Consider the following 72,089-nt stretch of genomic DNA (forward strand, 5'->3'; position numbering starts at 1 on the left):
ACGTGGGGCTCGAACTCACAAACCATGAGATCATGACCTGACCCAAAATCTGATGCCTAACCAACTAAACTACCCAGGTGCCCCTCACCCACTACTTTTGCATGCTGAATGGAGTTGCAAATAACATTTGCTACAGACTTGATAATATTTCTTCATTAACTTGACCTAAAATTACAAGGCAAAATTATAAGTACTAATAACAGTACTTATATGCAAAAAACAGTACTTATACTGCAGGAAAGTCATTTTGATGACGACAAATATTGTTTGAATCGTAAGTAATGTCAAGCTGCTTTATACGCTTCTTAGACTGCCAGAAGTTAAGATAAAAATGAATACCTTTATTACAACAGTTTTGTACGAGATAAACATTTCCAGCTCAAACTAAGTTCCAAGAGTTCCAAGTTCAAAGGAAATTTCTATATCTCAAAGTTCATTTAATTGTGTAAGCGAGGAGCTTCCCCCCAGCCCTCAATTGGAAGCAAATGGTCTGAAATGCAGTGACATGCTAAGAGGCAAATATGTAGAGAAGACTCTAAGAGGATTCACTAAGTGCCTTCCATATGCTCATGCACTAATGTCAGTATCTGGAAGAACTATCTCTGTGAAAAAACATTTTCAAAGACGAAATACATAAAATCTCATTATGGATCAGCATTGACAGATAAACACTTGTAATTAATTTTTATGATAGGAAACACTAATTAGAATCCCAATTAAGTGAAATATTATTTCTGAAGAATTCCATTCTTCTCATTAGTAGACTTGTATTATCAAAAATGTCTTAATTATCATGTTTCAAATGTCATCAACAAGATCTGTGTAATCATGTTTTCTCACTTGCTATATCCCAACTTCCGTGATATTCTCAATTTTGCTTCTTGTCCCACAAAGCCTAAAATATTCATTGTCTGCCTCTTTATGGTTTCAGTTAGAAGTATGAAAAGTTGAAAAACAGCAACTGTATACAAAATGCTGTTTTTTCTTGTATTTTGATATTAATTGAATATACTCATTCTCCAGTGTTCTATTTGAGAACAGTTCTATGATGCCTTCAAATACAAGCCTGTTTGCAACAAAATGGATATGTAAGGGAAAAAGTTCTATGAGGAGTTTCAGAAGGATGCCATTTAGGGTTTTAACATCCCGTTCACATAATCTTATACCATCTGAAGCCATCATCTGTGGCTTGACATAAGACAAAGTTATTTGAAATTGTTCAACATGCTCCATTATAGTAGTAATCTAAATACGGTATCAGATGCACTATTTATCTGATCTGTTAATTTAATTTTGCCTAAAATGTTTTGGCTGTATTTAAAATATAAGGATATATCAATAATAGCAGTCTAGGGTAAAATACATGATTATACAGGAGTTATATGTTTGGGCAGAACAAATAACAGGGATTTATTTACAAATTCTATGTGTCTTACTTCCTGGTTGTATCCTGGCATGCTCAGATACTTTCATAAGTCAGTGGAAAAAAAACACTGGGAGGGAGATAAATATGAGGTTTACACTCAACCGAAAGTTTAATAATATAATATACTAAATGAACTTGTGCTCACATTCATAATCTTTAAAAGATACGATGTTAGAACTATGGTACCACTAATAATGAGGCTTATAAGAAATATGTACATGAAAATGAAGCTTTAAATTAAAAATAATGAATATTAGTTATATTATTCTTCTGGATGGAATTTCAAGACTGTTATTAAAAGTATAAAACAAATTAGATTGAGATGGTTAATGCTCTTTTGTTTATTTTAGAAGATAAATGCTTTCCTAGAATTAAATTTATCTCAAACTTATTCCTTTAGCATGCTAATTAATAGAACAGGATCATGGTTTTTGTTAATTAAAATAAGATACCTCAGGGAATCGAAATTAATTTTGATGTCCTAATAGATACCCTTATCTCAATAAATCTCCCAGATGTTTTGTTAACATTATATAAAAGTGGATAAAGGCATTTTTAGGCTGACTTTGGCAAAAGTGAGAGGGAATTATCCATTGTAGGCTAATCACAATGCATGAGGTAGATTAATGTAGTTTTTCATTAAGACTAATCTCCATGGATATGTTAGAAATTTCAGAATAAGCTTTCAAACACTATATATCTAAGTCATTTGTTCAAATGTGATCCAGTTTAATAGTTACTGAAAGCTATAACCATCTGGCAGATGTTTTCTGGCCTATGTGAAATGAGTTGAGGGGCTCATTTCTGTTTCTATTGAACACATGTCCAGGTCACCAGAAATACCACCACGATTTGCACCCTAATTAGCAATCTCATGCATGTTGTGGGCTACATGGTAATGGAACATGGGCTACTCTCCAATTTTGGAAATGAATCTATTCAGATACAAATAGAAATGCCCTTGTAGGGTCAGCATCAAGAGAGCTTGCATTTCTGTGTAGTGTAAATTTCAAAACTAAAAAGATATTCTTTTTTTGGCTTAAGGTATTCATTTGACAATTTCTCTGAAAAATTCTTCTTTCTTACTAATAATTTCCAGATGTAATATAGAACAAAGAATATGTCATTGTAGTTCTTAACATCTTGGGAAAAACAGACCCCTCTGAGAATCTGATAAAAGCTACAGAGCCTACCCCATATAATTAAATTATGTACACATACCAACATTTGTATACAAAGTCAAAGACTTTACAGAATACCATTGCCCTAATACAAGTAAAGGATCTTAGAAATTATTATCAAAATTTGTCACTGTAATACAAAGGCTAATATCAATAAACAAGTTTTGTTTTTCATTATAAAAACAGCCCAATAAAAATACATGGTAAGAATTTTTTAAGTGTCAACATTGTGACTTCTTTCATAACCTAGCTGGAATGGTACAAGAAAATAAATTCTAGATGCTTACTTAAGTTGGTAGTTCTTTAATATCTGAGGCTATATTTCTATAAATTTTTTGGTCCCAGAGGCCATATATTCACTAAAAGTCACCTGGATTTTACATGAGTCTTTCTATTTCATTCAAAAATATCAAATGCATTATTGGGAAGTGAGAAAATAGGTAAAGGAAACCTCATGTATAATGGACCCGAGAAGCCCTGAAGGGGGTGTTCTCATGCACAAGCCATTAGTTGCAGCCTACATTAACCAGCAGCAAGAAGGAAGATAATTCTTATCTTCACAAGGAAGGACACTTTCCACACAGTAATTTTATCTCATGCTTTTAAGAAGAAAGATCTCTCCCAGCCCCAGCAACAAGGCATTCAACAACACCTTAACCACTGCTTGCAGCCATGAGCAACCTCCACAACCTCAAACTCTTGTTCTTCTCCAGGGAATTTTCTTTCAAAACAGCTCTCACCATTTCCTCCTAAGACCTAATAAAAACTGTCCTTGCCTTTGTTTCTTTGAATTTGACTATGGTTTGGCATAGCTTGCTTGTCCCAAATTGCAATTCTACTGCTGTTCTGAGTAAACAACTTTTACTAGTAAAGTAAGTGACTATTTTATTTGTAAGGTTGACAAAAGAATAAACAGAATGTTCTTGGCCTGCTAGAAAAATAATTACACAAGTACAGAAATGAAACTCTGGAAAGCAAATAAGAATTTTCTTTTTACATCAAATTTATATACTTAGGTGGGTATATGGCACTTTGGAAAATTCATTCATGTGAGTCAACAAATCCATATTAAGTTAGAAAGAGACATGAACAGGATAGAAGGAGTTTCTGTCCTTTTGACACTGTGTGGGAGAAATATACATGAGGAAACAGCACACCGTGGTATAAGCCATAATGAGGAAGGACAAGATGGCACAGTAGCCCTTAAGAGATGAATAGAAAAGCATATAATAGAGATTTTGTGTCGAAAATCTGATATATCATTGAGGTGTGGTAATGGTGTATGTGTATAATTTATGGGACATCAGAGCTCTTTGAGGAATCACTATGCTTTTATAAAATTTGTTACACAAACCTAAAGACCAGAAGAGAGGTATGAACTAATATGGATTTGATAGACTGGAAAACCAACACATGAATAAGATTGTTCAGAGAGAGTATAGGGTGAGGGGGGTAAAAAAAGGAGAGGACGAAGGATGGGACATAGGTAACACAAAATTAAAAGTTAGGTAAAATAGAAAACTCCCGGAAATGTAAAAGCAAAACCAGGAGGAAATAATGTCAAGGAAGTCAAAGAAGGAAAGTGTTTCGGAAAAAGGGAGTTTTCATCCCAGTCAAGTGCCAGGAGAGGTCAAATGAGTAAGAATTTCAAGGCCATGTGTTACCTTGGAAACAGTTATTGCAGAGAAGGGACAGACCTTTGAATTAGGAAGCAGAAGCCAGATTGCCCTTGTCTAAGTAGAGAATGGCAGTTATGGGTGGGGGAGGAAGTGGAGAAGGCAAGCATTGATATATTTCAGGAAGTTTCTATTCAAATAAAGAAAACAAAGTCTCTGGTTGTAATTGACCGGACACAAATGAGAGAATCACTGCTTCAGAAGTTAAGTTCCTGCACAAAGCATTTCATATGAATTTAAGAACTTTTTGCCAGTAAGGGGAGGTCAATTAAACATTACAATGAATTACCAGAAATGGTTTGTGGAATCACCTTTTCTCTAGGTTTATCTGTCCAAATTACTTGTAAAATGTGCCTTAGGGTAAGGAATGAAGTACTTAAACCCAAGAGACCCTTTACAACTCTGAGCATTATCATTTCTTTTTTTTTTTTTTTTTTTTTTTACTTTAATTAGCCTTCTGAAGAACAACTTAGAACTTAGAAAAGCCAGTGTAATATCTCTGATTCTTCCCGGTTATAAAGAATATACAATATGAAGGGAGAAATTAAACACGAATGATATATAAGCCTTTACCTCAAGTTCCTTATCTACAAGTACTCATAGTTAAATTCTACTACAATTTCCACATTCCTTTCTCACCATTATTTGTTTGCTTCGACTTAAATAATTGGTTTTATTCCATGAGTTCTCTTGTATGCTAATGTATGCAAACGAATTAAATGAATTAAATCAACCAAAGAACAAATTAGGTGAAAACTTGTATAATCCCCCCTCCTTTTCTTTTCTTTTTTTGGGGTTTTTTGCTAAACATAACAATTTTTAAAACTAAAAACTTTCAAATGTAGCTTTTTCCCCCTTTGCTTAAACTAGTAGGAGACTGTCTCCTTTCCTCTGGCACCTAACAAAAGGAACACGGTAGGCTTCTGTGAGAGTCCCTAGGGTCTCCTACTTTGGTAAACCAATTTTATTTATAAACAAGAAAGAAAATTGAAAAGCCTGCTATTTGGGACAAGCTGGATGGACCTTGAGGCCATTACGTTAAGTGGAATAAATTAGAGGAAGACAAATACTGCATGATTTCACTTCCATGTGGAAGCTAAAAAAGTTGAACTCACAAACACAGAAAGTGGAATGATAGTTACCAAAGGCTAGGGGGTGAGACAATTGAACAGATGTTGTTTAAGGTGCAAATGTGGAACGGGTAGATAAGCAGGTCCTGGAGAGCTAATATACAGCATGGTGAATACAGTCAACAACACTGTATTATCATCTTCAAAGTTGCTACGAGATTAGATCGTAATGGTCCCCACCACAAAAAAAGAAATGATTGTGTGATGTCGTAGACATGTTACCTTAAAGCCATGGTGGTAATCATACTGCAATCTATAATTGTACTAAATCAACACTTTTTACATTTTAAGCTAATACGATGTTACATGCCAATTATATTTCAATTAAAAACACATGTAATAAAGACGGTCCTATGAGAAAAATGGGCTTCAAATTATTTTTTCCCTTCTGGACCCAGCACTGGTCCAAAACGCAGAACTCATACAATAACTGGACAGATTATCGTTGCTTATTAATTCAGTAAGTTCCTTAAAATTGTTCCCGTGATAAATGTAAGAAAGCAATCAAAAAGAGAGCCTCAAAAGAGTAGACAAATGCCAGGTTTTAAGAAGGAAAGTGAAAAGAATCTTTACCCTGGGAGGTCACATTCTACTCAGGGTGTCTCACTTTCTCTCTCTGAAAGAACTGCTTGTGGCTGATCACATGTTTGTTTAATGAAGTGTCTGGCTGAAAATGAGTTAATGAACCTTTGTTTGTGGAGCAAAATAAGCAATACTGCTTTTTATGTGAATAGCAAGCTGATTATTGCCTCATTTCTACTTAACTAATATAGCCTGAAAGCTTTATGCCACTAACATGTTAGAGGCGATTTTGAGAGAATATTAAGAAGCTGATCATGCAGTTTTTAGAATTTCTAGACCGGTTTTTTTAAAGAAAATTTTGGAAGCAGTTCAAATCAAATTTCTCTGTTTGAAAGAAAAGGAGATTAAAGTCTCCCGACCCAACCTCACTCAGACCCCCAAATCCTGCTCTGCCCCTCACACCTCAGAAGCCCCAGAGGACTGCTCCTGGAACATGAAGAGTTCCCAACACACATTTTGAAATTCTCTCATCTAGTCTGTTACCTTCTCACCTTCCTTTCCACTCCTAACTTCAGTTATTTTGTACCTCATCATCGCCTTGAACTGAATAGTATCCAAAGAACATGATTGGAACCAAATTTTGTAGAAAACATACACAGCAGTTTTAAAATAAAGGAAAAATTGGGGGCAGCTGGGTGGTTCAGTTGGTTAAGCGTCTGACTTCAGCTCAGGTCATGATCTTGCAGTTTGTGAGTTTGAACCCGCGTGGGCCTCTGTGCTGACGGCTCAGAGCCTGGAGCCTGCTTCGGATTCTGTGTCTCCCTCTCTCTGCCCCTGCCCCTGTTTGCACTCCGTCTCTCTCTGTATCGCAAAAATAAATAAACATTAAAAATTTTTTTTTCAATAAATAAAATAAAGGAAAAATTACCTGCATTATCAATTTGCTGTGATTAACTAACCTAAATTAAATATATATATTTAATTCTCTCCCATAGCGTCTGATGCAAAAGATGTTAAGGACACGTGAATTATATTCCTTCCCTTTTTCTTCTTTCAAGTATTCCCTTTCTCAAGTGAAACAGGACTCTACTGATACCCCAAATATTTGCTTTTTATTTATTTTTTTCTTTGAATGTTTATTTATTGGGAGGGGAGGGTAAGGGAGAGAGGAGAGAGAGAATCCCAAGCAGGCTCTGAGCTGTCAGTGCAGAGCCCGATGCGGGGCTCAAACTCACAAACCATGAGATCATGACCTGAGCTGAGCAAGAGTCAGACACTGAAACTACTGAGCCACCCAGGAAACCGGCCAATTTTTTTTTTTTTAAGAAGATATCTCTAAGGTCATTGTTTCTACAGTAAAATTCATTTGCTGTGTTTCCCCAACTAGGGATATAAATATTCTGAATAAGGTCTTGTAAAAAAAATGGTATTTAAAAGAATTCTCTGATGGTGGATCTTGGGGACCTGCAGCTCCCGCTTTCTGGACTCCATCTATATGACCCTGGTGATGTAATGAAATTTGAATTCATAGTAGCTCTTTTTATTATTATGACATTATAAATAAAAGACACCATGCATAGAGTCCGGTCAGGTTCCTCATTCTAAAGGTTACCCCAAACATAAGGCAGCAACTCATGGCTTTGCAGGCGGTACAATGCACAATGTTGCCATACCTACGAGGAGGCCACTCCTGTTACAGACAGGGCAGATTGTATATTAATTACAGCAATTGTTCTGTCAGACAAGAATAATATCCCAGTTCTTTTTTTTTTTTTTTAATGTCTATTTATTTCTGAGACAGAGAGAGAGAGAGAGAGAGAGAGAGAAAGCATGAACGGGGGAGGGGCAGACAAAGAGGGAGGCACAGAATCTAAAGCAGGCTCCAGGCTCCAAGCTGTCAGCACAGAGCCCGACGCGGGGCTCAAACTCACAGACCTTGAGATCATGACCTGAGCCGAAGTCGGACGCCCAACCGACTGAGTCACCCAGGCGCCCCAATAAAATCCCAGTTCTAACAAAATCACAAAAGGTCTCAAGATGGAGTTTCATGACAGATAGCTTCCTTTTGCTCCTAAAAATCATTCTCTGCCCATCTCCACTTAACCCTATTCTGTTTTCTGCCCAGAGAAACAGACTTAATTGTTCTACAAAACAGAACTTTGATGTCTTCTGGCATCTTGTTGGAGTTTAACAAGTGAAGAGCGGGGCATGAGGAGGTCAAGGGAAGGTGAGGGAGAGTGAGGTCAGAATAGCTATCTCCCTGTCCTGTCCCTTTCTTGACCTTTGGGGGCTGACTAGTAGACTGAGCGCTATTCATCTTGGGTCCCAGCACCCACAAATTTAGAAATAAGTCTTTGGAGGGTGCCTGGACAGTTCAGTCAGTTAAGCCTCTGACTTCAGCTCAGGTCATGATCTCAAGGTTCATGAGTTCAAGCCCCACATCAGGATCACTTTCAGATCTTCTGTCCTCCTCTCTCTGCTCTCCCCAGCTTGCTCTCTCTCTCTCTCTCTCTCTCAAAACTAAATAAAACATTGGAAAAAAAAGAAACAATGTCTTTGTAAATAAGCTTCCTGATCTTGTTCTATTTTTTTTTAAGTTTATTTATTTACCTTTGAGAGAGAGAGAGAGAGAGAATGAGCAGGGGAGAGGCAAAGAGAGAGGAAGAGAGAGAATCCCCAGCAGGCTCTACACCATCACCACAGAGACTGATGCGGGGCTCAAACTCACAAACTGTGAGATCATGACCTGAACTGAAATCAAGAGTTGGGCACTTAACTGACTGAGCCACCCAGGCACCCCCATCTTGTTCTATTTTGAAGGTGCCATCTGTTTTCTGTTGGTACTTAGACTGCTGGAGGTGAGGGCGGGGAGTTCTACCATCAATCACACATGGTCAGTGCACGTGCTAGCCCTTCTGATGTGTTCATGCTCCAAATTCAAGGCCTTAGTTCTACTGATTACCTAACCCTATATTCTGTCCCTAATAGAAATAAAGGACACAAGGGACAATCTGGAATGAAGTAATTATGGGGAATAGGACCCTCCTGAAAAATCTAGAATATATGCTTATGATTGTACTCAATTTAGAGAGAAGTAAAAATTCTTAAACATTCCTTTCGACTGGGAAAACACCACTCTAAACTACAGAACAACAAAAATCTTGATTTGATGTTCATTTAAAGTGCTTAGTGTTTATGCTGGCAATGCAAACTGGTGCAGCCACTCTGGAAAACAGTATGGAAATACCTCAAAAAATTAAAAATATAATTACCCTATAACCCACCAATTGCACCACTAGATATTTACCCAACGGATTAAAAAATGCTGCCTCGGAGGTGCACATGCACCTCAGTGTTTATAGCAGCACTATCAACAATAGCCAGATTCTGGGAAGAGCCCAAATGTCCATCAACTGATGAATGGATACAGAAGATGAGATGTGGGTATATGTATACAATGGAAGACTACAAAAGAATGAAATCTTGTCATTTGCCACAACGTGGATGGAACTAGAGCATATTATGGTAAGCAAAATAAGGCAGTCAGAGAAAGACAAATATCCCAAGATATCACTGATTTGTGGAACTTAAAAAAGAAAACGGATGAACACAGAGGAAGGGAAGGAAAAATAAGATAAAAACAGAGAGGGAGACAAACCATAACAGGCTCTTACATACAGAGAACAAACTGAGGGTTGCTGGAGGGGAGGTGGGTGGGGGAATGGGCATGAAGGAGGGCTTTTGTTGGGATGAGCACTGGGTGTTATATGTAAGTGATGAATCACTGGGTTCTACTTCCGAAAACAATACTATGCTGTACGTTAACTAACTTGAATTTAAAAAAATAAATTAAAAAAAAATTTTAATTATTGTTTAAATGGACTTTGTTTAAGATATAACATTTTTTAAATGTTTTTAATGTTTATTTATTTTTGAGAGAAAGAAAGAGACAGAGAGAATTAGTGCAAGCAGGGGAGGGGCAGAGAAAGAGACAGAAACCAAAGCAGGCATCAGGCTCTGAGCTCTCAGCACAGAGCCTGATGTGGGGCTCCAACTGACAAACCATGAGATCATGATGCTTAACCGACAGAGCCACCCAGGCTCCTTGTTTAAGATATAATATTAAGTGAAAAATTTAAATCTATATGTTACTTATGATTACCACTATGTGAAAATATGTGTGTATTTAGATTAGAAAGATATAAGCAAGTGAAAACAGTTGTTATATTAAAAAAAATAATGCTTACTGTTTAAAACATAAACATCAAACCATATAAGAGTTTAAAATAATGATTCTTACATCCTAATTTCCATCTTGATCCCCTTTTCTTTTTAACAATTTACTTTTTTCCCTCTTTGGATGCATATCAGAAGATAGTCTAAAAATATTCTAAAATATTATAAATATCTGAATATATTTATCAAATTATTCTGAAATATGATTATGCTTTAATTCCTGATTTACCAATTTAAACAGTAGCAACCGACTCCCAAGAATATCAAATTAGCTCTTTAATAAAATCATACTCTCTTTTACCACACATTATATACATAAAGATACAATTGCTTTTATGTTCCCAAGGTATATATAATTTACTTTCTGTTATTTATCCACAACTATGTCCTCTGTGTTTATCCATAGGTTGATTATACAAATTGAACACCAAAAATAGCATATATAATATAATGGCATATAATACTGCAGAACCAAGTTGGGGGGGGAGGGGGGGGTGGAAAGTAACCTGAAGCTACTAAATATGTGCCACGATTCTCAGCATCAAGATCAAATTAATTCTCATTTCAGACACTCAGTCAATTGCTCAAAATATTGCCACTTGAGTGTGCTTGTTCTTCCATCATGAATCATAAATTCAGTTACATAAAATTTTAAATGAGAGTAAATTAAAAATAAGCCATAAATTATACACAAATACAGCATTATTTATATTAAACTTCCAATGAATTTATTAATCTCATGAAAAACTGATAATGAGAGAAATCATGGCTTCAGGAAGGTTACCATGGTAACAGTTTGGCTTGGTTTCCATGGTTACAAAGAGTACAGCGGAGAGGCTCAAAGAATCACAATTTCCTTTGATTGGTAGATTCTCAAAAACGATGATTTGGAAAGTGACAGGGGATTAAAAAAGAAAAAGATTTCCCTCATGAGGAACAAGACATTAAGTGTAATAATAGCACACTGATGGTCAGACACGAGACAGGCCTTTGAAATTTAATGAAACATCCCTTTGCTCCTTCATAAAAAAAATGGACAGAATATCTCAATTTATAACAGCAGGACACTGTAAATCAAAATCCCTGCTCCTGATTAACTAGCCAAAATATGTTAAATTGTTTATAAAGAACTTTTAAAATTAGCATACAAAATTACCAGCTGACTCAAATTGTGAATGACACAAAGACTAAAATCAACATTTTTGACATCTCTGTATTGTTTTGTGGGGTTTAGCAGGAAATAACAGTATAATAGAAATATAGTTATAAGGGCACTAAGAGATACAGAGTCAGAGAATATCTCTGTAACTAGGTGCATGCACTTAGCCATATCATTTTATTTTCAATTTGCTTTTTTTCTTGCCAAATAACAATCATTACTATCGAAAGCAGCACAGAAATTGGAAAACTTCCAAAGTTACTGGTTAAGAAACCATGATTTTAAGATCTCTTTCTGGGGGCGCCTAAATGGCTCAGTTGGTTAAGCGACCAGCTTCGGCTCAGGTCATGATCTTGCGGTTTGTGAGTTCCAGCCCCGCGTCAGGCTCCGTGCTGACAGCTCAGAGCCTGCAGCCTGCTTCGGATTCTGTCTCCCCCTCTCTCTGCCCCTTCCCTGCTCACGCTCTGTCTCCCTGTCTTTCAAAAATAAATAAATGTTAAAAAAGAAAAGAAACGAAAAAGTAGTTTCTTAAAAAAAGATTAAGATCTCTTTCTGTTCCTTGAATTAAATGATTTTAAAATATGCTCTCCCAACATGAAGAGCAAATTGAAGAGATGCATAGGCAGGCAGGAAAAAAAGGAAACAAAAGGTCTAGATACTTAGCTCCTCCCTCCCATGTCAAAGTCTCATAAGAAACAGGAAAAAGGTCTGAGACTCTTCATGTAGATTTCCCCAGCAGAAAGGATGTTTAAAGGGAAAATTAAATAAATTCTCTTTTCCAGAGTGGTGTCCAGCCAGGAGGCAAAGCCGTCCAAGACAAAGAATTAAAAAGCAAGGCAGATGGCCTGAGAGAGGGGAGTGAAGCCTAGTGAAATGTGAGCACCAAAGGCCATGGGTGTACACACTTGAAGAGCAGTCTCTTCGTTGCCTTGCCCATGCAGCGCCCCAATCCCTCAAACTCTAATGCCCACAGACAGTAGACTAGTCATTCTGGAAATCTGTGAGCCAAAGCAAGTTTCCAACATTGTTTCTGTCCACTGCTTGGGGTGGGGGTGGGCATATGGCAATGGCTGCTGGAAGAAGTGACAAGAGAACTAACCTGGCTTATCTTCTGGGAAGCGAAGGAGGGCTGTGGGGATGCAAGGGTATCTACCACAGAACTGAAAGAGGACACACAGTAATTTTTTTTTTTCAACGTTTTTTATTTATTTTTTTTGGGACAGAGAGAGACAGACAGAGCATGAACGGGGGAGGGGCAGAGAGAGGGAGACACAGAATCGGAAACAGGCTCCAGGCTCTGAGCCATCAGCCCAGAGCCTGACGCGGGGCTCGAACTCACGGACCGCGAGATCGTGACCTGGCTGAAGTCGGACGCTTAACCGACTGCGCCACCCAGGCGCCCCGAGGACACACAGTAATTTAGAAAATTGGCAATTGACACAAAAATGGAGAAAGGAGCCCAGAGACCAAATCCTCTAAATAAGATATCACAGACTCTAGGTTGAATTCCCCTCTTGAACTTCATGGTGATACACTACATAAAAGTAATAGATTACAAAATACTAAGATGGTAAACTGAAGCTCGGAATTTCATATCAGGTTGGAAAGGAAAATCATGGACGATTTATCCACCCTACATCAAAGGAATTAGAAGGCCTTGACAGAGATGAATGAAAGAGAGAAGCATGTTAGCACTGCAAAAATGCTACTGAAAGGGAAGAAAAAGGAATAAAGGGAAAAGAGAGAGAGATAAAAGAAAGGGAGAACAAAAAAGAAGACACTGGCAGAAAGAGAGATAAGGAGAAATTATGGTATAAGTGAAATGAAATTAAAAAATGAACTCTTAAAGGGAGCCTGGGTGGCTCAGTCGGTTAAGCGTCTGACTTCAGCTCAGGTCATGATCTCACAGCTCATGAGTTCAAGCCCCACATCGGGCTCTGTGTTGACAGCTCAGAGTCTGGAGCCCACTTCGGATTCTGTGTTTCCCTCTGTCTCTGCCTCCGCCCTGCTCACGCTCTCACTCTCTCTCTCTCTCTCCCTCAAAAATAAATAAGCATTAAAAAAAAATTTGAATGAACTCTTAAAGAAAATGTTAGCTATGAAAATAAAGAAAAAATTTCTAACCACTTCTCGCCAAAGAGGAATTTAAAGAAAACATAGATGCAAGGTATTGACATACTAAGTTTACAATGGTAAAACAGCTTAATGAAATGAAAACATGGCGCTAAGGACCAAATTGAGGGAGCAGAAACAGCATTACAGAAGTAAGATATAATGTGAAACTAACAGGCAACTTAGGCAATAACTAGATTTAAAGAAGTAACATAGCAAAATGGATAATAGGAAAGATAACAGAGTCTTCAGATAATAGTGGGAATGCAGAGAAAAAGGACATAAAGAAGGTAATAGATACAGAGCAGGTGACAATGAAGAAACCTAGGATAATTCTTATATCTGAAGTAGTGAGCACAATTAATGGGACAGAAAAAAATATATATATTTTTAAAGAAAATTTCCTTACATAAAAGAATATGTGCGTCTTTGGATCAAAAGACCGTGCTTCTCAAAGAAGCATTACAAAACAAACAATGGTCTAACATGTGACAGTCAACTTCTTGAACTGTGAGGATAAAGAAAGAATTCTTCAGTCATGTAGGCAAGGAAAGCAAGGCATACAGGGAGTGAGAAATGCCTATTGTCTTCAGACAACCACATAAATATTAAAATAACAATGGAAACAGACTCTACAAAGATCTAAGGGGAAATGAAGCAAAACTCATGAATGTTATACCCAGCCAATCTGTCAAGCAAGTGTAAAGACAACAGAGAGAAATTTTCAAATATGCATGAATTCAGAAAACATAATCCCATGAGCCCTTCTTGAAAACACAACATCATGACAAATGTAGCCACCCATGATATGGTGAAGCTATGATAAAGGGTAAAGCATTGAAAATTTTATATATAGAATGAAGACCAAATGTCATTAAGACACAGTCATAGAAAACTACTTTACACTTTAGTGCATACAAATGCTCAATATGTAAAGTTAGGCTTTAAAGAATAGAAACGGAATCTATAATTTTCAAGCCAAGAAGGGAAAAGAAACTGCTAACGGAGAGGTTGTATAGGAATGTTAAATGTGGGGATTAGTAGACTTCATTTAAAAGGTGATATTTAGGCAAAAATGTAAATGACATGAGGGCACTAACCTGCAAATGTCTTTCAGAATATGCTAGATAGAGGGAATCTTTCAAGCACAACCCTAAAGTGAAAGAATCCCAGGTATGCTCCAGGAATAACAAGGAGGCCAGTGTGACTAAAATAGAGTGGATAAGGGGCAGAGGATCAGACGTGACAATGGAGATCAGACGGTACAAGGTCTATCTAGCTCACTCCAAGCTTGGAGGAGAGGACTGGTCTGATCTCACATTTTCAAAGGCTCATTCTCACTGTTGCATTAAGAATTAACTGTAGGAGACAAGGTAGAAACAGGGAGTCTATTTATGAGACTACTGCAATAATCCAGTCATAAGATTATCATGGCCGGACTAAGATGGAAGCAGTGTTGGTAAGAACTGGTTAGATTCTTGATATATTTTGAAGACAAGTGCCAAAGGATTTCCTTTATGAAATACAAGGTATGTGATAGAGAGAGGAATCAAGAATGACCCCCAAGATTTGGCTTAACTAGAAACATAGGGAAATCATGGCCTAGAGGGTAAAGCAGATTAGGAGTTCAGTTGGATCCTGACTTTGAGGTGTTATTTCACAAGTAGACAGCTCAGAAGCATAGCCTGAGCTAGAAATATATTTTGGGGTAATCAACATGTATAAAAGTTTTAAAGCCCTAAGACTAGACAAGATCAGCAAGGAAGTGGATGTATGGAAAAAAATGACTAAGGATTCAGAGTTGGGGTGCTCCAAAACAGACATTTGAAAAAAGAGGTATCACCAGCAAAATAGACTGAAAAGGAGTGATCAGTTAAAAAAAAAAAAAGATAAAGATAAAGGCCTCTGGAGGAAAGCGTGTCAAGGAGGAAGGCATGATCAACTTGTGTCAAGTGTCGTCAGTAGATCAAGCAAAAGGAGTACCAAAACTTAACCAATGGATTTAAGAGCACAGAAATTATCTTTAACCTTAACAAAGGTCACTATCTGCAGAATGGTTAAGGCAAAAGCCTGAGGGGAGTGGGTTAGGAGAACATGGAAGGTAAGAAATCAGAGGCTGAAAATGCAGAAATCTTTTCTGACGAGTTTTGCTATGAAAAGGAGCAAAGAAATGAGCTATCGCTGGTTGAGGAGTGGGTCAAGAGAAGTTTAATATGGAAGTCATCATGGCAGCTGGTACACTAATGTGAAGAATGAAAACTTGATATAAAAGAAAGGAGGGACTTACTGGTTCAGTGTCCTGCAGTTTGCAAGAGAGGCTCAGATGCACATGTGAAGGGAGTAGCGTGGGTAAATCATGCACGAATACATGGAGGAACTCGTCTACGTGCATGTGCGTTGTTGGCATGTGACTGCATACGGTGGTGGGAATTTTTGAAAGTCATCTTCTGACTGCCCCCATTTTCTGTGAAGTAGGATGCAAAATCACAAGCTGCGAGAAAGATAGGATAGAAGGTACTGATGCTTGTTTAGAGAGAAGGTGTGAAATAGTCATCCACGAGAGTCAATGAGAAGATAATCTGGCAGCATCGAGGGCCGCTCGATTTTGAGTGTAAGTAAGTGTAAAAGTGAAACTAGTAAGTATTGTATTGTTTGCTTTGTACATGTGTAGGTGCAGGCCAAGAGCTGAAGAGTTGGATTGATCAGGATTTTATTTTTCAGTTAAGTACTATGAAATAAGAAATGTATATACGCAAGGGTGTGATGATAACAATTCTCCATGGAATTTAGACTGGATGAACCAGAGAATGAGGCCCTCAAAGGGGGCCATTGATGGGTAAGATTGAAGGTACTGGGGCATCAAAAGTTTGGGTGGAAGACCAGAGAGAATGAGCCAGGAATAGAGGAAGGAAATAGAGAACAGGATACATGAATTTGACACGATAGAAAGACTGCATTTACTGGTTACAAAAATTTCTAAGATATACCTATAAAATATATATCATTTTTTTTAATGTTTATTTATTTTGAGAAGGAGAGAGACAGAGACAGAGCACGAGCAGGGGAAGGGCATAGAGAGGGAGACACAGAATCCGAAGCAGGCTCCAGGCTCTTAGCTGTCAGCACAGAGCCCAGTGCAGGATTCAATTTCTCAGACTAGGAGATCATGACCTGAGCCGAAGTCAGACGCTTAACCGACTGAGCCACCCATGCGCCCCAAGCATATATCAATGTTTAAGGTAGGCTGAGGTAGAATAGGAAACAAGGTCACTGGAGGAAGGTAAAAGGACACGACATTGTTGGGATCATTTATGTGTACTCTCGTAGGTCTCTGCCTAGTCACACATTTTTCTTTCCTTCCTAAAGGTAACTACACATCTGATATTTGCAGCATTTTTTTAAAAGTACAGTTTTAGTACCTATGTATGCCTTTGGTTTAGCCTACTTCAAGCATTGTAGAAATTGAACCACTTTACACAAGCATTTTTCTGTGACCTGCTTCTTTCATTCAATATCATAATTGAGATAAATACCAATATTGCATGCATGCAGCTGTAGTTTATTCACTTTGAGTTTTGTGTAGTATTTCATCATTTATATATGATTTAGGGTGCCTGGGTGGCTCAGTTAGTTGTCTGGCTCTTGACATATATATGCATACTATTCACCATATATGCATACTATATATATATATACAGTGTATATATATATATATACACACTATTCACCAAATTTTTTGTATATATGTATATATATACATATATATATATACATATATATATATTTTGTATATATGTATATATATATATGTATATATGTATAATATATATATATTTTGTATATATGTATATATATACATATATATATATATACATATATATGTATATATATATATATGTATATATATACATATATACCAAATATATATATTCACCAAATTTTTTGTATATATGTATATATATATATACAGTATATATATATATATATACACACTATTCACCAAATTTTTTGTGAATGAACTTTTTGGTTGTGTTAAAGGAGGTCGAGAGGACACAATCTCTGGGTAACCCTCAAGCTAGTCCCTGACAGAGGCTCCTCAAGCCTGTGGCCTTGAGAGAGAAAGGTGTTAAGACCATCTGGATGTAGTACATGACTAAACCCACTTAAGGCCTCTATATAAACCTAAGAATCTGGCAGGAAGGTGCAGAGATTGTCTTGCAGGAGCCCAAGACAAGCCTTGTAAGTAAATTTCATTGCTTATTACAACTACCACCGCCCAGTTTGGAGTGATCTACCTCTTTCCTTGCCCTCTGCAGTACAGGTGCCAGTTTGCATCATTTGCCTAATTCGGGGTGATAATGATGGATGCCTCTAGGAATATTCTTGCATATTTCTTATGGTATAGATGTGCAAATGTTTCTTTAGGGTATGTACCTAGAAATGAAATTGCTATAGCATTGAGTATGTGTCTCTTCAAACCTGCTAAATAATGCCGAACTGTTTTCAACATATTGTAGCAAAACATGCACTCACTAGCAGCATAAAAGAGCTAACCTTGCTACCTGTCTCGCAACACTTGGTATTGTCAGTCCTTTCAATTTTTGCCATTCTAAGAAGGATGTAAGGCTATCTCATTTAATTTTTCTGTTTACCATTGAGCACGGGACAGGTCTGTTCGTGTAAGATTTCATATGGGTAGAAATTCTAAATATATTGTCGTCTTCTAAATACAAAAATATTCCCAGATTATAAGCATATTTTTTTACCTGAAAATACATACACGAGCGTTCATAGTTATTATTTCGGAGGAACAAACTGGTGAGGGAAAGAAGATATCCTTTTATTTTATATTTATATTTTTCAGTATAATTTCCACTTGTTTTCATATCAATGTCTACTTTTATAGAGTAGCTTTCATATAAATTAAAAATTGAAGTTCAAAATTATTTTAAAGCACATGCTTATTTAAACAAACACATAAGATTAATAAGCCACCTTTGATCTGTCACCAGCCAAGTCTTTCGCTGGATAAATACACGGGGATTTCCATATCCAATACAGTAGTCACTAGCCACATGTGGATACTGAGCCCTTGAAAATTGGTGAGTGCCACATGTTGAAATTATATGTTTGAAAGAGCTGGTTAAATAAAATGTTATTTAAATTAACTTCACCTGTTTCTTTGTCTATTGTAATGCAGCTTCTAGAAAAGTTTGAATTACACATGTGGCTCAAAAGACATTTCTATCGACAAAATACACTTCTGTTGCAGAAAATATTCTTAGTAACTTGAGAAAAACACAGCTAGGGAGACTTCAAAAGGAAAAAATACAACTAGGCAAACATAAATACACTTCACTTTAGGCAAACACAGTCATTCCTAGATATGCCCAAAACACAGTAGCATTTGTGTATAAATTTCATTCAAATCACAACTGACTATGATTTGAAGTCAGGAGCATGATCCTAATTCTTGTCCATGTGTCACAATTCATGCACTTGCTTGTAGACGAAATAAGGAAAGGAAGAAGGTCCGAACGAGAAACAGTGCTGATGGTTACGTCGATCCGTCATGCTTTCAGTTATTTCACGAATACGCCCAACGAGGCAGGACCCGCACTGGACACCGCGACCACCACCACCGAAAAGAACATAACACAAATAGCGAGAGCAGACCTTCCCTCTCTGCTCCCGTTCAGTGAAACCACATTCTCCGTGGCATATAGGACACCTCCCACTCTTTTAGCCACCGCTGAGCAAAGCATGCGTTTAAATGTGGTAACGTTTCCTGGCTGATCCAGTCTATAAACAGCAGCACAAGAAAACACTAAACATGTACTATTAAGCATACATTAATGCACTTTGCCTATATGTTTAATGTAGATTTGTTGTAACCATTATCTCAGTCTCTTGGGAACTGGGCTCTTGGGGGGTTCCAAGCTTGCAGAGGCTTATTTTCAATGCTGGAAATGCAAAGATGTGCTGCGGGAAACAATTGGTGTAGTCTAGCTGGCCCTGAATCGCAGCTGCACCGGCGGTGCGTGATACGGCTGCTGCCAATGAAGGCGGTTGTATGCAGAGCACTGCTGGGCTGTCAGCAGCAGCGACCGAAGGGCTTGGTGCAGGATTTTGATGATGTCTCACGTGCAGGCAAATGTTGGGAGGACACAGTGACCACACCGAGCCAGGCAAAGCACCAAGGCACAAGGTAAGTATATGTAAAATAATGGTAGAAATAAAGAGGTTGTCAAAATAGTAAAGCAGTTCTTGGTGGGGGGCATTGAAGTCTCTGAAGATTTTTGACATCTTAATTCTCCTTCTCAATCTAGTTAGTAGCTTCAGTCACTCGCTCTCTCCCTCTCTCTCTCTCTATTTCTCTATTATCTTCCTCTCTCTCTTTCTCTCTGATACACACATAAACATACCTCCTGAAGGACATATAAATAAACAGTTGTTGATATGTCAGATGTCTGTCCACATCTTCTGCTTATAATTTCCATTTCTTTTTCTAGTAATATACCCTGGAATGAGCCAGAACCTCTCAGAATATTCCCTCTACTTTTAGACTCTTTAAAGGAAAGTACAATTACGAACTCTTCAAAGTTGCAATATACATAACAGATCAGGCAAATGCCAGAAGACAAAACACAATGAAGACAGAATACTTCAAAAAACTCCATTCGGTTCTACGTAATCCTATGTAAAGAAAATGTATAAGGCTGAAAATTTAAAAAGAACTTCTATACACAAACTAAACTATTGCTTCTTCCTTAGGCTTTACAGTCTGATTATGGGATACCCTTTGTCCCATGGAGTCTATGCACCGGACTTTAAATTATTAGAGTCCTTTCCATGCCATCTTGGTGAATGGGGACCCTCCCTCTAGATTCGCTCTAGAACCAGCTTTCTCTTAGTTTTACAGATTCTTCTCTGTATCCGGAATTCTTTTCCTTTTTTTCTTATCCTTTGGATCGATATCTTTTTAAGTATGCAGAGGGGGTAAGACATCCATCTTTTATTAACAGCTAAGAAGCATAATCCAGTTTACTATCCTTTCATTCTTTAAGGAAAAAAATCTTAATAATTATTATTTGCCTTTCTGATAAGAACAGAGGTAAGGAAAATCAGACATGTATGTGTGAAACGAAGAATTGATCTTTTGAATGATGCATTACTGATTCCAGTTAGCTTTGCTCTTCAAATACAGGATGAGTTACATCATTGTATTTTCAGGAGGTTGTAAACTTACTCTTAGTTTTAAAAAATAAAAAGAATATTACAATCCTATATTATGATACTTCACTAGAGTATCCCCCAGAATGGGGCCATATCATTACATCTGAGTATACTCTATAGTGGTATGCACATGGTAGAAAGTTAATACATGTTTAGTGAATGAATGAATAAAGCCTTGTCTCAAAAGGACAGATTTGAGTAAGTTAGTAGAGAAATGCACTTTGATAGGTCTGCAAAGTGTACATAAGTGACTAATGAAATAGGAGGTGTGCATTGCCAGGAAAAGAAACATCCAAGTTTACATTAAGAGATTGTATATTTCATATTTAATAGTGAGGTTATAAATCAAATAACTCTGGAAAAAGATTATAATAATGCTATTTCACCACATATTTGTTTATTTTCTTTATTAATTTATTTATACACACCTTGTCTTGTTCGACAACAAGTTTCAGTATGGGGACTTACAAATCGAGGGATAACATTTATGCATAGAAATGCATACCTTTCGTGCTGCACAGTTGCTAAAAGTGGATTCACATTTTAACTGATTATGCCACAAGACTCACTGAATGAAAGAAGCTATTTTATCACTAAATTATAGTCCACTTACAAACCATTCCCCACCTATAGCAATTACTTTTATGGCCAGTTATTCATAAAATTTGCTATTAATGATTCTTATATGATACAGTATGATAGGAATAGCTGAAAACATAAAGACACAAAATGTTTACATTACTTAGGTATAGTGTAAAGAAGACTGGATGTTGCCTTCTTATAAATCAATATCTGGAAGTCCCTAGTTAATTCCGCACCCTACTGACCATGCCAGTGTTGAAAGGGATATGTGGAAATAGGAATACTTACCCATCACTGTTGAGAATGTAAATTGATACAAACACGTTTGAGATCAATTCTCCGATGATCTCCAGTGATACTTAGTAATTTCTTAATATTTACTAGTACTTAGTACATCCTGCAATGATACTTAGCAAAAATGAGGATCTTCATACTCCATAGCCAGCATTTTCATTTCTGGATGTACACCACCTTCAAAAGACTGCTACGCATGGGCATAAAAATCATACTGCCTTATATACTGGAAACAATCTAAATTACCACGGAAAGACAACATCCATTAAATGTAGTAACAGGCAGTGGCTAAAAACAAATGTAACTTTATGCATCATAATGCATTTTATTTTTCTTTAATTTTTTTAATGTTTACTCATTTTAGAGAGAGAGACAAAGAGAGCATGAGTGTGAGCTGCCTTTGAAGAAGTGACTCAGTGAGCAGGGAGGAGGCAGAGAGAGAGGGAGACACAGAATCCAAGCAGGCTCCAGGCTCTGAGCTGTCAGCACAGAGCCTGACACGGGGCTCAAACCCATGAACTGTGAGATCATGACCTGAACCAAAGTCAGATGTTTAACCGACTGAGCCAGGAGCCTTGCATTGTCATGAATTTTAGAAGACATAGTTTCAACTAAATAAAATGTGCTTTGGAACTATACCTCAATATAAATCAGGAAAACAAAATAATTCCTTCTCATTCCATATATATATGTATGTATGTACGTATATATATTCAATTATATATGCACATATGTATGTTTGTATATGTATATATTTCATTTTTAAGAACCCATAATTTTATAATAAAACAAACATAATCATGAAATATTCCTAGAGCTGGCTCTTCCCTTCCTTGGTCTTTGGTCCTGCCTCAGGCCTGTAGGCTTACACCTTACTCCATTCACCATCCTTTCCTCAAAGGAGGCTGTCTGAAGCATAATGCAGTTTTTGTCATAGCAGGGAGCTTATCTGTCACTCTATGGATTTAAATAATGTGCAGCTTCTTCCTTCATACTGAGGCAGACTGCTTTGGTGAGCCTTTTCAGACATGAAAATTTGAGTCAAGCGTCTAACTATGAAGTGATTAAATAATGGGGAAAGTTCTAAACAATTACGTAATGTTGAATAAACAGCTCTTCAGAACAGCTGCGATGTGTCCAGCAGAAAGGCCATGAGTAGGGGGGGGGTGATCGCAGTGAAATTATGATGCAATTTTTTTCCATTTCCTTTTGGCTAAGGCTGAAGTTGGGGGGTGGAAATAGAGACCCTTCTTTTAGAAGGGACAAGGACAGGCAAGGCAGAACATCCTCAGAAAATGAGCACGCCCAAGGAGCAGAGCAGCAGAGCAAGGCTCGGGAGAGGGCAGTTTCCCGCAAAGGGGCAGACCCATTGTCTTGTTTCCTGAGAATTCATTTTTAAGTCTCCTCTGCGATCCCCTGGTTTATGTCTGTTAGACACGTCCACCTTGTATTGGCTATATTTCGTGGAATCAAGCCAGCCGATGAGAAAACTGCAGCCTGATGGCAAAGGGAAATTGGTATTGATGCTGCTTGAAACAGTCAAGGGCTTCAGAGCACAAAGCAGAGAGGTCAGAGTGAGGGTTCTGAGCGCCGTGCTGAAGGGCAGGGAGGTCCTGGTGTTTCTGTGGAGGCAGCAGGTGTGAGGAGAAGGGAATTGAGGGCACCATGCAGGTGGAGTTGAATGACCGCAGCAACTGCAGCGGGAGAGGTGGCCAGGCCCGCCCTTGGGGCAACACTACCTGGCAGGACAAGCACTTGGTAATAGGACGCTTCAACGTCCAAAAGGTCCATCAGAAGGGTTTGTGAGCCTCTCTTCTAGAAGAGCTGGGAAATAGACAGGAATGGAGAGAAGGGGGAACCTCAGATTGGTATCTGCTGGGCCTTTGCAAAGAAAGAGCAATATGGGTGCTGTCCCCAGCAGGACAGAGAGAGAAAGAAACGGGCACTTCCTACACCACACCAAGTTAGGTGCCCTGGAAGTTCTCCCTTGCAGGTTAAATACTGAAAGCCTCCCTCAGTCATACGGCCATATCCAAATACATGGATGGATGGCCTTATACAGCCACAATATATGTTTAATTGGCTTAGATTTTTATTTCAAACTTGGTGCTCTGTAGCAAGTCAAAATTAACTGGTCAATTACGACCATAATTTAAAGTTACCAGGTTTGCTAGTGTTAATAATAACTTAGTTTCTTTGGAATGAAGTTTTTCTTTCGAATAACCAGGACCAACAGTAAGAAATCTAGGAAACATATAATTTCATTAAGATACTAATCATCTTTTTTCACCTCTTCTGCAAAATGACAGGTCAGATAACAGCAGCTCTTCAACCCCAAATACTTCAAAACAACAACAATAATAAAAAGACATATCTCTTTGCCAAATAAGAACATAAACTTTGGCTGCCAACAACCTGTGAGAATGACTTTATAATTTCTCATCACAAGCTATGGTTTATCAGGCCACTTAACTATTTTTAGAAGTAGACAGTTTTACTTATAATGCAGTATAATCTTGCAAGTTCAACCTTTGCAATTCATGCCATCCAGGGGATTTAACTTGGGGAGCAAAATCTCCATGGTCACCTGGTCACCTGCATTTAGAAAGATGAGCTGTCTATGCAAGGTTACAGTGCTTTCTTTTCCCCCTCAGTATGCAATACTGTTAAATATCACCTGTGTGTTCCCATTAACTTTGCAAGGTTATTGAGGGCTTGTATTTTCAAATACCTCTGATTCATCAAATTCAATTAAAAATGAAAATACAGATTTATTTATTACATAAATAGTAAGGATAATCTACTTCCTGCTTATTTGCTTTTGGGGGAAGAGAGTGTGAAAAAAATCCCAAGAGAAAAATAATATTGAAGTTCAAACATTTCCAAAAAATGAAATATTGTTTAGAACTCTTAGGAAGTTAACACAGGATAGAAAAATGAATCATAAACTCTGCCACAGACGATTTTTAGAAACTAGAAACATAGAATGTTTCTGACATAATAGTGAATGCAAAGGTATATATTCCAAGAAATTTAAAAAAAAAGGAAAGAAACTTGAAAGAGTCTTGAAAACAAGACTCTTAAAATGAGTCTTCCTTTACGGTTTTTACTATGTTTAAATTGTTCCTTCAGCCACCAAGAGATAAGATGGTTTGTGAGCAGTGTTTACCTTTGGTGATATCTTCGTCTCCCCCTGTTGTCCAAAGTGATTCAATACATCACTCTGGAAACTAAGACACTCCCTTTCTCTGTTATTTGTAAGCTGACGTGAAGTAGACAGACACCTTCTGAAGTTTTATGGATGCTGTGTTTTTTCTTCTTGCTGCAGCAGGAAAAGCCTTTCTTTTAACCTGGCTGCCTTTGAAGAAGTGACTCAGACATCCTCATGGCCTGTAAAGGTAAGAGTAAATAGAGCCAGTTAATAATTTTTTCCTTATTTATGGCTAAAAATATGCAGTTGCAGGGATGTTACAATCAGTGAGATTGATACTTTAAAACCTGTCACTTACCACTTTTGAACACTAGAATTTTTAAATTCAAGGAGCATGTTCCATTAAAATTTAAAAAAAATAATAATAAAAACTACCTGATTGAATGTAAAAGTTAAGATATAAACAATGTTTTAGTTATCATGAATATAAACATAGTGAATTAATAAGAAAAGCTGCATAGCAGAATTCAGAAGGGCAGTATTTAATGCCAAACACAAAGACAGGCTGATATTCCAAGTTTAAAGGGATTTGAAGAAAACTTTTCACACAGAAGTTAAAAAGTGTTAAAGTACAGTTCAATATTTTTAAATTTCCTATTTGTTGTTTAAAATGTGTGATATACCCATTTATTTTAAAGAATTCAATATGTGTAGTGGTAAATTCTAATAAATTTAATGGACTAAAAGTAATCATTTCTGAGCAAAAATCTTTCAAAACTTCTTTGATAGTAAATTATATATAAAAAAGCAAACAGAAAATAACTAATTTAAATAAGCAGATTAATTAAGGATTTTGTAGGGGGAGTTGGGAATTTTCTCAAGTTCCTAAAAGTGCATAAATATCATAAGTGCTGTTTTACTTTAAATACCTTCTCAAAAGACAAGAGAGAGGGATTTGTTGTAAGTAATGAGCTTCAATCTCACTGAAAACACTTGTGAAGTTATATAAAAATTGAAATTATAATGTGCTTTCATTCCATTATCAGAACAAACCATTAAACTCTAGCCTATAATAAAAAGTTTTAGCATGAAGCTAAATTAGTATAATTGGCAGAAACCTTTTAACCTAATCACAAATAGGATAAGAGAGTACACCAATTTAAAATATCCAAAATTAAATTAATGAAGCATTCAAAGAAACATGTATTGCTTATTTGCTTTCTTCACCAAAATACACTTTTGGATGCTATTTAATATGGAACAGAGGAGATAATCTTTTCGTTTTTCTTCAACAATTAATGTACACCAATCCCTGAATATCACAAGGAAAGCTCAAACAAATTGTAAAATATAGACATGAACCAACAAAATCATGAATTTTAATATGTGTGCCTCATTTTTATACTTGAAGACGAACTAAAAAAAAAATCTTGACAAGTCTTTTCTTTCACCGAAGACTGACACAAACACTTAATCCAAAACACTTCATCACTTTATAAGAGTTACAGCAACAACAGTAGCCTGTAAGGTAAAGAGTTGCAGAGTACGTGAAATATTTATAAGCTAGTTATACATTTTTAAAAGAGTAGATAGAAATTCAAAGCCAGATAGAAATTCAAAGGAGTTCCTTCTTTATCTGGTGGTCTGAGACTTTGAAGAAACTTGTGACTGGAAAGCAATAGTAGGATCAAAATATGATTAATCTACCAAAAAAGCAGGGATGTTCAGTAATGATAAAGACTCACCACTAAACTTAGAGGCAAAATTTCAGATGGAAACCCAATACTCCTGCAACCTATTTCAAATAGCACATGAAGTGGGCAAAACATCTGTCAGAGACTCTATTCTATTTAAAAGAAATGAAAAGGAAGCTTCCTTTTGAATCAGAAATCTGGTTTGAGAGGGCAAGACAGATTATCATCATTATTTACTTAAAACATTTTGGTAGACAGGAACGCCTGGGTGGCTCAATCGGTTAAACGTCCAACTTTGGCTCAGATCATTATCTCACGGTTTGTGAGTTCGAGCCCTGCATCGGGCTTTGCACTGACAGCATGGAGCCTGCCTCACTCAGATCTTCTGTTTCCTTCTCTCTCTGCCCCATCCCTAGCTCTCCCTCTCTCTCTCAAAAATAAGCAAACATTAAACACACTTAAAAAATTGATCCTTATATGTGTTTTTTAAATTGAAGGATAACACGTGTAAAGTGCATAAAGAGCACCAAACTGAAGTACATTGTTTTTTTATGTACTTAAAAGTTCTCCACTATTAAGTAGTAGAGCCTTATGTATGGAGTCTTATGGGTTAAACTCCCGACTATGAGATCAAGACCTGAGCTGAGATCCAGAGTCAGAAGCTCACCCGACTGACTGAGCCACCCAGGTGCCCCAGGTTCATGATTTTTTAACTAAAGAGCACTTGTAACCACCAACAAAATTAAGATATAGAACATTTCTGGCACTTCATAAAGTTCCCTTTCTAGCCATAGTCCTACACCTCCACATCCAGGTTGAACTTCTCTCTGCAATTTTATCATTACGAACTAGTTTTCCCTACATCACAGTTTTGCCTCTACTTTTCTCTGAAAGCCAATGACAACAGTGCTTTTGGCACTAAACCCAAGAAAGGATTGTTTGTTCCCGTGTTACTATTTCCGGTTGCTATTGATTGGCCATTCTCTCCTCTCCCAAATCTGACATGGTGTTACACGGTCTTCCTCCCACTTTACTGCTTGAGGTCCCACTTAGACCACCTTCTCAAGAGCAAAAGGAGTACTTTTGCCTGTATGTTTTTTGTATGCCCAGAGGGGAGAAGTTCAGGTTGAGTCCCGTGGGAGGCAAACTGCTATATATCATTGGTATGGACCTCTAGTTTAATGAGGCCAAATGACAAGTTTGTTTCCACATGATCCTAACCCTAAACATGCCCAAATTCTAAATGTCCAAATTCTCAATGTACAAACTTAAATACCTATCTTGATCCTTGATCCTTGATCAAGGATCCTTGATCCTTCCAACCTGAAGGTTAAATAAATACATGAATCACCTGGCAACTGTTCCTCATTAACACCACATGTATACACAACCTTAATGAGCCTATCATTACTACAAAGTTTATGTAAATGTTTAAAGGACCATCCACTGGATGTCCATGTTCCTTCACCAGTTTTTGTTTGTTTTTAATCCCTCTCCAAGAACTCATTCACGCTATGCTTGAATTCTCTTAATAGTGGAGAACTTACTTTCTCCAAAGGAAACTCAGTCCTTTCTTCAAATTTATTTTTTAGAGACTTAAAGGATTCTGAAAACTATACCCCCACATACATACAACTTGCATGAATTTGGTATCGGTACTGAAGGAAGGTCATTCTAATCTACTGAGAATTATATAGATGTCACTCCAACTTTAGTCTATGTATAGTGAGGGTACTTATCCAAATCTGCGTGCAGCTGTTATAAATTTCTTCCTAAGAGTAGACCAGAACAATTTTCCTTGTCATTCCCATTCATATGTCTTTAGAATAGTGACAATAATTTGTTTTCATAATGGTCCCTCTAATATTTGAAAATAACTATCATGAATCTTGATCCACACCTATGTTCAATCTAAGACAGCATAGTGTTGTCGGACTAAATGAATGCAGGTGTGAGAACTCCAATAATTTATGGATTTGTAAAGATGAGGAGTAAAAACTCTGATAATCTTTGGAAAAAAATGGTATCTAATTAGGGAGTAATATAAATGGCAGTCATGTAAAGAGAAAAAGGAAAAATGATACTAGAAAAGCTGTAATTTATATTTTTTAAAAAAGAAGACTTTTTCATGCATTAGGGCTTATACATAATAATACACAGGCTCCTGACTAATGCAGCAAATCTCTAAATCTGAAGCTAACAGATAAGTTAAATAGTAACATTTTCACCTGGCAATCACATAGAAAACAGGTGATTCTCTAAAAAAAAATCAAAGCCAAACATTAAAGAATTCTGTATTTTATCTTTTGTAATACCGGGTAAGCTTACAAAGGCATTCACACTATCAAAAATTTTTGGGTGCTTTATTACAAAGTACTGAGAAACCAAAGCTCCATTAGATATTATACTACCCTTAAGCTCATCAATTAGATTTGTGTGTTCTCATAGTATATAGAATTAAACCACTAGTTCTCAAAGTATATGGTCAGGGGGCAGCATTAGCTCATCTGGAAATAGAAATGCAAATTCAAGCCTCAGCCCCACCCCCAACTCCTGAAATCAGAAACTCCAGAAAGGGGCCCAGGAATTTGTGTTTGAACAAGCCCTCCACGTGGTTCTGGTACAGCGGAAAGAATAAGCACCTGAAGCAAACTTTGCAATAGCAGTAGGATTGATAAAAAGCAATAAAACAGCCTCAGCAATTACAAGGTACCCTCATAATATTTAGGGAAGGGAGACTATGCCTTGAAACTCAGAATTATGATTCAAAACTTATGTCTAAGTTTATCCTTTTAGGAGTAGAGAATATCTAGTTCCTTTTCCTGTTTCACTTTGGAGTTTATAATTTTGCAGCTCTTTGAGCAGACGTTTCATGTGCCTCCAAAAAATATATTTTTAGGGGCGCCTGGGTGCCTCAGTCTGTTAAGCGTCCGACTTCGGCTCAGGTCACGATCTCACAGTCCGTGAGTTCAAGCCGCCTCCGGCTCTGTGCTGACAGCTCGGAGCCTGTAGTCCGCTTCAGATTCTGTGTCTTCCTCTCTCTCTGACCCTCCCCGTTCATGCTATGTCTCTCTCTGTCTCAAAAATAAATAAACATTAAATATATATATATATTTGGAAATCATTTATTTTGCCCAAATTATCCACCATTTTTCTCACAAACACTACTAGCAATCTTCCGCACTCCTTTTCCTCTGGTTTAGGGGTAAGTTACGGCAACGGTGAATAGGGAAAATGCAGGAAAGGCAGTAGAGGAGGCAGGAGATCATTGGTCCTCTGAATTCAGAAGTCACAGATACTATGAGAAAAATGAAAGAAATGGCCTAAATTTAAATATGGGCTGAGATTTTCATTCTCTTGCAGATGTACAGAACCAAAGTAGAGGTCTGCCTGGCTTTCTTCCTGGAGCTCCAGCCCCTGACCGCAGCTTTCACCTCTCATATCCTCACCCAGAGAACCAAGTGTGGCAGCCAGCTCTCCCTCGGCCAGGCAGTCTTCCTCCTGGGCTAGAATATTTAAGCCAGGTGTTTTTTCTATTTCTACACACGTTTGCCCCTTAAAATGAATACAAACTTGGTTTCTTGCTTTTCAACTGATGGGGTTTTGGGGTGATGGGGGTTCGGAGCTGACAGCCAAGAAAGAATTGTTGAAGACTTCTTTGGTGCAAAAAAGTGATCTTATTAAAGCACGGGGACAGGACCCATGGGCAGAAAGAGCTGCACTGGGGTTGTGACAGGTAACTAATTATATACCTTCCAGTTGGGAGGGGGTTAGGGATAGAGTAAATCACTAAGGAATTTTGGAAGCCAGGTTTCCAGGCCCCTATTGGGAAAACACCATTCATTACCATTTAGTAAAACCTCAGTCACGAGACCCTTCAGGCGTATTATCAGGGGGCCATAAGCTTGGAATATGATTGCCAGCATACATCTTGAGGAAGCTGAGACAAAGGAAGTTTCCAAAGGGATTTTTAGATGTTAAAGTAGGATTGGGGGTGGGGGGGGTGTATAATGTTAAGTCAAGATTCCCTTTTGCCCCCAGCAAAGTGTCATCATCAAGGTAGCTGAGCTCCTAGGTCACTCTGCCGGTTTCAAGGACTTGCCAACGGGCTGTAGGCAGTAAGGGAATTTAATTTTTCATTTGCCTTGGTTTCTCACATCACCATGGCAAGCACTTAAAGCCCTTTCCTTTGTTCTTGGGCAGCCAGGAATGTCCGAGGAGTATCACACATATTCCACGTGGGAGTGGGTGGGGTGCTAGCTTGTACTTTGCTCTCAGCTTGCCTTATGCTCCCTCATCATCAACCAAGGTTGAAGGACTTCACCAAATGACGTGTTGAAGTGAGAAAAGCATTATAAATCATGAAATTATGAAAAAAAATTGTTTCTATTATTTGGAAAGAAATTCATTCTCTTTTATTTCCACTTCTATTTTTCTTATTTATTTGGCAGAGTGATGACACTAAACATTTTTGATGGAGCTGTTTAGCACATTTATCCTCCTTCTGCTCATTGCTCAAGGTATAAGCAAATGTATCCTCAAGGAATTGCCTAACACGTCTAGTCACCTACAGCTATTTAATTAAAGAATATTTATTGAGTACTTGCTATAATCGAGACATGTAAAAAGCATAAAACCTAGTCCCTCTCACCCAAACACTCTGTAACCTAATTGGCATGCAAGAAGTGTTGACAAGAAGTGCAAGGTGATGTACTAAAGCCATATAAGCACACAGTTGTAATGTGTACAGGTGCATAGAGCAGAGAAAGCTGTTAAGGATCTAAGGACTCAGGAGAGACTTCCATAATGATCTAAGAATTCAGGGTCGTCAACTGAATCTCAAAAGATGACTATAAATCCAAGGGAAAGCAAGTTACCAAGTTAACATCATTGTCTTTGATACTGTTGCATCTTTAGGCCGATGTGCTTACAAGATCATATTACTATTAGATATAGTCATTGGAGGGTAAGCAGTGATTAAAGCCCTATAATAAATCAATCAAGAAATACCATCCTCTGAATTATGTGGCACACAAAGGACAATTATACTTTTATATATTATTGTTGCTTTTGTACTTTATCCCACAGAAGATCGGAAATACACTGATATTGAGATGTCAGCACATCTGCTGCAATTTTCAGCTTGTTTGGCATTCTTTCAAACCATAAAGTCTATCTCCTTTATCAAAATCAAATCTCTGTGTTAATTCCCTTAAGGTACAAGAGATTTCTGTTATGCCTGATAGGGTTTAAGCTGCATGCGGCATATGTTCCTGGGAAAATGTTTATAATTGCAGATGCCTTCTCCAGAAACCCACTGGCAGACAAATGTACTACAGAGACTGGAGAGCTCAGGGAGATGTGGAAAAGAGCTGGAAAAGCTAACCTACCATCTTCCATCTGCAGAAAGGATCAGCTGTAATAGCTGACTAGAGTTGATTAACTGCTGCAAGCTGTTTGGGAATGTTGTCAGACAAGGTTTTGCCAAGTATAAAAGTGATATACCAGTGCCAGAGGGCTGAGGTTTGATGATCACATATGGTCATCACATATTCTTCTTCCATCCATGAATGATGACACACCCGGAGCCAGATGCTTGACATGAATACATTTTTTTTACATTCCATAAATAGAGATATGAGCCCATTGGCTTCAGTTCTAAAATGAAGTCGATTTTCCATACCTATACCTTTGGTGATCTATTTCAGAAAATAAAAATATGCCACAAATTGGCGAATATCTTACTTCAAAGGGAAATATAAGTTATTCACTTTACCCTAAAAGAACACTTACTCGCTTTAAAGCAGTGTACTTAAACAGGGTAAATGAGCATTTTAAATGTTTTATACCACAAGTCTGCAAGACATATATATAAAATGAATTTTTGTGTGTTAAATTTTGTCTGAGAACTGTAAGAATTGAATAAAATCATGAACATTTGAAAATAGTACATTCTTCGATAAACAGGAAAATACACAAAATCCTTCTAAATTAAAAAAAAAACCACAGTAAAAATTTAAAAACACATCTATTCTCCTTTAATCAAGTCCATCCAATGACTAATGAAAATCTTTTTTCCATTAACAGTTTGAAAATAAATTTTCAGGTATGTATGTAAATATATAATGCACATATACACATGTACACATGTGTATACATGTATGGATGTATGTGTATGCATTTATGTTGTTCATGTAGAGTTAAACCTAAATATAAAACAAATAGATTATCTCTCTGGATTAACACGTTCTAATAGGTAATATCATTTTATACTATTAGTGTCAAAACAAAGGATAATTATTATAATTTAGTCACCTATAGGTAAGAGTAGTGAGTTAAGTCTACAAAGACACATGTAAAGATCCTATTTATTTGGAAGTATGTATACTAAATGGAATACTTGTAAACCTGATAAGTTATACATAATAATTTATTCTTAAGCTATATATCCAAGGCTGTCGTTCGATTTCTATCCTATGGCTTTCCTACTTGAGTGCTTTACTGGCCCTGACACCTAAATACGTGATCCAATCTGTTTAAAGTTTCCAAGATTCCTGGTCCATCAAATAATAGCAAAGAGTGGTAAGGGCTCATTTGGAGCACAGTGTGTAAGTGGCCTAGTACTACTTGAAGGAAACTGCAAGAACAAAACAAGACCCTCAAATCCAGGGGTACTGCCCACAGAGATAGATCAAATCAAATGTTATTACAGAGGCTGGGGTGAGTGTAAGCGTAGAGAAAATAGGAAGGAAAGGTATTCAGAAGTTCCACAGTATCACTTAAGAATTGTTTATCCCAGTTCCTAACACTTGTTTAGTGATGCCAATACAACAGAGTAGAAAGCATGTCAAAACTGGTGGCAGTACAATCAATGTAGGTTCAAGTCCTAGCCCAACCATTCACAAGCTCTGTGATCCTGGGCAAACTGCTTAATCTCTCTGGGATTGCTTCTTCACAAGATAAATGTAATGATGCCTATGTCTCTAAGTTTTTGTGAGGATTACATCATACACTATGTCAAAATATCTACCACAAGGACTACCTCACGGTAGCCATTAAATAAACAACTGCTACTATTAGAAAGCAGAGAGGTACAATTTACCTTTCCAATGTGGAATGGATCTCAATTGATAGTCTCTAAATTTCAAGACTAAAACTTGATCCATGGCACCAACATTAAAGTTCCTAAATTCAAATCTTAGTCTTGCCCCCATAATTTTCTTCATCCCTAACTTACCTCTAATGGACCCACCGCTAAATAACTGTGGATATCCTTTGTGACTTTTCTTTCAACCCTCCATTTTTCTCAAAAGAAGAGAACAGAACTAACAATAGTACACTCTGAAAGACTGATTCTAATATTTAAAAATTGCCATAATTCTGAAAATAGGTTTTATAATATCTTAAATCATAAATTGTTTATGGAAAAGATTTTTTGTGAACCTTAAAAAAAGAGGACCCATGCACTCTTTCACCAACAATAAAATTTAAATAGAGGACATTTAGTTTTGCCTGTACCTCAGGATATACAAGGAGAATGAAGGAAATAATGTAACGTCAAATTTTCCGGACTTGTGATGCCCAATCAATACCCGATATTACTAATGACTATTTCAGCTCAAGCATTACCAGTGAGTTTATTAATGTGAAGGGAAAATAAAGTGAAGATAATTTAGAGGTGAAATAGAAAAGAAAGTGTTAGAAAAGACAATGGTCTTCAGGGTTCACAAGTCTACCTTAGTGAAAATTCATTCTCACAACATATTTGAACATTTCCTTTAAAAATTTGCATTGTATACTTTTTAATATAGTCATTCTCAACTATCTGTGGCTATTTTATCTCTGTAAGTTAACTTCATTTTTAATTACATAAAGCAACTTTCCTTATATTAGCTGTTAGTGGCATAACTTATTCTGCTTAAATGGGTATTTTGTTGGCATCAGCAGGATTTGTTCATGTTTTCTAATCCAAAGGAAGGTGTGAGTGAGAATAATTTATAAAATAACCTCTCTCAGCTTTAACAAAGACATTTTATCGCTATGAGGAATGAGTTGAGAGTGAAACAAAAGTTAGGCAGGGTGGAGAGGAAAGGCCAGGCATTCGGGGGTCATTGATGTTTTGTTTCATTTCCTTTAAAAAATGAGTTTTGGGGCGCCTGGGTGGCTCAGTGGGTTAAGCATCCGACGTCAGCTCAGGTCACGATCTCGCTGTCCGTGAGTTCGAGCCCCGCGTCGGGCTCTGGGCTGATGGCTCAGAGCCTGGAGCCTGCTTCGGATTCTGTGTCTCCCTCTCTCTCTGCCCCTCCCCTGTTCATGCTCTGTCTCTCTCTGTCCCAAAAATAAATAAACGTTTAAAAAAAATTTTTTTTAAAATGAGTTTTGAAACCTTTTAGGCATCATTGTTCAGAGACTGTTTTAAAATCTTCTCCGAGTATTGTTTCCAAGAGTTACTCTATTATCACTTTATCACAGGAGAACACAGAGTTAACCATAGTTCTTATTCTGATTCTTGGCATTTCTGCCTTGGAATTTTCAGGGTTCTTGTATTTTTTTAAAAATTTTTACTTGAATTAAAAAATGTATCTTCTTTTTCATTATAAAATGTGAGCTGTTTTCAACCATTTCCCCAGTAAAGAACATGGAAATTAATGAATGTCATGTGATAAGCAAGTTAATAGTAATATCTCCAAAGGTTTTCAAAGTGTGATGTAATACCTTTTATTTCCTTTATGTCATTCTTTAACAGTTAGACCTGATAATTATACACCAGCAGGTGGAGCTTCTTGGAAGTAAGTATATTATATTCTATACTTATTAAAACTGTTAAAAACAGTTTAGGCTTCAGAAATTTTGTTATATTTAAATATCTTCTAAACAATAATGTTAAATTGAGGATAAAGGTAGATCAAAAAGATCAGTAGGTCAGGGTGCCTGGGTGGCTCGGCTGGTTAAGCTTCCAGCTTCATGATGTCACAGTTTGTGAGTTTGAGCCCCGTGTCAGGCTCTGTACTGACAGCTTGTTGCCTGGAGTCTGTTTCAGATTCTGTGTCTTCCTCTCTCTCTGCTCCTCCCCCTCTCAGTCTCTCAAAAATTAATGAACATTAAATTTTTTTAAAAAAAGATCAGTAGGTCTTTTAAAATAAACATTTGAAGTAAATTGTTAGTCTGAAATAGGTACACCTAAAAGCGTGAACTCTCCGAGTCTTTGATAATATTTTACCAGGAATCTAACAATTTTTATCTTAAAATAACAAAAGATTTTATCATTTCCATGTTTGGTAATAATTTATATTTTCTTAATAATTTCATAAATGGAAATCAAGTTTGAGACTAAATAACAAAAACCCATTCTACTCTTGAAACTAATATTACACTATATGTTAACTAATTGGAATTTAAATAAAAACTTGAAAATGATAAGTGAGTAAATAACAAAAACCCATCAAACAAAATTTGATGTTTTATCATTTCACTGGTGATTCATCAAATGGCATGTTATTTAACAGTATATAGATTTTCGATGACTGACTGAATTCCAATTAATTATTTTTTGTCCTTAACATCTAAAATATGTCAAAATCGTAATATATGGGTAGCAGGATAGCCCGCGGCCATAGATACACTGCCAAATAGATTTTAAACAAAATCATTACTATGCTGTGAGTCATCCCGTAAATTCCACAGCAGTGTTAGAATGATTTGAGGATTCCATTCTTTACAGCCTTGCTTCCTTAGTTGAAATGTGGAACTACATGTGCCCAGTAGGTCCTATATCTGGAATCAAAATGTAATCATCACACAGCTTTGCTCTGAGTTTACTTTGATTTCCATAGCTAAGTCCTCAAATTTTAGAGCATGGAAGTAGATTTGGGTGAAGAAGATACCCCATACTTAATAATTAGCTACTGTTTTCTTTTAATAACACTACCCCTTTTACTTATTGAAAGATTTGATACTAGGCAATAGCACTGTTTTGATGATTGGTTTTTTTTTGGTTTTTTGGTTTTTTTGCTCCCTTTAGTGATACTTGGCACTGAGACCTCCAACAAATATGAGATTAAAAACAGTTTGGGACAAAGAATTTACTTTGCAGTGGAAGAAAGCATCTGCTTCAATCGTACTTTCTGTTCCACACTTCGAGCTTGCACTCTGAAGGTCATGGATAACTCAGGTCGGGAGGTGATTACAGTAAACAGGCCCTTGAGGTGTAATAGCTGCTGGTGCCCTTGCTACCTGCAAGAGGTTAGTCATTGGCTCTGGGTGTACTTTTATTTTTCTACGTTTGAAAAGGTTGGCAATTATTTATTTAACAAATGGCATTCATCTGGAGCTATAAGGCAATTCCCCTATCAGTTGCTCCTTTAGGATCCAAACAGCTTAAGGATGGTGATTCACTAGTTTTTTGTTTTGTTTTGTTTTTGTTTTTTTCCCAACCAAAAACTGTAGTGGCTTTCGTTTTGTTAATTGGCAGACAGCTCATGCATCATGTAAATGGGACACATCCTCCTGAATCTCTGTGTTAGCCACATAACTGGAATACCTATGAATTCCACCATTAAGTAAATCTACCCTTTGTCTTCTCTAACTGGAGCAAAGTTCGGGAAGTACTAAGTAATACTAAAATCTTCCAAGGTGTTCTCTTGGTTAGGTATCAGTTTTAGTACAGAATCTCACATTCCATTCATCCATTTATGACAAACTTGAAACCTTGGCAAGACTATGCTATTGTTCTGAAGGGAATCATTTCATTATTTTATTTTAATATATAATAGATTTTCATCATTATCTAGTAGATCTATAATAACTTCCACTGACATAATGCAGTTAAGTTGATAAGGAACCTTTACTTATTCTGATGTCTTTGATACCATAACATCTCTATGAGCTAGAAAGAATAGATTTTACTCTCCATATTTAGCAGTTGAGGTAACTAGGGCTTAGAGAGTGGAGGTAACTTACCTACAATCACACATCCAGGAAATATCATGAATGGGGCTTGATCCAGGTATACTTATTCAAGCCCAAGTTTCTCTACTGTGCACCTATGTATAAGTACTCTACTTAGCAAGATGAGAAAAAAAATATCAATATGAATTGGGGTTAAGTAGGGAAGTTTCTGGAATATATATTGAAGCTAATCCTCCAATTGTTATAGGCAATTACTTGACTAAGTGATAAAGTGGCTAAGGTACTCATTTGGTGTCCAAGAATTTTCATCCTCCTACTAAGGATATTTAAGATCTAATATGCTTTAAGATGGTATAGTCAGTATAATATAATATATCCATTTGAATGTTTCTGATGTTTCTGATGAATGTTTCTGATAATTGACGTTTTATTTCATAGTAGTCCAATGTCACATAAATTAAAAATAAGATGTATCTGATACCGCTTAACAATTTTTTAAAGATTTGCTCAGAATCAAGCCAATTATTTTGAAAGTGATCCCAGAACAAATCTATATAATTCTGCCTTTTCAGTGTTTTTTGTTTGTTTTTAATTTAAGTGTAGTTGACATACAATGTTACATTAGCTTCAGGTGTACAATTTAGCGATTTGACAAGTGGAATCCCTGTAATTCTAGGCACTTTTATTGAAACCACCTTTGTTGATCCAAGAGCACTACAGACATACACGCATGACTATGAACTTAATAAATAATTTAAAAAAGGACAAAAGGAAAACAGATTATAAGGAGTGGATTGGATTTAAAAGCAAACAATTGTCACTATTTTCACCCACCTCTGGCTTATTTCACAACTTGGTCTGACTTGGTTTGACCATATAAACATGTTGAAATACAACATGATGAAAAGTAAGGAAATTAAGGAAATGAAAGCAATGGGGTACAGCACTAAAGTAAAGCCTAAAAATGCAATTACAAGTCTCTCACACTTTGGAAAAAGTGAAACAGCAATCAAATTGGTGTGTAAAACTGTAACTTCACAAGAAGCATTTGTTTTTAATTGAACCCAGAGAAGCTGGAAGTTGACAGCCTGAAGGGCAAACAATCATGAATAGTTAACAACTGGTAAGTGAGGGTTACAAATAGATGTGTGTTGTGGCAACACATTAGAGGCAGTGGAAGACACAGGAAACAGTGCCTGGCCAACCGCCACACCCGGAACAAAATGCCAAAGAAGACAGTGTCCCAGGGTCAGAAGACTGTTCTGGGAGAGGTTCTCTTCAGGGAAGTAAGATCAAAGAAACACATGAATTTCAATGAGTAATGCCAAGCAAATACCTGTTTAGTGAATATCTTTGTTTCTATAAAATATGAAAAAAATCCACTGCCGTGCTTCCTTAGAAGCAGATATTTAGAATATTTTGTAGAATACAAAAATAATTTCCTAAAAGTTACTGTTTAGAAGGAAAGCGACTTGTAATATTAAAATACAATAACTGTAGGAAAATCTTATTTTATTATTATCTCTTCTTGCAGTTAGAAATCCAAGCCCCTCCTGGTACTATAGTTGGTTATGTTGCACAGAAGTGGGACCCCTTTCTGCCTAAATTCACAATCCAAAATGCAAACAAAGAAGATATTTTGAAAATTGTTGGTCCTTGTGCAACATGTGGCTGTTTTGGCGATGTGGATTTTGAGGTACGGTTGACAGAGTGAAGGAGGTTTTCACTTAGATCCTCATGGTTTGCAACAGAATTCAATGTTAAAATATTCAAATCATGGGATATCTCTGAAATAAATTTAGAAAATAATATATTTGTGAAATAATGTAATAAGCCCATATTGTGCGTGCCAGTAAGAACTCATAATTTCAGGTATACTAAGTTCAAGGTTTTTTGTTTTTGTTTTTGTTTTTGTTTTTAAAGCATACTAAGGAGCACCTGGGGGGCTCAGTTGGTTAAGAATCAGGTCAGAATCTCACAGTTCCCGAGTTTGAGCCCCTCTCTCTCTCTGCCCTTCCCCAGCTCGTACTGTCTCTTTCTCTCAAAAATAAATGAATAAACTTAAAAATAATAATAAAATAAAAATAAAGAACACACTAAAACTTTTTTGATTTATGTGGAATTACAGCACCCATGGTCTAAAGTAAATATATATTAGCTTAGAATCACCTTAAATTAGATCATCTTTTCCTCTAGCTCTGGTGGTAACATATCCTACTTCAGATCTCATCTAAGAAGTACACTCCATTAAAAAATCACTAATTTATTTTTTTAATATAATTTTTTGTCAAATTGGCTTCCATACAACATCCAGTGCTCATTCCAACAAGTGCCTTCCTCAGTGCCCATCACCCACTTTCCCCTCTCCCCCACCTCCTATCAACCCTCAGTGTGTATTTAAGAGTCTCTTATGATTTGCCTCCCTCCCTCTCTGTTTGTAACTTTTTTCCCCCTACTCTTCCCCCATGGTCTACTGTTAAGTTTCTCAAGATCCACATTTGAGAAAACATCACTAATTTAAAAGCTATGATCATAAGACTTGCTAAGTTCATTTTACAAAACAATCTACACTTACATAAACATAAACAGTTAAATGTTTAACATTTTAACTCAATGTTAAAAAACAATAGGTAGTTGTACATTCAATTGTAACAATAAGAACTATGTTAACTACTATTCCTGTAAATATCTTTTAGGCAAAGGAGAGCTCATTTAAAGTGTCTATTTATTATTCATCCCTTCCTTCATTCATACATTCATATATAGCCCACCTGGGACATTCAGTTTGAGGAACTTTAGCAAACACTATTTACCGAGAATGTGATGGAAATTTTACAAAGCGAACTGTTGTAACTCTACCCCACTCCAAAAAGACTTGGCATGCTTTCCTAAGATTAAAGATAAAAATATGTCCTATGATTGAGAAATAAAAAGTTTTAGTAAAGGTATATCGATGTCCTAAGTAACCTTCTCTATTTCCATCTTTTCCCACTATACATAAAGTAACAATTTATATTGAATCCTTTCAGCCTTTGAATGAGAAACAGGGCAAGCAAATGAATAGTTGATAAAGTTTAACTGTAGATTTCTTCTAGCTGTGAAGGACTATAGATTTTTGATGTCAAATTAATCTGAATTTCCTGTGCTACATTTGCCCAGAGGATTTTTTTTTGTTTTTTTTTTTTTTTTTGTGTGTGTGTGTGAAAATAGGACTTAGTTTAGTTATAAAGGAAAGACCTAGTAAATTTTGGAGTATAATATAAAAATGAGATTAAGCAATGGCTGATAATGTTTAAATATGTTAGTAATTCTATAATCTTAACAATAAAAATTTTAAGTTTACAAATTGTACTTAGAAATGAATTTCTTCTAAAAATTGTTTCTCCAATATTTCTCAAAAATATTTTCTTTTTCTTCCTTTTGTTGTTGTTGTTGTTGTTATTGAAGAATTCAGGTTTAAAATCTAGACTTCAGGTAATGAAATTACCTTCAAGGTTAGACCATGTAATTGAGACTATGTACCTGCTGCCATCTTGTGGTAGCCTGGCCTTAATTATTTATTGCTATTATTTTCTCAATCTGCATATAAAAAGCAAGAAAAAATAAAGGAATTATGATGAATCAAAAAACTGTCAAAAAAACAAAATTCCGGAAGAGTAAACTGGAAAGTTAAATCTCCAAACTTATGCTTATATAACGGAATGAATGACATGGAACTTTTACAGATGATTAATAAAATAATTCGCATCTCTCTCGAAGCAAACATACTAAGATATGTAAAGCCATCCATTTCACCTTCAGGTTTAACATATCTTATTTTCTTTTCAAAGGTGAAAACCATTAATGAAAAACTTACAATTGGGAAGATTTCAAAGTACTGGTCAGGATTTGTAAATGATGTTTTTACCAATGCTGACAACTTCGGAATTCATGTTCCCGCAGATCTAGATGTGACAGTCAAAGCAGCAATGATTGGTGCTTGTTTTCTCTTTGTAAGTATGGTCTTTTTTTAATTTATTTTTTATTTTAGACAGAGACAGTGTATACAAGCAGGGGAGAAGGGCAGAGAGAGAGAGAGAGAGAGAGAGAGAGAGAATCTTAAGCAGGATCCATGCTCAGTGCAAAGCCCAACACAGGACTCCATCCCACAACCCTGGGATCATGACCTGAGCCAAAATCAAGAGTCTGACACTCGACCAACTGAGCCACCCAGGCGCCCCTGTAAGTATGGTCTTAAAAGCATAGGAGTGATTTATTTCTCACCCTTTCCTCATTAATCACTACAGAGCCAATCTCATTTTACACAGCACCACATTTATCCCACAGAGGTTTATGCATAGAAGGCTAGGTTGGGACCAACTCTTCAGAAGTCAGAATTTAGGAGCCTGCATTTCTAATAGACAGCCTTTCTCCGCTGACCCTCATACACAGTCTTCGTCAAGAATGGGTGCCCTGTCGGGGCACCTGGGTGGCTCAGTTGGTTAAACTTCCAACTTTGGCTCAGGTCATGATCTTGCTGTTCCTGAGTTCGAGCCCCACGTAGGGCTCTGTGCTGACAGCTCAGAGCGTGGAGCCTGCTTCGGATTCTCTATCTCCCTGTTTCTGCCCCTTGCCTGCTCATGTTCTTTCTCTCCCAAAAATAAATAAACATTAAAAAGATTTAAAAAAACAAGAAGCAGTGCCCTATCATGTGCTACTCAGCATTTCTTCAAAAACTTAGTTACCCATTCTCTTTCCATTTCAATTTAGATTTTTGGCTCATTTTCATTTTCACTGAAAAAAATATGTAAATATCACATTATTGATCCTGGGTAAAGTTCAGGACTGTTTCATTGTTTAACAATGAACTAAGTGACCCTCAGAATGTGAAAAGTAGTTTTCTTCCCTTCGAACATGTACATGGATACATGAATTCAGAGGGAGGGGTTAATATTTATCAGCTTCCATTATTACAAAGATATTACATCTTTGTCCTTTCTTTCCAACTTATAATTTTATCAGAAATATTTTCTTCCTGGTGTGGAGATTGGTGATAGAAAACAGAAGTCAAGTAACACCTACGCCAGATGGTCGCCCATCTCCTGTCCCAATTTTTCCTCTAATATCTCCCTCGCTGCTTACCATTGTCAATGCTCTCACAAAAACCCATGGAATTTTAAAACAAACCTACGTTCTTCATTTCATATTTTGTTGTCCTTCAGGGTTTTAGGATCCTAAATCTTATGGATATTTTAATGTGGGCTGCTGTGGGGGAAAAAATGGCTCTATCTACTCAGTTTTTTTCCAAAGACACACACAGAATACACACACATACACACCCTTTCCCCAAAACCTTAATTTGGCCTTTCTGATTAAGCCTCACACTTAATGTTTATATTAAAAAACAGATCATTGTAGGGTGCCTGGGTGGCTCAGTCAGTTAAGCATCTGACTCCTGACTTCAGCTCAGGTCATGATCTCACGATTCCTGAGTTCAAGCCCTGCATCAGGCTCTGTGCTGACAACGTGGAGTCTCCTTGGGATTCTCTGTCTTCTTTCTCTGCCCCTCCCCTGCTCATGCTCTTTCTGTCTTTCAAAATAAAAATGCACATTTAAAAAATGTTTAAAAAATAAAAACCAGATCATCTTTAATCTGCCCTACCCACTTCTATCATTTAACACACAAACAGTAAAATGTACTGTCAACAATTCACTGTGCGCTATGAATTGGAGACGCTCTGATCCAGATGACACCCCAATCACCTGAAAAGATAACTTTTTAACTCCATCGTCTCAGGGAAAAACCTACTTACTGAGAATATCTAATGGCCCCATCCAGTTCTTTCTTTTCCTTTTTACCATAATATAAAACAATTGCACTTTTTTTTGGCCAATATAGCTTTTAAAACAATTTCTGACATGTATTAGATAATTGCATAGATACAAGATAAATTACTTACTTCTACATATAATTGGACAGGAAGAATTGTGTTTTTAATTTTTAACATTTTTTAAAATATTTTTATTTATTTTTGAGAGAGTGAAAGAGACAAAGAGTGCAAGCAGGGGAGGGGCAAAGAGAGAAGGAGACTAGAATCTGAACCAGGTTCTAGGCTCTGAGCTGTCAGCACAGAGCCAGATATGGGGCTCAAACTCACGAACTATGAGATCATGACCTGAGCTGAAGTCGGATGCTTAACCAACTGAGCCACCCAGGCATCCCATGTTAATTTTTAAATACTGTGTCCATTTCATTACCTTGTGTTGAGAGAGAGACCATCAGAAAGTAGCTGGTATGAGAACTCCCTGATCCAAACAGCAAAATTCACAAGTACTATCTAATTTTCGGTCTTCTCTGGTTTGAGGCTACCACTCCACAACCCACAGCCATAATTACCATTTCTAAGTTCCCTCTGGTATAGTCTTCAGTACTTCCTCAGATGACTACCTGCTTGCTAACCACACAGTCCATGAGGATATATCTAATACTTGTTCAAAGGTCAGTGTCTATTACAACATCCCACACTGACAGAGAATGTCCTGCAATCGAAGTCTGCACTGTCTTGATCACCTAAGATTTTTGACTGATGATACCCTGCTGATTCCAATAAGATTTCCAAGTAACTTGTACTCTGAAAACTAGACATGTAAGTGTCATGAAGCTTAAAACGTTTTGACTTTCCTCTTACTGATGAATCTCATGTTGCTAAAACACCACTGGGAAACATAATTGCTTTATATAATCAAAGCTTACCTGTGAGACTCCTGATCTCAATTGTCGCCTTTTTGTAAATTCACTCATACTCAGTTTATTTATTTGTAGGATTTTATGTTCTTTGAACATTCACTAGCTGGATTATAACAAGCGAGATGACAAAAACGATCAAGTATGCAAGAACATGTTTCAGTAAGTAAAGTTTAAATGATCTCTTTCCCTTTGAAGATGTCTATATTTGACGCTGTCTAACTCTTTTTCATTTTCTTCTAGAAATCCCTTGGGCTCTGGATTTCATTTCTGAATGGTTTGCAATATTTGCTTTTTTTGTAACAAATGTTAATTATTACATTTATTAAAGCATAATGTAATGAAGCAATTATCTGGTTGTAAATGCATGTTAGCTAAAGAAAAGATTACTGGCCTTACTGGCCTGAGCGCAGGATTGCTTTGAGAAATTGTCATTCTTTCTTTTTAATCCTTTTGAAGTTGTTGCATGGGTAAGCATGAAAGATGAGAACTAAGGCTTGCAGCATCACTGATGAAAATTCAATGTTTAGAGAGCACTTTGAAGTTTTTCTGGTACTAAGGCTGGTTACTAATCAAAAGGACTGGCTTTCCAAAATATTTTTTCATTAAGTAGTCTTTTGACTTTGTTTATTAACCTTATTGTAGTGAGATATTTTTACCTTATATCAGAAAGGCTAAAAGTTGGATAAATAATATGTTTAAAGATGAGGAGGAAGATAGATGAAATCAATTTGTTCTAGTGGTAAGAAGCTAATATTTCCAGAAGGAAGCTAAAATTTACAAACCAAAGTATGGTGTAAACATACCCACACCAGAGATTTAAACAAGCATGTAAACAGACTTCTAAGTTAGTAAAAGCAGTAGTGTAGAGCAGGAAATTTATCTATTACAGTGAAAGTTTAGTCAGAAAAGGAATCTAGGGCTCTGAAAAAAAAGCACAATTCCAGGACTTACTTAAAAATAAGCAAAGAAAAATAAATAAATAAAACCTTAATACATGAGGCAAATGCAGAAGTCAGGGCACACAGTGAATTCAGTTAATTAATGCCTTCTATTTTAACATTTCGGAGTCCTCTAGGTAACTACGTCTAGTTACCCACTCTTTCCCAAAGCCCACACAAGAAGCTTTTAGAATCTTTTTTTAGGAATGATGATAGTTCCTCCCTTTTCAAAATGAGGAAACAAACTTGTTTTAAGCAAAACACCATGTAGCCATCTGAAATTATACAAATACTACCCAAATTATACAAATACTTTAGAACTATACAAATACTACCCAAATTTTTAACTACTGACAAAGGTGTTTAGACCAACTCCAAGCAGTCCTCTACTTGGTAGAGGAACTATGTTCCAAGCATCTGTAACTAAGTTAATTACTTGGGATTAAGAATCTATCATCTAGAAATACTGTTGTATGTGTTAGTTAAATTCCCAAGATAGCCCACAAATAGCAATTTAGTGCTAGGTTCTGGGGTAAGGGTTCTATGTTGTATTAAGATGAAAAGGAAAAGAATCACCTTTTTGAGTGCCCTCTCTGTTGGCATGCCTCAGAAAACCACAAAAAATGGATTAGTGGGGCAGAATAGTTTAAGCATTGACCACCAAAAATAGAACCGTGCTTCCACATCACACCCAATCTTTCTCCCAGTGGCCCCATCCATTCTTTCAGTGTAACGGGTGTGACCTGCATGTTGGGAACAGTACAGTCACAGAAGCAAACGACAGTCCTGTGTGTGATAGACATTGTCTTCAGTCTAGCTCTGCTGTGTGGTAGCTATGTATCTTCACATCTGTCCTGTAGTCTTTCTGAACCTTCTCACTTTCCCATTTGCCACTTTGCAGAGCTACGGTGACAGTTAAGGGGACCTCAGTGTTTCCTCCTTTTCCTCTTTGTCTATTCTAACTGACGTGTGTGTGACTTATGGTCAGTCATTCATAACCAGCTAAAGGAAGTGGCATTTTAATTTTTTTTTATTATTTATTTTTTGAGTGACAGGGTGCGAGCAGGGAAGGGGATGAGAGAGCAGGGTAGACACAGAATCTGAAGCAGGCTCCTGGCTGAGCTGTTAGCACAGAGCTCTACGTGGGGTCTGAACTCAGGAACTGTGAGATCATGACCTGAACCGAAGTCAGATGCTTAACTGACAGAGACACCCAGGAGCCCCAGGAAGTGGCATTTTTAAAGCAGATGCTTATTAACTAATAAAGTGTAGAAAAATTGTTAGCATTTTCGGAGGGCTTATCACATATTAGGCATGTGCTTCCTATGAATTCCTGGTGGGGGAACAAAAGGAAGTAAAAAAAAGGAATATCAGGCAGTATGTGGAAGACTGCCTGGGATTCTATCTTTTCCTCTCCCCGTTCTGCTCCATGTCCCAAATTTCCTCCCTCAAGGTGTACCTGCTTCATATTTTCTTCTTGTATTTCTTGTACTTTTGATTTCTAAAGTGGAATACGTTCTAACTTGGTGTCACAACAGCGGCATTTGAGATTCTCATGGTGGGAAAAATGGGAGAAAAATACTACTTATAAATACTACATTTTAATATGATCAACATTTGGATTTAAAAAATTATTTAAATGAACCCTAAAACTAGTAAAAAGTTTAAAACACCCACTTTCTTTTATGGGCCGGTGGCTGTGCATTATCTTTGCTCTTTTTTTTTAAATATAATTTATTGTTAAGTTGGCTAACGTATAGTGCATACAGTGTGCTCTAGGTTTTGGGGGTAGATTCCCATGATTCATCACTTACATACAACACCCAGAGCTCATCCCAACAAGTACCCTCCTCAATGCCCATCAGCCATTTCCCTCTCCCTCATCCCCCATCAACCCTCAGTTTGTTCTCTGTATTTAAGGGTCTCTATGGTTTGCCTCTCTCCCTCAGTTTGTAACTATTTTTTCCCCTTCCCTTCCCCCAAAGTCTTCTGTTAAGTTTCTCAAGTTCCACATATGAGTGAAAACATTGATATCTGTCTTTCTCTGACTGACTTATTTCACTTAGCATAATGCCTTCCAGTTCCATCCACATTGCTGCAAATGGCCAGATTTCATTCTTTCTCATTGCCAAGTAGTATTCCATTGTATGTATAAACCACATCTTCTTTATCCATTCATCAGTGGATGGACATTTAGGCTCTTTCCATAATTTGGCTATTGTTGAAAGCGCTGCTATAAACATTGAGCTTTAACATGCTATAAACATGTGCCCCTATGAATCAACACTGCTGTATCCTTTGGATAAATTCCTAGTAGTGCTATTGCTGGGTCATAGGATAGTTCTATTTTTAATTTTCTAAGGAAACTCCACACTGTTTTCCAGAGTGGCTGCACCAGTTTGCATTCCCACCAACAGTGCAAGAGGGTTCCCTATATTTCCTGAGTGGTTAATTTTAGCCGCTCTGACTGGTAAAACACCTACTTCTAATGGACACTCCCGAAAGATAACACTCCTTCTTAGAATACAGCACTTATTTAAAGTTGGCTATATTAAACAAAAACCTGTAGTACTTTGCTCCTGAATTGCACACTACAACAAATTAAGATCCATCCTTTCGCCTCTTCCTTATTACAGGTGAAATTAATCTTCACATGTCTTCTGTGATCTACTTTTCTTTTTTCTTTCCTACCAAACAGGAGTCCACGAGAGGTGAGCGAGACTCTCACTTTTCAGTAAAATATTCAGTAAAAAGCATATAGCTCTAGAATGAGTAAGATCCCCTGTACATCACAGTTTTCTGGTTTACTGACTCTTCTTGGCCCCACTATACTCTCAGAACACAGGCTCCAGCCCTTTTTATTCTGAGATGTACTAGGAAAGATTTGACCAAATTCAAATGCCTCCCATTTATTCATTCATTCTTTCCTCAAGTTAATAAATATTTATTGACTCTCTCCAGTATGCCAAAATACTGTATCCCCCACTTTGGTGGAGCTTAGAGTTCCAAGAGATCCTTATTAATCCAATAATGACACACATCAAGGTTAGACTTTAACTACAAGTGTTTATAGGAGATGGACAAGGTGCCAAGTTCGGCAGAGGTATTTGACTTGGTCAGGTTGTGAGGGAGTAATTGTAGATTTAATATATGAACAATAAGTGGAGCAGAAGGAGGAATGTGTTTGGCTGAGCTCTGTGATGGGGGAGGATGAAGACATGACAATCTCATGTGACATAAAGAAGGCCAGTGAGTAGAGTTCAGACAGTGAGGTGGAATATGGTATGAGATGGGATGAATAGGGCCTGTGGCCATGTTAAAGATTCTAGACTTTGTCTCATCAGCAAAGCATCTGATAAAAGTTCATAAGAAGAGAGTTAACTAATTAAAGTTTAGATTGGTAAGAGTATAGGAAAGGATGTTCATTGACCAATTAGTAGCTTAGGTGCAGTTAATGGTAGCTTGGACATGTGGCACTCATGCAAAGGAAGAGAAGTGAGCAGATTCGAGATCCATTAAGGAATAAAATCACCATTACTTGATGCTGGCCTGAAAATCAAGATTTGAGGGAGAAAGGGAATTCCCAGCCTATCAGTAAATGTACTGATAGAAAATTAGAGGACGATCTGGTTTAGGGATAAAGAGCATGGGTTCAGTTTCAAACATACTGATTTTATAATTCCCTTAAGTTTTCCAGAAGAAGATGTCAAAGAGGCAAGTGGGCATCTTTTCATCTAGTATATTTCTGAAGAGAGAGATGAGTACAAAAGACCTATATGGACACACAGAGATCTAAATAATCATTGGTTCACTTCAAGGACATGCCTAAAAAATATTCTAAAACATGTACTGTCCATGAGTTTATTCATTAATTTATTTAACTAGTATCTTCTGGAATTCCTTCTACGTACTAGGCACTATATTAAGCAGTGGAGACATTATGCTAAGTGGCAACAATTCCTACTCTAAAGATGCATTCATCAAAAATTTAGGACATTGGTATTATGTACAAGGCATCTCTGTCAGTATGATGTTCCAGCAGTGAACAAAGCAACAGGGTGCTTGTCCTCTTGGAACTTATATTTTAATACTGATGGACATTAACCAACAGGTAACAAAAAATATCACATTATCATAGGTGATCATAAATACTGATCAAGAGTCCATCCCTCAATATCTAAAACAATAAGTTGTATTTATTGCTTACTCAGGCAAGGGAGAGCTGAGTTTGTAAGACATAGTTTATAAGCAAAGGAGAAAGCTTGCACAGGGTTTTTGGAAAAGTGAGAAGTGTAGAAGCTAGAGTGTTGACTTTAGCTATAGAAACTAACTTACCAAAGTAAGACGGTGTCTGACTGGCTGACTGTCAGAAATGTTCACTGGAGTAAAGCTACAGCTGATTACTGATTTTTCAAAAGTAGATTGCAGGGAATGTTACTGAATTTCTTTCATACATGTGTGCACTTTTGTAATCAATCACTGATTAAACAAGTTTAATACTGGTTTTGATTGTTACCCATTGCCATGATGAACAATCATTTTTTTTTCATGAAGAAAAGTACTTGAGAATAAATAAATCGAGAAAAATGGAGCTGCTGTTCCTTTGCATTTGAGCAGAGAAAGGGGAAAAGGCAGCAGCAATTCATTAGAATATATGGAAAAAAAGAGTTCGTAGTTGATGGAAAAGTGAGTTCCAGGCTCACCTGACTCTCCAAGTCAAGAGCCTGCTGGCAAGCTTGAGAAACACAGGAAGCCTGTGCAAATGAAGTATAATAAACAAGAGAGAGGGAGGCATGAGTTGCAGTAAGAAAAGTGGTCAGGGCTAGATCATATAGAGTCTTGCAAAGTAAGGTATAGAAGAGGAATTAAATATGTTAAGAGGAATTAACAAAACTGGGCACTTGATTGGATAAGAGATGTAAGGGATATCAAGAACTCAAGGAAAAGCCCCTGTTTCTGTCCAGCCCCAGTCCCATACCACTCACCATAACCCATACGATACTACAGTGTTAAAGAACGTTAAAGAACGTACATCCAGGTACAAAAAGAGGAGACATTCAATACATTTAGCGTGACAGATTAGAGCCCTTAGAGAGAGGATAACAAATCGTGAGATGAGTCTATGTGTGTCCTCCCGGCCAGGTGGGGTCAAAGGCAGAAGTGTACACCTAGGAGAACATTCCAAGCCAAGAGCAAACTGCCTGGCTGGCTCAGTGGGAGGAGCATGTATGTAACTCTTGATCTCGGGGTTGTGAGTTTGAGCCCTACACCGGGTGTGGAGTCTACTTAAAAAAGGAAAAAAAAAATGCCAAGCCAAGAGCACAGCACAAGACATAGAAGTGAGAAACACTGTGATTATCACCAAGAATGAAGAGGCCCCATGAGTTCAGGATGCACCTAATGAATTTGGACTCTTCCTGAGCAATGAGGCCACCCTTCTCCCCTCAGCTGCACCACAGGTGTTCCTCCAATAGTAGTGCTACATCTGATTCAAACAATAGCTTCTCCTGGATGCATTTTGTCTATACTGGACCAAAGCATCCCCTAATGGCTTTGAAAATTATTTACAAACCAGACTGAACTCAAACGGAGTCTGGGTGAAACAACAGGTACTGAAGAAAAAAATACACACGCGCACACACACACACACACACACTTTTTAATATCCTTCCTTATCCATAATATCCTGGAGGAAAGGAATTAACACTCATTAGACAAGTCACCCAAATTTTCCTACAAAAGAGGGGTTTTGATGGATGATCTGAAGAATCGGAGTCTAGCCCAGCAGCATATGTAGCAGTTCACTAAAATAGTAATTCATTGAGGCTTATATACATTTCTTTTAGATTTGTTGTTTGCTATCAAAATGTGAACATAGGAAGTAATATAAAATATTAATACTTCACAACTTACTCTTATTTTAACAGTTCTGACATAGTCTCTTTAATTGTTAAAGTTATGGGGAAAAGAAACTATTGTTGACAATATTTTGAGATTTTGAGTTATCAAGTTCAGCAATTTTTCCTTCATTTAAACTTTTATTTTTTTCTTCCAACATTTTGGTTTGGAACTATCTCAAAAAGAAAAAGCCTTTTTAATAAAAATTCTCTAAATGCAAATGGATTTCGTTTATTTCTTATGCTACGACATTTTTTGTCATAAAAACACGTGAGCATTGTATCTAGTGACCTGTGTTGTAGTTTATCCAATTGTGTAGGTGTTTGATGAGGCATCACAAATTTAAGTTATATAATTTAAGAAATCTATGATCTATTTTAAAGATAAAAAATGAAGTAACTAAAATTTTGTTAAAGAAAAGGAGATAATCATACTAGATTTTGTTGAATGAGCCAGTATCTTATTTGCCAAATATTATTAAAAAAATTGAAAATGCATTTCTTGGAATTTTGCATTTAATTATAAATGTCAAGTTTTTAACAATCAATTACAATAGAAATGTAAGAGATTTTAAATATGAAAATTTGTGGGCACCTGGGTGGCTCGATTGGTCAAGCATCCAACTCTTAACTTCAGCTCAGGTCATGATCCCAGAGTGATGGGATTGAGCCCCATTTCAGGCTCTACTGAGCACAGAGCCTGCTTAAGATTCTCTCTCTTTCTTTCTCTCTCTCTGTCTCTCTGCCTATCTCCCCAACTCACGCCTGCTGCCTCTAAAAAAAATTTTTTTTAATATTAAATTTTCAAAATTAAAAAAATAAAATATGAAAACTTGGTTATTTTGAACACAACTAAACATGATGAAATGATTTGTTTCATAATGTAAAAGTTAACATTAATGAGCATGTTGTAGATATTGTGCTACACTTCTCACATACAATTCTCATTTAACTGCAATGCAACAACAAAAGGATTATTATAAACCCAAAAGCACAGATAGGGAAATCAATGCTCAGGAAGGTTAAGTAACTTGCAAGTTTCACAGTGTTGTTAACTTTTTGTCTACCTTTTATGATGAGAATATGAGTGGACAAGAAATGGCAAAGGAGAATTTTTTAAATACATAGGGAATTCAGAAACCTAAGAGAGAAAATTTCTCATCCCCCTAAGATCTCAGTAAGTAGTATTTTCATCACTGTGCTATTTCTGTTTAGGAAAGCAACATATACACAACTTAAAATCTTTCATCCATTGACAGTGCATGTCTGGGGTCATCTTTGTGGATACCTGTATTACTAATATATATGATAGATTAAGTAAGTAATGGGTAAACCTGAAAAAAAAACTATTTGAAAAAAATGTTTAAATTGTATTTTAGTGACTTTTATAAAACTTTGGTAAACATAAATGATTTAGAAAATATTTCCTAGTATCAATGAATCATAAGGGCCATTTTAGTCTATCATTTAATTGCTTGTTCAAAATTAATTTCAGCATAACCAAATATAATCTCAGTATTCGTTTTGGTGCAGATCATATTCATATATGCTTTTAATAATTTAAAATATACTACATTCTACATGCATTTAAAGCTAGCTGTAGAAAATACATAGACTAATAGAGAAATTAAATAGTTCTTACCTTTTAAATAAGCAAGGTGTTCAAAACCCAGTTATATATGAAGTTCTGGTGATGGGGGATGTGTTCATGGGGTCCGGAGCCGACGGCCAAGAAAGAATTCTTGAGACTTCTTTGGTGCAAAAATGGTGATTTTATTAAAGCACAGGGACAGGACCCGTAGGTAGGAAAACCTGTGCCCTGGGGTTTTGAAGAGTGACTGGTTATTTACTATGGAATTGGGGGAGGTAAAGACAAAAGGGAGGCCTCCAGAGGGACACTTGATATGCTAAAGAGGACTCCTAAGATACCTGAGGCCTTGTTAATTGTCAAGCTAAAGTTGTTTTTCCCTCTAGCATAGTATTAACATGAAGACAGTACAGACTTCCTGGAGAAACAGTTTACTCTGCCTGCCTCAAATATTTGTCAATGAGTTGCAGGTTATAAGGAAACTTAATTGTACCTGCCATTTCCTTCTTGCCTTTGTTCCCCACAAAACCAGGGAGGGGTGATGTTGGGGCTCTAGGGAATGGGAGTCTATAGGTTTCTGGAGATTAGGCTAGTGATAAGACTGCCTTCCTCTGGTAATTTACTAAGATAGTTATAAACTGATGGAGACCCCTGGCCATTTGTTTTCTTTCCTTTCCTTTGTTCTTGGGCATCCAGGAGTGCCTGAGGAATATCCCCCATATCCCACCTGGGGTGGGGGTGGAGGGGGGAGTGGCGCTGGCTTGTATTTTGCCCTCAGCTTGCCCCACACTCCCTCTTCATATACACAGAGGTAGCATGCTTTTAATAAGCCTTCCACGCTGCAGATGGCAGCAGCAGGTCACATTATCGGCTCTGCTTAGCTATACCAGCAGACACATGGAAAGACAAATTTCTATTGAGTATTCACTTTTTTCTTTCCGTAATCTGTAAAACATTTTACATACAGGTGGGAGACATTTGATGTTATTTTTCTTAACAAACAAGAAATAGACTGTTTTTATATATGCATTATGTGCAACACAGAAGTTTAGTAATTACTATTTTGGATGAACAGACTGAAGACATTTTCTTTTTTTTTTTTAACATTTATTCTTTTTTTTTTTTTTTTTGAAAGACAGAGACAGAGCATGAGTGGGAGAGGGGCAGAGAGGGAGAGGGAGACACGGAATCCGAAGCAGGCTCCAGGCTGAGCTGTCAGTACAGAGCCTGACGCGGGGCTCGAACTCACGAGGGGTGAGATCATGACCTGAGCCTAAGTCGGAGGCTTAACCAACTGAGCCATGCAGGAGCCCCTGAATACATTTTCAATCGATTCCGTGAATGCATATATTCCTATATTTCCAAGGAAACTGAGTAACATTATCTCATCAAATAGTTAAATAAGGGCAACCATGAAACTGAAAGTAGATTCCCAAATCTGATTTGCTATTCCTCACTTAAGAGCTAAACAATCTTGGGGAACCTGGGTGGCTCAGTTGGTTAAGCGTCTGACTTCAGCTCAGGTCATGATCTCACCGTTCGTAAGTTCCCGTGAGTTCCAGCCCCGCATCAGGCTCTGTGCTGACAGCTCAGAGCCTGGAGCTTACTTCCGATTCTGTGTCTCCCTCGCTCTCTGCCCCTCCCCCACTCACACTGTATCTCTCCTTCAAAAATTAATACACATTAAAAGAAATTTTTAAAAAGAGCTAAACAATCTTACAGAAAATCTAGAATGATTTACGATCACGCAGGCAATCTCTTCACTTTGATCATTTGTATGTTGCATCTTGATCATCTTCACAGGAAATGTATAGGCAAAGCTGTGGCCCATACACGGAGTCAAATCCTTTCAAGCTTTGGTGATTCCAGGATCATCAAGCAAGGGTGAGTAAGTCTGATCAGGGATGCACCAGCCTTTTTTAAAAAGGCTTTTAAGATAATAAAGTGATAGGAACACAAAACTCGTAACGAATATTCAATCCAGAAGGGTGGGAGGAAGGGGAGCAGAAGTGGGGAAAATCCAGTGTAAAATATAGAGAAATCAACTTTATCCTGTAAGGGTGATTTTCAATCCAGTCTGAATGTACGAATCACATTTTTTAAAACATCAGTGTGAAGAGGCTTTTAAAATACCAATGCCCAGGGCTCATTCCAAACCAATATGACCAAAATCCAGAGGCATGTCTTCTGGGTCACATATTCTTTATTAAAAATCTTCCCAGTAGTATGAATATGCAACCAGTGTTACAAACAACTTTATATTAAATGCTGACACAACAGCATAAACTTTATTTTTATGTCCAAAATCCAAATGTGGCATTCAAAGCTTTCAGTAATCTGGCTACGGTTTACTTACATAAACCTCTCACTAGTCTGAGCCCTTTGCAGTCGAGCCATGTTTCTCTGGGATCCCTGGCCAGGTCCCTGGTCTACTGTCTTAAACTCATGTTTTCAATGTACTGAGTGATTGCAAAATCACAATAAGGGTAGTATTATCACCTATATATTGGTAGAATTCTTTAGAGTATTTCAAAGCAATTCCACACATACAAATGACCAGAGCTGGCTGGGCCTCACGAGAAAGCGGCTTTAATTGTGCATAACTTTGGAGATGACTGGGTACAACTTCCTTGTATTAAAATTATTGTGGTAGAGTCCCCTCCCTAAGGAATGTGTTGAGAAAAGACTTCGAGATAAGGGAAGGCAACTTGGCTATGTGCTAGGTGACATCCCTCATGACCCTATAACATGAGACCACCCAATCAGACTAGATGTCTATACATTACCCACATAAGGGAGACAAAGAAGTAAAAAGTGTGTAAAAGCCTACACCACCCAGGATTTGGGGCTCAGTTTTTCAGGTACAAAACATTTGAGCCCATGTCCGCATAGATAAAGTTGCTTCCTGGAAAGAAAAGCCTCGGTGTCATGGCTTTTGGTGTGAGGATGCTGCTACATTATAGAAAATGAGGGGGCACGTGGGTGGCTCAGTTGGTTAAGCATCCGACGTCAGCTCAGGTCATGATCTCGTAGTTCACGAGTTCAAGCCCCACGTCGGGCTCTGTGCTGACAGCTCAGAGCCTGGAGCCTGCTTCGGATTCTGTGTCTCCCTCTCTCTCTACTCCTCCCCCCACTTGAGCGCTCTCTCTCTCTCAAAAATAAATAAAAACATTTAAAAATAAAGAAAAAGAAAAGAAAATGAGAAGTAGAAAAATTAAATGACTTTCTTTTACTTCAGGTCCATAGATCTCTTTACCATACTAGATTTTACATTAAAAGACTATTAATAAATATATAAAGTGCTCAACGGTGGTGAATTAATAGATTATTGTTTGCACAAAGAATAGAATTCTCTTTTCTTAAAATTGAATTTTAAGTCTGATGAATGGTAGAATATATAGATATATGGACAGATAGAATAGAAAATATCTGTATTACAATAGGTGAAGAAAAAGCAAATTACTTTGCAGAAGTATACAGAATTTTGATCACTTTATAAAATCAAAAATAATTATCTGTGGGATGTGTGTGAAAAGATAGGAGAGAGGAGTGCAAAAGTTAATTTTTTTTTTTTAGCAGAAGCACAGGTATGCAATCATGAAAGTAATAGCAAATGTTTTTAGATACATACTTAAAAGCATGACAGCCAGAATGCAGGATAGACCTAGGTCTTTTTGAAAAGTATATATTTTTTCAGCTTCTTTGTATCCAGAGGTCCCTTTGTAATTCAGACCTTGTCAATGAAACATAACCAGAAGTCTATTAGGGCTTCCAGTAAAGCATTAACTTTTCTGTTTAAAAGGGCAGAAAAGCTGGCTCTATTTTTCTACCCACTTCTTTCTCCATGGAACATGATGTGATGCCTGAAAATATAGCAGTGATCTTAATGGGTCAGCAAGTCAATACTCATAAGAATGACAACTCAAATAAGAGAAAGATTATGGGTCTTTGATGACATGACGGAGCTTTTATACCTATCCTGAACAATCTATCTCCAAAATTCTTAAGTGAGATAAATAACCTGCTTAAAAAATCATTTAAAGCTTAAGCCACGAGTATTCAGGTAGACTATAACATAACCCTAAAAAGACTGCTATCTGATATAATCATGTAAAAAAATTAAAATATAATTTAAGATCACTTACAGAGATTTCTATATAAAAATAAAATTATAAAATTCTAGAATATTAAAAACTTTCTGTTATGCAAAACACAACATGAACTAAGATGAAAGAAAAAAGGTGCAACATAAAAGAAGACATAGGGGCACCTGGGTGGCTCAGTCGGTTGAGCGTCCGACTTCAGCTCGGGTCATGATCTCACACTCTGTGAGTTCGAGCCCTGCGTCGGGCTCTGTGCTGACAGCTCAGAGCCTGGAGCCTGCCTCAGATTCTGTGTCTCCCTCTCTCTCTGCTTGTCCCTTACTCAGGCTCTGTGTTTCTCTGTCTCAAAAATAAATAAACATTAAAAAAAAAGTTTTAAGGAAATATTAACAGCTAGTAAAAATAAAACTGTTCGATTTTTTCTATTAAGGAAATGGGTCAGATAACAGATGATTCAAAAGTTTGAATTATATATTGTTATCAAAGGCTCAAGAAAGCAACACTTTTTATATACTCTTGATGGAAGAGTAAATTGATGTTAATCAGGAGGAAAATATTTGGCATTAAGTATAAAAAATTTTAAGTGTACACATTACTATGATAGGAAAAGATAAGATTCAGTAGGCAGAGAGGAAAGGGTTAGGACCTGAGGTCCATGGGTGGGGGAAGAACACAGATTTTCCACCAATGCTGTGAGTGCCTGACCACAGCAAACCCCCTCAGGCTTAAAGTTCCTGTTAGGAATGTAACAGACACCACCTACACCGTCTCAGGTTTCCCTCAGGAATTCGACAAAAGACCTAACTCAGAATAAGTCGTAGACCATGGAATGTATGACCCACAAGAAATGCTATGGCCATAGACCACCCCTCGTACAATGAAATCGAGCCAGTCAGGAATGGACAGCCCAGCACCTAGAGCTATCTAGCCAATAAGGGTAGAACGGGAAGGAACACAGGGGAAGGGAAGGGGGGCGGGGGGAACAACCAGAACCTTCTAAATCAAGGACCCTTGCCTATAGCTGTGAGCCTTCACTTTCGAATGCCCCCTCTCTTGAAGACATCCTTCATACCATTCTTCCTTTCTGGCCTTATATGCTAATAAACTTTTGCCTGCTGCTTATTTTGTGTACCCCTCTTCCTTGTTCAAAGCAGTTAGACAATGAACCTCGTGTACTGAGGTAAAAAATCCTGCAACATCACTTAAGCAAGCAACCTTGTTTTGCTTTTAAAGATATATGTATCAGGGTCCTAGTGGCAAAATTGTTTTAATGCTCACAATAAAGCAAATGGTCTCTCGGCCCGTTGTGGGCTGTGCGTGCTCTCTGTGAGGTTAGTGAGACCTAGGTAAGCTGTCTGTGAGGGAGAGTGACTGCAGGAGAGCTCCTGAGTGGGATGGTGGCGTTAGCAAAATTGGCATGAGCCACTGGTCCTAGGCTAGATTCCTTGAAGTGCGGTGCGTGCAAGGGATGCGGGTGTAGTTAACGAAACGTGGACTGAGCCCAGGGCCGAAGGCCAGTAGGCTTGGAGTGGGCAAGTCCTCAGGAGAACTCCTGGGTGGGGCACACTCCTAGCAGGTCGGGTAGCAAGTGTCCTTCTAGCACTCCCTCCTGAAGGTGGCCCTGTGTTTATGCTGGGGGTGGGAGAGGAAAATGCCACCTGCCAGCCCCTTTGCGCCTGGACAATTCCCTGACTGCTCTGAAGTCAGGATAAACAGACCCTCCTCCTGTTGTGTAAGCTACTTACCCTTCTGTGTTGCCTCTCCCTAGACTGTCTAAGGACTTAGACTGCCCAAATGATTCCCACTAGCATTTGCCTTCCCACTCGCCCAGTGGTAAGTCAGCTGACTTTTACAGCTCCAGGCTCCAAGTCCGGTTGATGACACAATCTCACAGAATTTAGCCCCACTGGTTTTCAAGATAGATGTTATGAGGATTCGTTTCCCCCATGTGGGCTCCCCGTGCTTTCCTGTCTTCATGACCAACTGCAGCTCCCCACCTCCTGTGGGCAGCCCCCAGACACCGTTTCTGCCCTTCCTAACCTCGCTTTGAGGCAGCTTCCTCTCTACATTTAGTTGTGGAGGCTGTTCTGCCAGTCTCCAGATCACTCTCTGGTTTAGTTACTCAGATGTGAGTGATATCTAGTTATAAACGTGGGACAAGGTGAACTTACAGTCCAGTCCTTCTACTACGTCATCTTCCTAAGCCTCTGCAGTTCCCACGCTTACACCTTTGAACTAGAGCTCTCTCCTAAGAGATACCTATCAATATTTTTCACTTCGATGTTCCATAATCACCTCAAAACTAATCCAGTAAGCGATGAACTTCATTCCCTAATTTCTCTTCTGACTGCATTATGTGGATGGAAAATAAACAAGTAAAACAAAAAAAGATTATAATGTACATTAATGATAAATTAGATATAAAGTTATTTCAGAGTATAAGTTTTGCCCTATTTAGTATTTTGACAGAAAGATATTTCTCTCTTTCTTATATCCAGTGCTCACATCAGCAACGTCATCTCAGATCAGACTACTATTGAATTATGTGAAGGGGAATATTGACAGCCTGGAATTTAATATATTGGGTAGTGTCATGGATCCCAGGAAACTGGATACATGTTTACAGGTTGAGCCTTATGACAAATAAATCAATGAAAAATTGAAACAGATATGCATAAAAGATGGACTCATTTTGAACACAATCAAAAACAAAAGATTGGGAGTAGTCATAAAGGAAAAGAAAGTGAGTCTTCATTTTTCTTAATTTTATCCTTAATTTTTTTGTTCTATAACTTAAAGAAATGTCACAAATTTTCTCTTATGAGGAAAATCTGAATAATGGCTTTTACTTACTGTGTTTTTAAACTTTCTTTCGAGGGAGAAAGAATGAGTGGGGGAGGGTCAAAGATCAAGGGTGACAAAGGATCCAAAGCCATCTCCATGCCAATATCAGTGAGCCCAATTTTGGGGCTCCAACTCACAAGCCATGATATCATGACCTAAGCCGAAGTCAGACACTTAACCAACTGAGCCACCCAGGCACCCCGGAATGAGGGCTTTTAAAGATATTACACTTTGACCCTTTTATGTGTGAGGGGGGAGACAGTAAGTGTATGTATATATGCATGTAATGGGTTTTGTTCAAACATTTCAGAAATGTAAGGCAGTAATTAATTCCTTCATTATGCCTGTCTCAATTCTGAAAAAATCACTACTAAAAATTCAGTTGCATTCTTCAACATTTTTAAATTTAAGAATATCTTACATAATGTATATGTAATTACTATTTTTAATAAAAATGAACCATAGTTCAACATACTTTTGCAAAGTAACTTGCTTTTCCTCTACCAACTATATTCTAGATATTTCCCATTGTCTTTCCCTATCCTCTGTCCCTGTCCCCTGTCCTTCATCTAAATAACTATCAATCTATATAGTTTTAAGAAAAAAAAATTCCCTTTTACACACATATACACACATACACACACAGTGGATTAGTTAATAAATACTTGTATATGTTTATGTATTATATGTTACATGTATTATACATTATATTATGTATTATATGTATAATTATTTATTAACTAATTCATCATTGGTGGATGGGGGATGAAAACAACACACATAGGAGACTTCCCTGAAGTGCCAGGGGACACTGTACTACAGAGCCTTACAGAAACTGTTCTTTATAAAGCCTTACATTCTAGAGGAGAAGATGGAGCTGACTTTCCTAACACATAGAAATAGACCCAGAGAGGCAGAAAAAATAAGGAGACAGAGAAATATGTCCCACATGAAGTAACAAGACAAAATCACAGCAGGAGATCTAAGTGAAACAGAGAAATAAGCAATACACCTGATAGAGAATTTAAAGCAATAATCATGACTTCAGAAAAGGTTGGAGGACATCAGTGAGACCTTGACAAAGAGATAAAAACAACATATCAGAGATGAAGAATTCAATAATTGGTATTAAAAAAACAACAGATGGAATAAATAGTATGCTCTAGGAAGCAGAGGAATGTATCAGTGACTTGAGGGATAGAGTAATGGAAAATAAGCTGAACAGGTGAGAGACAAGCAAATACTGCATAATGAGAATTGATGTAGAGAACTCAGATTCTATCAAACATAATAACATTCACATTATAGGAATCACAGAAGAAGAGGAGAGAGAAATGGAGGCAGAAAATATATTTGGTGAAATAATAACTGAAAAACCTGAATCTGGAGAGGGAAACAGAGATCCCCCAACAAATTTAACCCAAGGAGGTCCACACAAAGACACAGAGTAATTAAAATGGCAAAAAAAATAGTGATAAAAAAAGAATTTTAGGGGCGCCTGAGTGGCTCAGTCAGTTGAGCATCCGACTTCAGCTCAGGTCATGATCTCATGGCTTGACGGTTTGATCCCCACGTCAGGCTCTGAGCTGACAGCTCTGAGCCTGGAGCCTGCTTCAGATTCTGTGTCTGTCTCTCTGCCTCTCCCCCATCACATCCTCTCTCTGTCTCAAAAATAAATAAGCATTAAAAACAATTTTTAATTAAAAAAAATTTTGTAAGTTGCAAGAGAAAGGAAGAAAGCTACATAAAGGAAACCCCATAAAGCTATCAGTTAATTTTTTCAAGGGAAACTTTGTAGGCCAGAAGAGAGTGGCAGGAAATATTCAAAGGGCTGAAAGGGAAAAATCTGCCAAGAATAGCAAGCCAAGAATATTCTATCCAGCAAGGCTATCATTCAGAATAGAAGGGCATTAAGACAAACAAAAGATAAAGGAATTCATGACCACTAAACTTGCTATACAAAAAATGTTAAGGGGGACTCTGTAAGTGGAAAACAAAAACCATATGTAAGAGTAAGAAAAATAGGAAGCACTAAAGCAAAAAAAAAGTTTAAAAATTTTAAATATATCTATAAAAATCAGTCATGAGAAGCACAATATAAAAGGATATAAAATATGATACCAAATGTCTGAAACATGGAGGGAAAAGGAGGAAAGAATGAGTTCAAAATTAAGTTACCAACAGTTTAATATAGACTGCTATATGCATAAATCGTTATATATAAACTGAATAGTAACCCAAATCAAAAAGCAGTAATAGATATGCAAAAATAAAGAGTAAGGAACCCAAGGATATCACTAAAGAAAACCAGCAAACCATGAAAGAGAGAAAGAAAAGAATGGATCATAGAAAAACTACAAAAACAACCACAAAAGAAAATGGCAACAAATACATACCTACCAATAATTACTTTGAAAGTAAATGGACTAAATACTGCAATCAAAAGACATAGGGTGATGGGGGGCTCAGTTGGTTAAGCATCTGACTATTGATCTTGGCTCAGGTCATGATCTCTTGGTTCCTAAGATTGAGTAGGACTCTCAGTCTCATCAGACTCGACGCTAACAGAGTTTGCTTAGGATTCTATCTCTCCCTCTTTCTGCCACTCCCTGCTCTCTCTCATGTTCTCTTTCTTTAAATTAAGTAAACTTTTTTAAAAATGTGGGAAATTTTGGGGGAGCCTGGGTGGCTCAGTTGGTTGAGCTTCTGACTGGCTCAGGTCATGATCTCATGGTTTGTGGGTTCAAACCCCATGTTGGACTTTGCACTGACAGCAAGGAGCCTGCTTTGGATGATTCTCTGTCTCCCTCACTCTCTGCTCCTCCCCCACTTGTGCTCCCTCTCTCTGCCTCTCCCAAAAAATAAAATCAACAAACAAACAAAAAAACATAGGGTGACACAATGAATTAAAAAAAAAAAAAAGACCTGTCTATATGCTGCCTCCAAGAGGCTCATTCTAAACTTAAAGGCACCTGCAGATTGAAAGTTACAGGATAGAGAAACACTTATCATGCAATGGATGTTGAAAGAAAGCCAGAGTAGTGATATTTCTATCAGACCAAATACTTTTTTTTTTTTTTTTTAACATTTTTATTTTATTTTTGAGACAGAGAGAGACAGAGCATGAATGGGGGAGGGTCAGAGAGAGAGGGAGACACAGAATCTGAAACAGGCTCCAGGCTCTGAGCGGTCAGTACAGAGCCTGACGCGGGGCTCGAACTCACGGACCGCGAGATCATGACCTGAGCCGAAGTCGGACGCTTAACCGACTGAGCCACCCAGGCGCCCCAGACCAAATACTTTAAAAGAAAGTCCGTAAAAAGACAAAAAGAATACTGTATAATAATAAAGGAAACAATCCAATAAGAAGATATAACAATTGTTAATATATGCACCCAACATGGAAGCACCCAAATACATAAAAGAGTGAATAACAAACATAAAGGAACTAATTGATAGTAACACAATAATAGTGGGAGACTTTACATTGACGGACAGATCATCCAAACACAAATCGTGTTTTGTGTTTGGCTTTGAATGATACACTGGACCAGATGGATTTAACAGATACATTCTATCCTAAAACAGTAGAATACACCTTAATTTGAAGTGCATATAGAATATTCTCCAGAATACATTACATATTAGATCACAAAACAGGCCTCAACAAATTAAAAAAGAGCAAAGTCATGCCATGCATCTTTTCTGACCACAGCATTATGAAACTAGAAGTCCACCACAAGAAAAATCTGGAAAGACCACAAATACATGGAGGTTAAACAACATGCTGCTCAACAATGAATGGGTCAACCAAGAAATCAAAGAAGAAATCAAAAAGTAAATAGAAAGAAACAAAAATGAAAGCACAACAGTCTCAAACCTTTGGGATGCAGCAAAAGCGGTCCAAAGAGGGAAGTTTATAACAATACCGACCTACTTCAAGAAGCAAGAGGGGCTCCTTGGTCGCTCAATCGGTTGAGTGTCCAACTCTTGATTTTGGTCATCATCTCATGGTTTCATGAGTTTGAGCCCCACATTAGGCTCTGTGCTGACTGTGCATGGAGCCTGCTTAGACTTCTCCTTCTCACTGACCATATCCTACTCACATTCTCTGTCTCTCTCAAAATAAATAAATAAACTTAAAAAAAAGAAGAAGAAGCAGGAACAGTCTCAAACACTCTAATCTTACACCTAAAGGAGCTAAACAAAGAACAACAAACAAAACCCAAAACCAGCAAAAGGAAGAAAATCGTAAAGATGAGAGAAGAAATAAATGACATAGAAACAAAAAAACAATACAACAGACCAATGAAACCTGGCTCTGGTTCTTTGAAAAGTTCAAAACAATTTGAAAACCTCTAGCCAAAGTCATAAAAAAAAAAAAGACTCAAGTAAAGAAAACAAATGAAACAGGAGAAATAAAAACCAACAGTACAGAAATACAAACAATTGTAAGAGAATATTATAAAAACTACATGCTGGGGTACTTGGGTGGCTCAGTTGGTTAAGTGTCCAGCTCTTGGTTTCAGCTCAGATTATGATCTTATGATTCACAAATCTGGGTCCCATGTTGGGCTCTGTGCTGATGGTGTAGACCCTGCTTAGGATTTTCTCTCTCCCTCTTTCTCTCCCTCTCCTCCACTTGCGCTCTCTTGTTCTTTCTCAAAATGAGTAAGTAAACTTTAAAAAAATGCCAAAAAATTGCACAACCTAGAAGAAATGGATAAATTCCTAGAAACACACAACATATCAAAACTGAAGCAGGAAGAAATAGAAAAACTGAACAACAGACTGATTACTGGCAAGATTGAATCAATAATCAAAAAATGTCCAATATACAAAAGTCCAGGACCAGATGACTTCACTACCAAATTCTACCAAACATTTAAAGAAGAGTTAACACCTATTCTACTCAAACGATTTCAAAAAATAGAAGAAGGAAAACTTCCAAATTCATTCTATGAGGTCAGCATCACCCTGATACCAAAAACCAGATAAAGACACCACAAAAAAAGAGAACTACAGGCCAATATCTCTGATTAACACAGATACATGAATTTTCAACAAAATACTAGAAAACAGAACCCAACAGTACATTTTAAATTAAAAAAAAATTTTTTAATGTTTATCTTTATTTTTGAGACACAGAGAGACAGAGCATGAGTGGGGCAGAGGCAGAGAGAGAGGGAGAATCCGAAGCAGGCTCCAGGCTCTGAGCTGTCAGCACAGAGCCCAATGCGGGGCTTGACCTCGCAAACTGAGATCATGACCTGAGCTGAAGTCAGATGCTCAACTGACTGAGCCACCCAGGTGCCTCCCCAACAGTACATTTAAAAAAAATAATACATCACAATCAGGGGGGATTTATTCCTGGGATGCAAGTGTGTTTCCATATTCACAAATCAATCAGCATGATACTTCACATCAATAAAAGAAAGGAAAAAAAAACATAATCATTTTAACATATACAAAAAAGTATTTGACAAATTACAACATTCATGATAAAAGCCCTCGATAAAATAGATGTAGAGGGAATATACCTCAACTTAATAAAGGCCACATATGAAAAACCCACAGTAAACATCATACTCAATGGAGAAAAACTGAGAGCTTTCCCCCTAATGTCAGGAACAAGACAAGGATGTTCACTCTCACCACTTTTATTCAACATAGTACTGGAAATCCTAGCCACAGCAGTTAGAAAAGTAAAAGAATTAAAGGCATCCAAATTGGTAAGGAAAAAGTAATACTGTCACTTTTGCAGATGACAAGATACTCTACGTAGAAAACCCAAAAGACTCCACCAAAAACAACGTCTATAACTGATGAATGAATTCATTAAAGTTCATTAACGAATTCATTAAAGTATACAAAATCAACATAAAGAAATCTGTTGCATTTCTATACAGCAATAGTGAAGCAGAAGAAAGAGAAATCAAGGAATCCGTTCCTTTTACAATTGCACCAAAAATAATAAGATACATAGGAATAGACCTAAGCAAAGTAGTAAAAGACCTATACTCTGAAAAGTATAAAACGCTGATGAAAGAAATTGAAGATGACACAAAGAAATAGAAAGGCATTCCATGCTCATGGATTGGAAGAACAAATCTTGTTAGATGTCTATACTACCCAAAGTAATCTACAGATTTAATGCAATACCAACAGCATTTTACAGAGCTAGAACAAAATTCCTAAAATTTATATAGAACCACAAAAGACCTGGAATAGCCAAAGCAATTCTGAAAAAGAAAATCAAAGCTGGAGGTATCACAATTCTAGATTTCAAGTTATATTACAAGGCGGTAGTACCCAAAACAGTATGGTACTGGCACAAAATCAGACACATAGATCAATGGAACAGAATAGAAAACCCAGAAATAAACCTACAAGTATATGTCAATCAATTTTTGACAAAGAACTAGAGAATATCAAATGATAGGCACCTGAGTGGCTCAGTTGGTTAAATGTCTGACTTTGGCTCAGGTCAAGATCTTCCAGTTCATGGGTTCAAGCCCCACATCAGGCTCTGTGCTAACAGCTCAGGGCCTGGAGCCTGCTTTGGATTCTATGCTTTCTTCTCTCTGCCCCGCCCCCATCTCAAAAATAAATAAACATTAAAAAAAAAGAAGGAAAGAATATCAAATGAGAAAAAGACAGTCTCTTCAACAAATAGTGTTGGGAAAACTGGTCAGCTACATGTAAAAGAATGAAACTGGGGGCACCTGGGTGGCTCAGTCGGTTGAGCGTCCGACTTCGGCTCAGGTCATGATCTCACACTCTGTGAGTTCGAGCCCCGCATCGGGCTCTGTGCTGACAGCTCAGAGCCTGGAGCCTGTTTCGGATTCTGTGTCTCCCTCTCTCTCTGTCCCTTCCCCGCTCATGCTCTGTCTCTCTCTGTCTCAAAAATAAATAAAAAACATTAAGAAAAAAAAAATTTTATAAAACAAAAGAATGAAACTGGACAACTTTCTTACTTCATGCAGAAAAAGAAACAATTCATTAAAAGACCTAAACGTGAGACCTGTAATCATAGAAGTCCTAGAAGAGAGCACAAATAGTTATCTCTCTGACATCAGCTATAGCAACCTTTTTTTAGATATGTCTCCTGCATCAAGGGAAATAAAAGCAAAAATACACAATTGAGCGACATCAAAATAAAAAGCTTCTGCACAGTGAAGGAATAATCAACAAAACTAAAAGAGAACTTACGGAATGGGAGAAGATATTTACAAATGACTTATCTGATAAAGGGTTAGTATCCAAAATATATAAATAACTTCTAACTCAACACCCAAGAATATGAGTAAGAGGGTATCAATGTCAGGTCTATCAGGCAAGGAGTATTTTACTATGCTGCAGAAACAGAGAAAATAACAATGTAAGCAAAGCCCATAGAATAATACACCAAAAATAATACACCAAAAACAGGTGGATAAACTTTTTATTATGATAAGAGTTGGGTAGTTGTTCCAGAATCAAAAGCATAAACATTTGATTAACATGAATTAAAAGGTTGAACCCCAGATATCATGTTATGAAATTATAGAAAAAAATGAGGAACAGTGAAGAATTAGATGATGATTTCCTGCTTTTCAATGAACTGCTCCATACTCTTTCCATGTAACTCCAAACATCATGGCTCCATATTAGATTTCAGAAAATATAATGTACCAATTAAAGTCAGTAGATCAAATTTTAATTACTTAGAATCTAATTTTATATACGGTTAGAAAATAATTCTGGAGAGACATGTAGTCTGGAGTTCTACATATTGTTTTTATATGAAAATTATGTCTACTGGTCAAGGAAAAAGGAAGAAACTATTTCTTCCTGTGTGTTTACAATAGCCAGTGACAAGCTAATTAGTCACGAAATACTACAAATTCTATCTTCCTTTTACCTCTTATGTCTCTGTCTTCATCTCCATTTCTGCTGTCACTATCTTATTTCTGAGTGGACTTACTTATGTCCTTGGCCCCAGACTTTCTCTCCTACAGTCCATTCTCCATGTAACGGATACATTGATTTTTCCAAAATATTATTTCAAAATGTCTCTTCCACTTCAAAACAACTAAAAGTAAGAAATTGCCCCCCCCTTCTCCTAAGTGTCTAATAAAATTACAGCAAATGAAGACACTGGTGGAAAAACAGAAGAAGCAAAAGGCAGTCCTGTGTACACATGAACAGTCAACAATGGAGGGAAGCCCTTACTTATCCTATGGAGGTACCTGGCTCAAAGAGCAGTGCCATGCAAGGTGGGAATAGAAACCCTTTAAAAACAGAGTTAATTGAAAGTCTGTATACTGAAATATTATACTAATCAGGTGTCCCACACTTTCAATCCATCCTTTTCCCTCATGCTCATTGAGCATTGCAGCCCAGTAATATACTCCCAAGCATCCAAAAATAGCACTCAGAGAATCATAATTAACTGCATGAGCATATGGCTTCCAATGTTATAGAATGGCTTCCAGTGCCACAGAATAAACCTTTCCTCATTTTAGCATTCAAAGAGCAGTTTCCTTGTCTGCTCACCCTAAAGGTGACAAGAATTATTTCAGATCTGAGCTGCCAATCCTAGCCACACAGGTGGGAGAAAGCTGGCAGAGAAACAGGCATAAAAAAAGCAGAGGAAAATGACAACAGTCAGCAGTCTTCTATTCTTAAATATGAATAAACTAAGACTACCAGATATATGGCAAGACAGAAGACTAAGATAAATAAAAACTGCTGAACAAAGAAGAAAAAAATACATGAGAGTATATAAATAAATATAAAGATAATTCTAGAATAAAACACCAGTGTATACTGAGGAATTGGAAAAATTAATACATCCACTAAAGAATAGCAGGTCATGAAAACAAATAAATGTTAAGAATTCTCAGAAAGTAACATTACTACATTCCCAAAATCTCTGTGATTTAGTATCATAAGCTAAAAAAAATCTGAATTTTCTATTTGAACTAAGAGTTTTATTTCCTTCCCAGGAAATATTTACTACAAATATTAATTAAGAGCATAGTTTTAATTTTAGCCAATTTTAAATATTAAGTCTTTTAACTCTTAGATGAAAGTAAATAACAGCAATAAATATATCATTAATCAAAAGGAGAAAAGGTAAGAAAAGACATATATTACTTGCTGAACATTTTGTTTACATGTGCTTAATAAGTGTACCACCGGCTCTGCACTTTGGCACAAGACTTTGGAGCCACATTTGTGTATTTAAAAAAGAAAATAAAGGCTTAATTATTTTTCTATATTATTTCATAATACTAGAAAAGAAGAAAATTATAAATATATTGTTATATGAATGATACCTATAAATAATTGGCAACCCACTAGCTCCTTTCTTAGATTTTAATATTGTTATTTCCAGAAAAATGCAAAATTCTAACAAATAAGTATACTATAAATTTTATTAACGTATAGAAAATTAGTTCTCATTTTACCTACTTTTATTTATTTATTTTTAATTTTTTTTAACATTTATTTATTTTTGAGACAGAGAGAGACAGAGTATGAACGGAGGAGGGTCCAAGAGAGAGGGAGACACAGAATCTGAAACAGGCTCCAGGCTCTGAGCTGTCAGCACAGAGCCCGACGCAGGGCTCGAACTCACGGACAGCAAGATCATGACCTGAGCCGAAGTCAGACGCTTAACTGACTGAGCCACCCAGGCGCCCCTTTACCTATTTTTAATAACCATTATGAATGAACTGTGCAATTATCACGAGTCAAATGTGTAAAAACATTATTATATCGCCTTCTAATTAACATGCATTTTTACAAAAATGAATACCAGGAATAAAGTACATTGGATAAAAATTGTGCATTGAATAATTATTAAAAAGATATGGCAATTGACTCTCACATTCTATACTACAAATATTCTAATAAAATAGGTCCACTATATACACTTATGAATGCAGAAAGCACTTGCATACGTGCATCACTCACTGGTTTATGCCTGGTTGTAGCTTCTAGAGGATGCCAAAATGTAAATCCCTTTGCAGGATGTAATATTTCAATTTCTCAAACAGCAAATGGGACAGTAGTGAAGGCAGGCAAGGCATCAAGAATCACCACACTGGTAACAGCCTTTGATTCCTGCACTTGATATATTTGTAGACAATTACAAACGAAAACAAACCTACGCATCTATTAGCTTCACAAGGGAGGAAAGCAGTGAAATCCCACTGTTAAAACATTATTATGAAAATTTTCAAATTTAATTTTAGAGCACAAAGAATGAAAATATCTAGATTTTACATAATCTTAGGATCATGTCCTTTATTCAAGTTTAGCTATACTTGAAGCACTTCTATTTCCCTACGTTTATTTACACGCTTCCCTCATCGTGGCATGTTTTTACATTTTTCTGTCTGTCCAAATGTTCTTCATTTTTAATGCCAAAACTGTTTCTGCCTAAAATACTTCTCTAATTTTTGTTCAGTTGGTATTACTTTCTCCATTCTCTTCATGTCAAGATAAAATGGTGATACTATGCAAATTAGCACATTTTACTGTACATATTAGGTATTTGTCTTCTGTTTATGATTCATATTACTTACTAGACTATAAGCTCCTTCATGGCAGGCTCTGCCTTTAAGCTATTTTTTGCAACGTATCATCGCACATAATTAATTTCAATAGATATGTATTTTCTTATTGTGGAATAAATAAAAATTTTAAGCAGATACATGTAACATGTCAAATTTGACTAAAAATTATCTTCAAGAATTCAAAGTGGATCTTTAAGAATTCAAAATTCAACATTTCATATACAAGAAAAATAAGGGTTTTATTTAAATACAGGCTTGAATAACCACCAAGAAGCTGAAGTTTTATTAAGATGAATTAATAGGGGTGCCTGAGTGGCTCAGTCGGTTGAGCATCTGACTTCAGCTCAGGTCATGATCTCATGGTTAGTGGGTTCGAGACCCACATCAGGCTCTGTTCTGGCATTGCAGAGCCAGCTTGGGATCTCTCTCTCCCTTTCTCTCTGTCTCTCCCCCATTTGTGCTCTCTCCCAAAACAAATAAATAAACTTAAAAAAAAAAGATGAATTGATGGAAACATAATGTCCATAACAAAAGTGGTAGCTATAGCACTATGTGGGTCAATAATCTTCCATCCTAGGTGCTAGAAGCACTATACTAATAGATTCCAAAGTCTAAGAACACAGGCAAATTGGAGGACATCTGAAGAAGAATGATTAAAAAGATGAAGTTTGAGGGGTTATGGTTCAAGATGACTACATAGGAAGCTCCTAAACTCATTTCTGCCCACAAACATGCTGCACCTACATTATATATGGAACCATTCCCTCTGAAAGAAATCAAAAAGATCACTGACTGACTACTACACATGAAGTGAATGAGGAAAAAAAAAAAAACACTGAAACAGGTAAGAGAGGCTGAGACACAATCTCCTCATAAATCCCATTCCTAGTTCGGGGACAAAAAAACAAGAAGGAACTCCCAACACCCAACTTCTCCCTGAGGAGTGAGGATTCAGACCCCACTGGTAGCACCAAAATTTTTAATACTTCTACCTGAGAGATGGGCCTCCAAAGCATCTAGCTTTAAAAGCCAGTAGGGCTTTCATCCAGGAGACCCACAAGGCTATGGTGAACGCAGAGACAGTTGTTAAAGGGCTCATGTGACTCATCATGACTCACTCCCCCCACCCCCCAGGGCACAGTGCAAAGAGCCCAGACTGAAACTTGCCCAGTCTTTCCTTGAAAAAGGACTATTAGCTTCTCATAATAGCTGGGCCTGAGGAGCAAGCTTCTATTTTAACACACATCAAGAGGCAAACTACAATAATCTCTAGAGACAGGGAGACAGTAGGCACAATCTTCAGGCTCTCCCTCTGCCTTACTCCAAGTCACCAGAATCCCAGAAAGGAGATCATGCACATGTCTGGCACCCCAGTTTTTGCCTATGCCCATATCAGACAAAATAGACTTTACAACAAAGACTGCAATAAGAGACAAAGACAGTCATTACATAATGACAAAAGAGTCAATCCAGCAAGAAGGTATAACATTTGTAAACATTCATGCATCCAACATAGAAGCAACTAAATATATAAAGCAAATGTTAACAGGCATTAAGGGAAAAATAGCAACACAATAATGGTAGAGGACTTCAATATTCCACTGTCATCAATGGATAGATCAAGACAGAAAAATCAATAAGGATATATTAGACTGAAATGTTACAGTAAATAAGATGGACTTAACAGACTTTTACAGAATATTCCATTCAAAAGCAGCAGAATAAACATTCTTCTCAAGTACAAATGGAATATCCTCCAGGATACAGCATATGTTAGACCATAAAACAACTATTAATGAATTTAAGAAGGCTGAAATCATACCAAGCATCTTTTCATACTACAGTGGTATGAAATAGAAATCAAGTATAAGAAGACAATGGAAATTTCACAAACATGTAAACATTAAACGATATGTTACTGAACAAATTGAATCAAAAAAGAAATCAAAAGAGAAATTTAAAAAAGAAATCTTGAAACAAATGAAAATACACACACAATATACCTTTTACATCCTGGAAAAAGAAAAGAAATACAACATACAAAAAATTATTGGATGCAGCAAAAGTAGTTCAAAGAGGGAATTTCATAGCAATAAATGTCTACATTGAGAAATAAG

At 37.0% G+C, this 72,089-nt stretch overlaps 1 protein-coding gene across 1 annotated transcript; it reads left to right on the forward strand.

Moving 5' to 3' along the window:
- The first annotated feature begins 24,652 nt into the window (after window positions 1–24,652).
- Window positions 24,653–44,156, forward strand: PLSCR5 (phospholipid scramblase family member 5). The gene is made up of 7 exons (XM_042955829.1): window positions 24,653–24,952; window positions 29,763–29,923; window positions 35,146–35,188; window positions 36,421–36,641; window positions 38,842–39,003; window positions 41,138–41,299; window positions 44,110–44,156. Exons 1-7 carry the CDS (start codon window positions 24,940–24,942, stop codon window positions 44,146–44,148), a joined length of 801 nt encoding a protein of 266 aa, XP_042811763.1. The 5' UTR covers window positions 24,653–24,939; the 3' UTR covers window positions 44,149–44,156.
- Window positions 44,157–72,089: the final 27,933 nt, after the last annotated feature.

This window comes from Panthera leo, chromosome C2, assembly GCF_018350215.1.
Source record: "Panthera leo isolate Ple1 chromosome C2, P.leo_Ple1_pat1.1, whole genome shotgun sequence".
Taxonomy (NCBI): Eukaryota; Metazoa; Chordata; class Mammalia; order Carnivora; family Felidae; genus Panthera; species Panthera leo.

What these genes read in the sequence shown, in the direction of transcription:
- PLSCR5 (XM_042955829.1), top strand. An exon ending in GCAGGTGGAGCTTCTTGGAA is followed by an intron (nt 35,189 to 36,420) that starts GTAAGTATATTA and finishes TGCTCCCTTTAG; the next exon opens with TGATACTTGGCACTGAGACC. An exon ending in GCCCTTGCTACCTGCAAGAG is followed by an intron (nt 36,642 to 38,841) that starts GTTAGTCATTGG and finishes CTCTTCTTGCAG; the next exon opens with TTAGAAATCCAAGCCCCTCC.